This window comes from Lactuca sativa, chromosome 4 (genome assembly GCF_002870075.4).
Source record: "Lactuca sativa cultivar Salinas chromosome 4, Lsat_Salinas_v11, whole genome shotgun sequence".
NCBI lineage: Eukaryota > Viridiplantae > Streptophyta > Magnoliopsida > Asterales > Asteraceae > Lactuca > Lactuca sativa.
In genome coordinates, this window is record NC_056626.2 from 142096974 (window position 1) to 142169062 (window position 72089).

The following is a 72089-nucleotide window of genomic DNA, read 5'->3' on the forward strand; positions in this document are numbered from 1 at the left end:
TTTTTAAGAAAACATAAAAATTTGCGTGCAGCTGCGCGCAAAGAAAAGATGTGTGGAATGCATCTGATATCCACCCAAATCCCAACTCATGGCACCAGTTACAGAACGACATGTCAACAGCCTAACCATTTGTATAGTGTGCACCGATAGAGTGTGCGGCACACATATCTTTTTTCGGCTATAAATACCCGCCTCTACATATGCTTCTCGTTTCCCACCCCTATATCTCAATCCCTAGAGTGCTATCTACATTATATCCGAATATCCTTTGTTTCTAGTATAACGATGAAGCCCTACGACCCTTGAGTGCCCGACAAGTAGTAGCCTTCGAGTAGAAGGTTTGTTAGTGATGTGTTTAAAGTGTGATTTCCAAATAGTACACTCTATATACCAAACAGATCCTACCTCGAATATGATCCTACTTGGTTGTTCCATACCTGATAGATCTTGATGTAGACATTAGGATTAGTGAGGATCTAGACTATCATTTTCCGCTAAGAATATTAGAGTAAAACTTAGTGACAGTCATATCTAAGTAACATCAGATGATAAGTCAAGGAATTTTGTGGAGCGCAATTCTCCGGTCACTACTTAAGTCAAGTGAGTACATAGTCACTTTCAAACTTACACATAAATAAAAGTAGCCTATATGCTTAGGTGCTATGTGCACTATTTTTGTTGTGTTTAGTATACTCATACTATGTGATATGGTTGTTACTTGACCTAATCATATGTTATACTTAGTAATATGATAGGGTAGTAATGGGCTTTGTAAAATAATAGATGCGAGGCTGTCATAGGGCTGTTTAAGATATTGTTTGTTATAGCTTAGTGAGAGATGTATGAAACAATCAGTTGCGACTTGTTGTGCTTATTCAAAAGTATTATTATACTGCCATGCCTTTCTAAAGTACCATTGTACTTTTCGTGCCTACCCCAAAGGTGCTAGGATACTGTCGTGTTTACCCTAAGTAATACTGTATTGTTGTGCTGTGTCTGAAGTATTATCATATTGTTGTACCTAATTACTTAGGGATAAATATAGATAATTGTTGTCAAAGATTTCTAAAGATCTAGGATTAGGAAGTGAGAATAACGGGACATGGGTCATTGGGTTTACAAATGGTCAGCTTGCTGACATGTCATTTTGTAAGTTGTGCCACATGTTGGGATTTGTGTTGATGTCATATGCACGCCGCACATCTTTTCTGCGCACGCAGCTGCACGCAGATTTTTCTATTTTCTTAATAAATTCATAACTTGCGCATATGAGCTCCGATTTTGATAGGTTTTACATCCACGCGTAGCTATCAACGATATCCATAACTTTCATTTAGACTAATGTGTTTCGGGTGCTTAGCTTTCGAGTGGCCTTATGCCTATCCAGAATAAAATGGAATATGCAGGTTTTATCTTTGATGCATATGGAACTAATGCTCAAATATCCCTTTATGTGGACCATATTCGTGATGGAATAGATGATGTGCTTGAGTTAGAAGGAGGAAATGATGACCATGATTCTTGTATTAGTGGTGGGGATGATGACATAGGTACCCTTATGGATATGATAGTGGATTTTAATGTGGAAATTGTTATTATGAATAGGACATGTAATGATGAATTCTTGACACATTGTGTACCCAGGAAGAAGGGAAGCAAGAGGATACCAACTATCATATAGAAGATGAGGATGAAAGTGAATCCAGAAGTCAAGTTCATGCCATTTTTAATGATCCAACACACTAGAAGAAACAAAAGCCCATAATTTGAATGAGATTGAAAGATCTGGCTCAAGTAAAAACTATGTTGTGCAACTATGCCTTAGCCAATGGGTACCAATTATACTTTGTTAAAAATGAAAGGACAAGGTTTCTCGCACATTATTGCAAGGGTAAGTGTTACTTCAGGTTATGTGTTGGATTAAGGTGTTTAAGCTCATAAACAGGGCCAGTCCATTGTTTTTTACTACCCCGGGCGAGATAAAAATTTTATGCCCTTATATATGTACAATACGATACTAGAGACAAATGCATAAAATATTTATAAGACAAAAGTGCAACAAATTTTGGAATCAAACAAATAATACAATAAAAAACCTAAAAAAAATCCCCTAAAATGATGTCCTTGTGCATTTTTTGATGAGAAAACATCTCTTGTTTTACAATATTCAATATTTTATAAAAAAGCACTTTCGATACTTAAAATTACCAATCCATTCATTTTTTCGTGAGACATTATTCTTCGGAGATAGGAGATAGGATTTCAAGAGCTTCAATTTTGAAAAAAAACAATTTCTACGAAACCAACGGTAACCAGGACCCCTCAACAATATCCTTTATGAAATCAACATATTAGGGAACATATTCATTCTTCTTGCATACTCCATTATTTGATTTGATGTCCTAGGACTTTCACCTTTATATTCTTTCATCCGAAACATTTTCTGCAAAATTCGCAACTCACTAAATAAACTAATTACATCAACATCATATTTTTCACCGTATGTAAAATTGGACTCAATATTTAAAAAACATTTTTAATTCATTATCAACTAAACGAATTTATTTGGAACTATCAAACAAAAAACCAAAAATAATTTCAAAATATTGCATTTCATCAAATTGTTTTCTATTATAAATATGTTTTTTAGGAAATTGAAGTTCATATTTGAGATATTCAAAATAAAATAAAGTCAAAAGTTTGGCTCTTATTTCACAAGCTGATAAGAGCACCAATCACATACAAAAATTAGATACCTTGAATTTTGATTCTTTTTTACTGTAACCAAATAGATAAGAAATAAAGCTAATTTTTGAAACAAACCTAATGAATAGATTTCGAAATTGAACTCATCCACTCCTGATTTATGAAGTAGGTGTCGAGCATAAACAGAGGAGAAATCGGATTTCTAAAACAGCCAACAAAAACGAATCACACCCAAATCAGTGAATCCCTAAAGAAGAAATAGAGAGGAATTCAAGTTTCCAACAAAACTTAATAAATAGATTTCAAAATTGAACTCATGAACCGATCCTAATAAGATTTATGAATCAGACAACAAAAACAAATTACACCTAAATTAGTGAATCGGTAAAGAAGAAATAGAGAAGATATCAAATTCCCAACAAACCTTAATAAACAGATTTCGAAATTGAGCTCATGAACTAATCCAACTCCGATTTCTAAAGCAACCAAAAACGAATCGCACCCTAATCAATAAATCAGAAATTCAGAATCAACTTTGCTGTATCATATTATAAAAAAATCAAACCTTCAAACCAGACCAGATAAAAGAAATCGCTGCTATATCGTCACAAGTAAGAAATTAAGATTTGAGCACTGAGAGCTATGTATTATCGATTTATGGACCGAAGGTGAAAAACAGAGAAGTTTGTTCTTACTTTTTATTTAAGGGAGACGTATTCTAGGTAGGAATTGATTTCTCCCATCTACACCAACACGAACGGGTCTCTAGGAGGCAGGAGCAACGGACGTTTGGTTTCTCTATGCGCGATTGATGATTGTGTGTCGCTTGCTTTCACCCATCTTTCTTTCTCACGTAGTAAATAGATAACAGATATGGGCAACGTTCTTGGGCAATTTCAGCATATACTATAAAGTGGACTTTTTTTATGCCCCTGAAAATTTGATGCCTTGGGCCTGAGCCCAAGTCGCCCATGTATTTGGGCCGGTCCTACTCATAAATAAATTGATATAAATTTGAAAATAGAAGCATAGTCCTTTTAGATTGCCCTCATAACTAGAAATAGCTTGAAATGATATTAGGAGATGGAAAGATAAATGCTTTGTCAATATATTATGTGATTAATATATTAATTGGGAATAAATAATTGATATGTTAATTTTTTATGTGATTAATAAACTAACATGAGCTCAATAGTTAAATAATTTATTAGTTAATTTATAAGGTTTGTAATTAAAAATAAATCAATTAGAATTAATTAATTATTAACCAGAATTAATATGAAATTAATTTGAATATATTAAATGTTCAACGGGTGAATTGTAATTGTTCAATAGTTGAACAAAAGAAGCAATTCTAGAATCATCCAAGGGGAGAACGAAATTGAAAGTCTTTCTAGGGTTTCCGGAAGCCTCTTGGTTGCATAAAAGGAAAATTTTTGAATTAGGATTAAATATATTATTTAATCAATTCAAATCTTGCTTTGCCTACAAGTTACCTAAACTGTAAATAGGACCCCAAGGTGACATTCCTAAGAGTATTAGGAAGAAAATTTACTTCTTCACCCTCTCTCTCCTTTTCTTTCTAGGCTTTCTAGGGTTTTGGGTGTGAGCCATCAGAGGCACGAGATTTCTGGTGCTTGCTTTCTAGATCTTGTTCAAGTTGGATTTTGTTGATTATTTACGAAAATAATCAAAACGTATGTAAACCCTAATCCCTTTGTGTTTTTCAAAAACCGTATGGTATTTTTAGGGTTTTCATGTTTAATTTTTTGTTGTAACAAATAGAGAAAACTTAGATCCAATAGGTTGCATGTAAACTTAAGGTTATGTTTCTCCGCCACTTATTTTTTGTAACATATAAAGCCAATCATTATGGGCATCATGGATGAGTGATGAAGACAATTTCCAGATTAAATATTTGAGCTTTAACACATAATTGTGTTAGGAACTTTAAGTTAGGTTCATCGGTTTCATATTCATGGATAGGAAGTCATTATGCCAAAAACATCTTACACAGACAAAAGATGAGTGTCAGAAAATTAAGATTAGAAGTTATTAGGAAGTTTGGTATTCATGTCAGTTTTGGTAACTGTACGAGGGCTAAGAAATATGCTTTGCAACTAACCGATGGAACTCTTGTGGAACATTATGCAAAGTTATGGTCAATGGAAAAGAAATTAGGACATCAAATTGAGGTTCAACTGTCAAAATTGATGTCAAGATGTCATATGGGAAGAAGTACTTTAGTAAATTTTATGTTTTCTTTGATGGAGTGAAAAAAAGGATAGATAGAGGGATGTAGGAGGATAACATGACTTGATGGATGTTTTCTGAAAGCCATTTGTAAGGGAGAATTACTATGTGCTTTTGGCAGAGATGCAAACAATCAAATATATCCCATTCCCTGGGCAGTAGTATGTGTTGAGAACAGAGAGAATTGGAAGTGGGTTTTAGATAATTTGATTGATGATTTACTATTGCAGTTAGGAAATGGATACAACTTAATGTTAAATCAGCACAAGGTATTTACTAAATTTTTTTTGTTATAGTATTATTCATTATCTATGCATTGTTTGTTGGTGTCTAATCTTTTTAAGATTTGTTGTTATAGGGTTTGATAGAATCTATGAAAGAGATTCTACACTTTGTAGAGCACAGACAATGTTCTAGACACATCAATCAAAATTTGCAGAAACATTATAATGGCTCCAACTACAATACCTTATTTTGGAGAGCTCCTAGATCAAAAATTGAACAATCGTTCAAAATTGCAATGAAAGAGGTTGAGATGATAAATCCAAATGCTCATAAGTACCTGATGGACAAAGACCTTAAGACTTGGTCATTATCATTTTACCAACCTGGAAGATGTTGTGCTGCTATAGTGAATGGTATGTGTGAAATCTTCAGTTCCCTTATAGTGGTTGCTAGAAAAAAGCCTCTTATCACAATGTTAGCGGAATTAAGACTACATATGATGGAAAAATTATGTAAGTTAAAGTTGAAGGGATAAGCATGGGGAAATTGAGTATGCCTAGAAATAAGAGAGATACTCAATAAACTAAAGGTCTATTAGAGAAATTACACTGTACTACAAAGTGGTTTGAATCAATTTGAGGTGAGAGGAATTGGATATGCATATGAGGTTGATTCGAAGAAGATAACTTGCCCATGTAGGTTATGACAACTCAATGGATATAGTTGTCCCTTCTGTTGCTAGTGTGGTGTATCTCAATAGGAATGTGGAAGATTATGTCAACAAAATATTCAATAGCACTTCCTATAATAAATCATATAAGTATAGAACTGTAGGGATGAATGGGTCTAACATGTTGCCAGAAACTGAATACACACCACCATTACCCCTATAAATAGAAGGATGCTTAGAAGACCAACTATTAAAGGAAGAAGGATGTCACAAAAAATAATGGCAAAATACGGACACCAAAGAAAAAGGCTTCAAAACTTACTAATGGCACCAAGAAGGTTTCCAAAACTGGAATGGGCTGAAGTGTAGCATTTGCAAGCAACCAGATCACAATAATGCAACTTGTTCTATGGGAAGATCCCAAAAACTTAATGTAAAGAAGACAAGGAAGAAACAAAATGTTAATGTATTACACTACTTACATTTTATTTCTATTGTACATAAAATTTAGGTTTTCATGAATTATATAACAATCATTCACCATGCTATCCAGGTAACTGCAAATGAAGGTCAAGAACATGATGAAATTCAATTAACTCCAATTGAGGTGCAAATTACTTAAAAACAGGTTCAGGAATATGTCCAAGTTGAAGAGGGATTATGTGGGGTGCAAGTTGAAGAGTGATTAGATGATAATGGAATTGACATTGAAGATTTTTTTAATGATGTGGAAGTTGAAGAGGATAATGCTGCTAATGTTCAAGTTGAAGAGATCAATGTTGGTAATGTTCATATTAAAGAGGTTAATGCTACTAATGTTCAAGTTAAGAGGTCCCACAAGTACCAAAAATATTTGAATTATTGAGAAGGATTCGCAGAAGAAAGTCATAGAGAATCTTGAAGTTAAATTTGGGTAAGAGAGTGGGTGATGATCTTGAACCAAGGTATTCAACTTAAAAAGCTCTTCATATACACTAAGATAGTGTTGGTAATCTTGTTTTAATATGGTTATGTTGTTTTAAGATTTGGATCCCTTGATAAATGGTAGTTTTAATTTATGTATGGTTTCAATCGATTCATACTTGATTATCTAAGTTATGCATTGAATTTGAAATGTAAGCAAGTATGTTTCCTTATTATTGGATGATACTAGGTTGGTTTCCTTATTATTTCATGCATGTACACAAATGGGTAATATGGTACATCATCATAAAATATACATGATATACAAAGACCAAAATAATGTGGACCTCAGTTTTTTATTACTTTGTCCATTCCTGCGCATAAAAAAGCAAACAAATTTGACACAAACTAGTCCAATCTTGCATAATCCAACATTTATGGTCCCATGTTATTATTAAAGTAATGTGGTACATTCCTGCACATGCAATGCACTCAGTTCCTTGTAAACTATTGGATAAGGTCTCTAAGTCCGTAACTATATTTGGTAAGTACTTGACCTAACCCGGCATGATCCATTTGGGTTGCACTTAACCAAAACAATTTATATGGATAATCTTTTGAGAATAGTATATTTATGATTTATTAATATAATATTAGTTATAATATATTAATATGAAATCATATTAATTAATTAGTATTGATCAAGAATTAATTTAGAATTAATTTAGTTATCAATAGGAACTAATTAAATATGGACTCTTATATATATAGAATGGGCCAAGTTCATTTAGGATGGGCTAAGCTTGCATGGATAGTCCATGGAGTTTTTAACCCATGGATACTATGGAAATGAAAGGTCATGAGTATTAGGGTTTACATGGATGTAACCCTAATCCTCCATACTGTATAAAGAGCTCTCTAGTGCATACTATTCTCTCAAGTTTTCCAAGTTGATTTGGTGATTTGTGATTCAAATTGAGGCATCCACACTATTGGTGCTAGGCTCTTAAGACTCCAAACAATCAACCACAAGAAAAGGTATGTTATTCTACTAAGTTTTTATGTTACAAGTACCCTATAACATACTAGTTAGGTTGAGAACCTTGGAAAATCAAATTTGCATGTATAATAGAGAAAAATAGATCCAAGGTTTCTAGGGTTGCATGTACACCATAGGAGTGTTAGAATGATCAAAACCCTTCAGTGGTATCAGAGCCTAGGCTTGTTTTCATTATACTTGATGCAAAATGTTTGAAAAAGTCGAATAACTGTTCACTGTTCAATTGACTCGCCAAGTCCATGGGGGGACATGATGATTCCAAGTGTAAACTCATCCTACTCGTTGAGTGGGTTCTTACACTCGACAAGTAGGAGGCCCTGTGTGTAGATTTTTGAGTTTTGCTGCTGGAAATGGACTAGAATCATTACCCTAAACTGTTTTGGACTTATAAAAACTGTTTTTGATGTGGTAATGATTATGCTAATCCATTTTCAATGGTTATTATCAAATTTTCAAGTTTTATATATGTTTATATGATTCTTGAAATTTTGATATGAATTTTCATAATTATGAGTTTTAGTAGATCCTAGGAATTATTTGAAAATTATTTGTTAGTGTAATTCTTGATCTAAATGCCAATTAATGGACTCCATAACCTGTCCTCAAGTTATGAAATTCCAAAAGTCTTTTCTTTAAGACCATTAAAACTCACAAGTTATTGAAATGAAAAGTCTTGAATGGTTTCAAAACTTGCCCTCAAGTCTTGGAATTCGTAAAGTCTCACACACACTTTAATTCCAAACCCTAGAGTTTTAAAAGTTAAAATTCAACTCTTATACTTTATAGTATTATAAGTTAATAATATATATGTATGTATATATATATATATATATATATATATATATATATATATATATATATATGTATATATATATACATATATATATATATATATATATATATATCTATATATATATATATATATATATATATATATATATATATAAGATCAAGTCAGTCTAACCATTAGTAAGCCTCATTCACAAAGTCGGTCTATAACGGGTGTATAAGGTTGTTGTCTATAAAATGGCAACTTAATGGGTGTCCACTCTCACCCATCGCTTCCTTGACTGGTGGAGGGTCGTTAGCCGAACGGGTAAGACAAGGACTATAATTCTCATTAAAAGTATAATGACAAATATAAAGTAACTAGACCTTTTTATAAATTCCCAATCATAGTTACTTTAGGAAAATGTGAATTTGGTGCTATCCCATGAAATTACACTTTGTAACTTACCAAGTCATTGGTGGAGCGTGTGTGGATAACCGACACACTAACATGGACTAGTAAGAGTGGCAAAGGGTGTCTTAATGTTTATCATAGATCGGTGGAGCGCGCGTGGGTAACTGGCACATTGTTTACGTGATAAAGATTAAGGGTACCAAGTTAATTTGCATGGTTATTCACACTTTCTTTGTGATCCTCGACATCCCAGTCACAAACTTGAGAGGGCACAATATAGATTTAAACATGCCATTGAAAAGTTCAATGAATGTCAAAAGATCTAGGAGTTTCAATCCAATTAAAACCTAATAATTTGTTTCATTTTTAATGGTGGAAATTGGTGAATCGTCATTCGCCTACCTTCAAATATCTTATAGCTTGGATTACGACATCCCTCTTCCAAGTTATAAAATATTGTGTTGAGTCCTAGCCTTAATATTACATTTTGGTGTCTTATTAAGGATTCTATATCTAATCTAAAATTGTCTTCCAACAATGTTGCTTCTAGCTCAAACCCTACCGGCTCCTTCTCTCTCATAAACCTTTGTGGGAGAGTCATCTTTGATGGTTCAAACATTAATGATTGGATCAAGAACATCAGGATGGTCACGTGTTACGAGGACAAGGAATATGTCCTCGAAAAGGAGCTGAAAGAAATTGATGAGTCTACTTCTACTCCACAGGAGATCGCTGATTTTAGGGCACATGAGAGAGACGCCACCAAGGTGGCATGTATCATGTTGGCCACAATGACAGCTGAACTCCAGAAGTCCTATGAGGAATTTTACCCTTTTGAGATGCACATGGACCTGATGGACCGCTACCATCACAGTGCTCATCAAGAGAGTTATGAAATCATCTTTTCCATGATAACAACCCGAATGAACGATGGTGAATCCATCATGGGCCACATGCAGAAAATGCAAAACTTTATGGACAGTTTGTTGAAGTTGAATGTGAACTTCCCTGAGGAGTTGGCTATTGACATCATACTGCACTCCTTACATACTTGTTATGATCAATTCTGAATGACCTATCACATGAACAAGGAGGAGGTTACACTCAACAAGCTTCAAGGACTTTTGAAGACCACCGAAAGTGGCAATTGGGCAAAGTAGAGGGAAGAAGGTAAAGACCCCTTCGAAGGGTACCAAGGGAAAGTATCTTGATGGATCCTCTTCGAGTGGAACCAAAAGTGGTTCTGTCTCTCCTTCTTCCAACCTAAAGGAAGTTGAATGCTTCTATTGTCATGATAAGGGAAACTGGAAACGAAACTGCCCTAAGTAACTACAAGATGTTACAGATGGGAAGGTCAAACCCACCCATGCATGTATTTACACAATATTGTCTAATAACTCACCGCATACTAATTCTTGGGTCCTTGATACAGGTTCTGCTATTCATATATGTTCTGATTTGCAAGGCATAAGAAGAAGTGAGGACGTGGAGCACGGAAAAATAAACTTGATCATAGGGAATAGCAAAGCTTCACCTGTCACCAAGATTGGAGTTTATTATTTGTTGCTAAGTAGTGGTTAATGTTAGATTTGAATAAGTGTTGTTACTCGTCTAAAATGGCGAGAAATATTATTTCTTTTCACGGTTTGTACAAACAAGGATTTACTTTTTCATTTGATAATGAATGTGGTGGTATTAATGCTTTTTATAATAATGTTCTTTATTTTAAAGCATTACCTTGTGATGGTGTACATGAAACTATGTCGGTCGTAGAAAACATAGGAAATAATTTGTTGCATATCGATTCTCAGGGTCGGCCCAAATACATGGGCGACTTGGGCTCAGGCCCAGGGCATCAAATTTTCAGGGGCATAAAAAAGTCCAGTTTATAGTATATACTGAAATTGCCCAAGAACGTTGCCCCTATCTGTTATCTATTTACTACGTGAGAAAGAAAGATGGGTGAAAGCAAGCGACACACAATCATCAATCGCGCATAGAGAAACCAAACGTCCGTTGCTCCTGCCTCCTAGAGACCCATTGGCGTTGGTGTAGATGGGAGAAATCAATTCCTACCTAGAATACATCTCCCTTAAATAAAAAGTAAGAACAAATTTCTCTGTTTTTCACCTTCAGTCTATAAATCGATAATACATAGCTCTCAGTGCTCAAATCTGAATTTCTTACCTGTGACGATATAGCATCGATTTCTTTTATCTGTTCTGGTTTGAAGGTTTGATTTTTTTATAATATGATACAACAAAGCTGATTCTGAATTTCTGATTTATTGATTAGGGTGCAATTCGTTTTTGGTTGCTTTAGAAATCAGAGTTGGATTAGTTCATGAGCTCAATTTTGAAATTTGTTTATTAAGCTTTGTTGAAAATTTGATTTCTTCTCTATTTCTTCTTTACCGATTCACTAATTTAGGTGTGATTTGTTTTTGTTGTCTGATTCATAAATCTTATTAGGATCGGTTCATGAGTTCAATTTTGAAATCTGTTTATTAAGTTTTGTTGGAAGCTTGAATTCCTCTCTATTTCTTCTTTAGGGATTCACTGATTTGGGTGTGATTCGTTTTTGTTGGCTGTTTCAGAAATCCGATTTCTCCTCTTTTTATGCTCGACACCTACTTCAGAAATCAGGAGTGGATGAGTTCAATTTCGAAATCTATTCATTAGGTTTGTTTCAAAAATTAGCTTTATTTCTTATCTATTTGGTTACAATAAAAAAGAATCAAAAATCATGGTATCTAATTTTTGTATGTGATTGGTGCTCTTATCTGCTTGTGAATTAAGAGCCAAACTTTTGACTTTATTTTATTTTGAATATCTCAAATATGAACTTGAATTTCCTAAAACCGAAATTTATAATAGAAAACAATTTGATGAAATACAATATTTTGAAATTATTTTTGGTTTTTTGTTTGATAGTTCCAAATAAATTTGTTTAGTTGATAATGAATTAAAAATGTTTTTTTAAATATTGATTCCAATTTTACATACGGTGAAAAATATGATGTTGATGTAATTAGTTTATTTAGTGAGTTGCCAATTTTGCAGAAAATGTTTCGGATGAAAGCATATAAAGGTGAAAGTCCTAGGACATCTAATCAAATAATGGAGTATGCAAGAAGAATGGATATGTTCCTTAATATGTTGATTGCATAAATGATATTGTTGAGGGGTCCTGGTTACCGTTGGTTTCGTAGAAATTATTTTTTTTCAAAATTGAAGCTCTTGAAATCCTATCTCCTATCTCCGAAGAATAATGTCTCATGAAAAAATGAATGGATTAGTAATTTTAAGTATCGAAAGTGATTTTTGATAAAATATTGAATATTGTAAAACAAGAGATGTTTTCTCATCAAAGAGTTTAATCAGGAAGTGGATAATTAGCTGGGCAGGAACATTAAGATGCTCCGATCCGATCGAGGAGGAGAGTATCTTAGTACAGATTTCCTTGACTATCTTAAGGAATGTGGAATTGTTTCACAATTGGCACCTCCCAGAACACCACAGCTTAATGGTGTGGCTGAGAGGTGCAATTAATCCTTGTTAGACATGGTTCGTTCCATGATGAGTCGAGCTTCGTTACCAATCTCATTATGGGGGTATGCCTTAGAGACTGTCGCCCATATCCTAAATCTAGTCCTTACCAAAAAGGTTTCCAAAACACGTCACGAGATGTGTACTGGGAAAGTTCCTAATTTAAACCACATCAAGAATTGGGGTTGAGAGGCTTTCGTGAGACGTGAGGCTCGGGACAAGCTCGAACCTCGTAGTGAGCGGTGTATATTCATCGGCTACCCACATAAATCCTTTGGTTACATCTTCTACAGACTCAGTGAGAATGTGGTCTTTGTGGCAAAGAGAAGGAGTCTTTTGCGAGAGAGAATTTATAAGCCAAGGAAACAGTGGGATGCAAATTGGCCTTGAAGAGCTTCAAGAGTCAAGTGGTGAAGGAACCTCAAACCCTAGCAATCAACTTGAGAATGAGACTCTTAGTGAACCATCTGACGAGTCTGTACCTCTGAGGCGTTCCACTAGAGTTAGGAATCCACCTGAGCATTACTATGGTTTCCATATTACTACGGAAGGTGATACATTTATCAGTGATAGTACACTGGTAAATTTTGATGAACCTAACAACTATAGGGAAGCCATGGTAGGCCTTGAGTCTGCTAAATGGAAAGAGGCTAGGGATAGTGAGATTCAAACCATGTATGATAATCAAGTTTGGAACTTGGTTGACAATGTACCAGGTCGTAAGATGGTTGAGTGCAAATGGATCTTCAAGAAGAAGACCGACATGGATGGGAAAGTGCACAATTACAAGGTGTGACAACCCGAAAATTTCTCGCGTACACTCTTCAATTCTTTCCAATATTAGACCTATATTACTATATGGTAGTACCCTTTAGAGCCTAATGAAGCGTTCTAAATGTGATATAATCAAGGTAGGAGTGTTAAAAAGGGTTAACTCGAAGTGTAGGAATCAAAACCGGGCCAAACACTCCAACACATGGAGTGTGCGGCCACACACTTATGTTTCCGGCCTCACACTCTTCCCAACCGCACACTCCACCTATATATACCATACTTAGTCATTTTTTAACACTTCTTTCACTTCTTCAAGCATAGAACTCGAAATCCTCTCAAGTATCATCCATTCTCTTTGAAGATCTTCATAAAAGGTACCAAGAACACCAAGAATACCAAGAACACCATGTTTCTGGCAGCACACACCATCTGGCAGCACACCTGGCCGCACACATGGCCGCACACATGTGCTGGCAGCACACTAGGCCGCACACCTGGCCGCACACACACATATAGTGTGTATTTTGGCCATACACTTTCTTGTATAGCCTTATAAACCCTCATACAATCATATGTGATTGTAACACTTGATTATAAGTGTTTGCTAGTCCCTAAGGTGATCCTAATACATTAATTAGTCGTTCATAATACTAATTATAATCATATATGTACAATATATGCTAAATAGGATTCGCGTGTGTACTCAAGTCACCACTTGACACCTAGCATCTAATCCAACATTGTCATCAGAACCACTCACTACAGGTGAGTTCATACCCCTTTAATTAACCTTTAAAATACTTTTAAATGTTTTAAATGCTTTTGTGGGGGGGGGGGGGTTACAAGTTGAATATTTATAGTTATTACATCAATCACATGTGATTAATAACTATAAAACCAATGATTTTAATACTGTTCACACTGTTTATCAAACTATTTTACTTCAAACTGTTTTACAAACTCTTTTACGTATAAAATACTTTTACTTAAACTTTGTTACACTTATTATAAATTGCATGCCCGTATATGTATAGTTATATAAGTAATGTTTAAAAGACTTAGGAAGGCTATCCACCTTGTTTCCTTTTCCTCGATTTGGATGTGGTCTGATAGGATATCGGGTACTCGTCTGAAGGTCGTTTAAATATTAATTATATTTCACGTGTACATATATAGACATAAAACTGCTTCCATATTCATGCGTACTAGTTACATCATTAATAGGCTACCATCGGGGTAGCACAGAATCATACTTATACTATTGCTAGATCAATGAGTCAGTTCATTTATGAGTCAATACTTATTACTATGAGAACATATACATTACATTACTATGAGTACATATACAACTATACTAGAGAAAGAACATATACAACTATACTAGATAGAGAACATATACAATTATACTAGAAGGAGAACATATACAACTATACTAGAGAAAGAACACATTCAACTATACTAGATAGCAAACATATTGTACCATCCGGATATCCAGATATGGGAATTTGAGTATTTTATATTGGGGAATGAGGAGACTCGGCGAGTTGACGCCTCAACTCATCGAGTAGGATCACGTTTTGGGGACTAGTTTAATGAAGGGACTTGACGAGTCGGGTATTTGGACTTGCCGAGTCGGCGCTGTCAAGGAAAACCCTAATTGTCTGGGTTTGGGACCTATTTAAAGGCCCTTATGGCCTTCAGTGGCGGCCACCTACACCTTTGAGAGACTCCTATCGAACCAGAGAGCTGAGTGTGTGAAGAAGAGCCATTTTGGAGCATTCTTGAGGTGGTTGTGTAATGGAGTAGTCATTTCCAACAAAGGGAGGTCAAGGGGGGTGTCAATTCAGAGCTTCTGAGCTTGCATCTTCACCATTGAGGTATCAAATCGTTCTCCCTTTTCTGTTTTGGGTAAGATTGGTGATTTTAGGGTTTTCTAGCTTCTTTTATGGCTTGATTTGTGGAGTATAGTGTCCCATTGAGTGTGAAGCCATAGATCTGCACCCAAAGAGGTCCAGAGAGTCCCTTCCATCCTGCTTTATGCATTCTATTTGGAATTTTGAGCTAGGGTTGTTATGTAATGGAGGGTTTCACCCAAATGAGCTTGTAGAACCTTGCTTGAGTGCCCAAGGTTCGACCTTTTCATGGTTATTGGCTTTGAGGGAGTTAGATCTATGGTTTGGTGAAGCAGATCTGACCTCAAAAGATCAGATGAGGGTTGTCATGGGAGCAACTCGCCGAGTCCATAGGCAAACTCGATGAGTCGAGTTGGGGATGCCCCGCGTTTCGTTGCTGAGTAACTCGACGAGTGGAGAGGGAACTCATCGTGTCTAAGAGGTTTAAAAAGGATTTAGAGAACCCGCATGGACTCGCCGAGTCACTCTTGTGTACTCGCCGAGTCTGGTCAGTGTTGACCGTTGACTTGAGTTGTCTTATGTTGACTTTGGGTGTTTTGGTCAACAGAGGTAATAGAGGTTAGGGAGGGGTAAAATGGTCTTTTACCCATTACCTAACTAGAGAGGGAAAGAGTATTCGCCGGTTAATTAGAGTTGGGACTTCGAGTACTGATTAGAGATATTTGCCTTATGTGTTAGGCGGTGGCAAGTCCGAGGTTCGCATGTGCAGATAATTGCTTTCTGATTTCCAGGTAAGTCTTCTCACTATACTTTAACTTGAGTAGGTAACCAGAGTTATGTGACAGAGTATTTGTATGCTGTGTATGTTACGTGTTGTACTGCATTATTTCTATGTGATTTATGTTGTGTATGTTTACAGAGTTAGAACCGGAAGGTTCCCAGAGTTAGAACCGGAAGGTTCATAGAGTAGGGTCCACGGACCCACAGAGTTATAGCCTCGAGTGGCTAATATGTGTTATGTGTGGTGTTTTGGGGAACTCACTAAGCTTCGTGCTTACAGTGTTTTGTGTTATGTGTTTCAGGTTTCTCTCAGGATCATGGGACGGCACTGGCTCGATTGTACACACCAGAGAAAGAGTCATGTTTTGAGGATCCTGGTTTATTATGCAAGTGAAAATGGAATTATGTTTTGTAATTCGATTATGAATGAGATTTTAAGCAAAGTGTTTTTAAGAATTAAACGATTATTTTTAAATGAAAATTTGTTTTGAAATTTTCGGTGTTACAAGTTGGTATCAGAGCCTTGGTTTGAGGGATTCGGATGCGCCTTCGGGTAAATCTGGACTCAAACTGAGGAATTAAGAAAAGTTTTCAAAGAAATAATTTTCTAAAGCGAATAAGAGTTCAAAGAGAAAGCGAGAAAGAGCAGTGTGTACAATCAGCCAGAGCCCGAACGGTGATTTCCCAAAATACCCTTACTTTTGTGTTATGAGATATTTATGATGCACTTTATGAGATATTATTGCATGCTAGAGACAGGCTAGGTATTCCATATCTTACGACTAGAGTGGCCTGATTTGTGATGCCTTAGCCTAGGAATTGCTGTTATATGCGATGTACTTTTGAGTATGTGATGAGTGAGAATATTTAGTTGGAATCCTTTAGGGGATTTCAGTAGAGGAGTAATCTACGCGAGATACCTAGATAAGTACCATGGTACTTAGAGAAAGAATAGTTAGAACCCGCGAGGGGAAGAGTTGCAGAGTTCGGTGGTACTTTCGAGGATGAGCAGAGCAAGCGGAGTTATCACCCAGAGTGAGTCATATATATTCTTCGATGCTCGAATGCTGCTTGCTTCGTGCTTTGTGGAACTCTCGATGATGGGAGTCAGCTACCAAGCGAATATGACGATATTCAGGAGGTAGATGGCTGGCATCATTAGGAGCTCTTCAGCAGCTGATGGCAGAGAAGTGTGGGAATCTAGGAAGAGCCTAGGGAGTGACCTTAGCCAGATGAGTGCGCTGGCAGAGTAGAGAATTTCGCTGGGGAGCGAGCGCGCGACGGAATTGGTGAATGAGAAGGTCGAGCAGCTACTTAGGAGCTCCGGGATAGTCCGTGTGGAAAGTATGGGTAGATGTGGCAGGTAGTATGGGCCCGTACTACTGAAAGCAGAGGACCCATACTTGATACATGGAGTATTCCGAAGGTTCTAATGAGGGGATGGAGGAGTGATGTTAGGGTTCGAGTACCATACATCGAAGCGTATTGAGGAGTGATGTTATGGTTCGAGTACCGTACATCGAAGCGTATTGAGGAGTGATGTTATGGTTCGAGTACCATACATCGGAGTGGGTTGAGGAGTGATGTTATGGTTCGAGTACCATACATCGGAGTGGATTGAGAAGTGATGCTATGGTTCTAGTACCATACATCGGAGCGGATCGAGGAGTGAAGTTATGGTTCGAGTACCATAAATCGGAGCGGATGAAGGAATGATGTTATGGTTCGAGTACCATACATCGGAGCAGATGGAGGAGCGATGCTATGGTTCAGGTACCATACATCGGAGCATATTGAGAAGAGATGTGATGGGATGAGTACCATGGTTCGTAGTGAATGATGCTTGTGGTTCTCCGGTTATCCGGTCACGATTGATGAGGTAGAGATTGGACGCTATGGGTTTTAGGCCTGTGGGCCATGATTGAGTTCGAAGAGGCGTCCCTTGAGAGGGAGGTCGAGAGCCTTTCAGAGTATTTTGGTAAGGAGTCAGAGGGAGGGGAGAGTTTCGGTCTGAGTTGAGCAATCAGTCGATAGAGGAGATGTCACCTTCTATGACCTGGGTGGTGCTATTTATGTTTGTGTGCGGAACATGAGAGGCATGATGTTTAAGTTTTGGGTTTGGGGGTAAACCCTACAGGTTGTCATTGATGATGATTTTCCATCAGAGTATCAGGTAGCATGTGTGCCGCGAGGCAGTGATTTACCATGAGCAGATAGTTAGTTGGGACTGAGATAGTTGAGGACTACGTTACACCTATTTTAGTATAGTAGGGCGTATTGTAGAGGTATCAGTGGGGAGTCTAGTCGAGTTAATCAGTGCAGTGGTTTTTCTATCTATGTTGGGTATTGAATATGGGAGTGGGTCCCTATTCTTGGGATGATCCATGTGTTGGAACATTGGTTGATGAGTCGAGGTGGGGGAGTATGATGATTTCGTGGTCCAGTCTATGAGTCAGTGATGTTATTGGATAGTTGAGTTGTTTGGTATTGGATTGGTACGAGACTTGGAACAACTAGAGGCAGTCGTGATGAGAAGTTCTTGAGGATTTCATCTGAGGTTCAGAGTTATGAGATCGACTGATTTCCTTAAAGGGGATTATCGGGCGTTGCGTAGCACTTTCCAGGGGCAGGTGCGTTATTGCTGGTGAAAATAGTTCGTGAGGTTGTTGATGTGTCAGATAGTTATGGTTCGAACCCTAAGTGGGGGAGAACCGGGTGGTTTATTGAGAGAACCGGAGATTTGTGCAAGAGCGGTTAGGGGTTGGATAAAGAAACCTGCGGCTTGAATTCAAGACATCAGGGTCATTGGTGATCAAGGAAAGGTGCAGGGCGAGATAATGCATGTGGTATATGTATGAGAGAAGGATGGGTGTCCCCACGGCGGGTGGTCAATGGTCAGGAATCTGGTGGTGGTCAGAGTAGTTTCAAGTGGAAGACTCGTAATGATGGTATGGGCAGTTGAGAACTTCTGGGTTGAAATATGGGTAGAAGATTGTCGAATAGCCAACTCCCGGGCTGGGATGTGTATTCTTGCTTGGATTTTGAGCAGTAGTGGAAAGGGTTTCGGAGGATCATCAGTGTGTTCTGAAGGGTTAGCGCCTTCCTTGTATTCCAATTGAGTGTTTGGATGCACTGAAGTTGCTTATTGAGTGAAATAGGAAATTATTATGGGATTCAGAGGAAATGTATTGTTGTATGTGTATGGTGCAGGGAGTAAGGGAATCAGTGGTAGAGGCAGGACATTGTGATGCTCTGTTAGGGTGTTTCGTGGTTTCCGCGTATAGCGTCCCGATTTCAGAGTTATTTAGAGTCTTGGGTTTAAGATGACTAGTGATGTATCATGTATCCACGGTTCCAGTGGGAGCCCTTCGTGTATTGTCATCAAGAGGGATTATTTAAGGAAGTGGATCTCCGCAGAGGTAGGTTCTGTGTTATGGCGGTTGCCGCCAGAGTCTGTAATGCATATCGGGGCAAGTGTGTGTGTAACTATCTATGATAGTCTTTGGTGCATGAGTTAGTGAACATAATGTGGCGTTGTAATGAGAATGAGAGTATAGGGTGAAGCTACGGGGCGCCGTAGTATTCACCAGTCAGAGGGTGTTGTGATGCTACGGGGAGCCGTAGTACTCACGAGTCAGAGAGAGAGAGAGTCGTGATGCTACGGGGAGCTGTAGTATTCGCCAGTCAGAGGGTGTTGTGATGCTACGGGGAACCGTAGTAATCACAAGTCAGAGAGAGAGAGTCGTGATGCTACGGGGAGCCGTAGTATTTGCCAGTCAGAGGGAGGGAGTCGTGGTACTACGGGGAGCTGTAGTACTCACTAGTTAGTTAGCGTTGTGATACTACGGGGAGCCATAGTACTCACTAGTCAGAGGGTGTTGTAATGTTGTGGGAAGCCATAGTACCCACTAGACGGCAAGAGAGTGTGATGATGGAGTGTTCTCCGATAAGTGCATGATGCAGAAGAGTTTTAGGCTTGAGTAGCCCTAGTGTTGAGTTTTTGGAGCCTAGTGGTTAAACCGGGGCAAGACTGGGGTCTCCGTCTCTGTCGGGAGGGTCAGCGAGGCATGTGGGAGAATATGCGCTGCAGACGCCAGAGGTTAGAGCTAAGTCGATCTTCGATTGGATTGTATTTTTTTTATGAGGAAAAAGGGAATTTCATGACTTGCGTGTCACTGGGCCGTGATAGTGGTCACGGGGAGGAAGTTAGTGAGATGTTTTGGATCATGTTATGTGTGACCTTTGGGGGTTCAGCTGTGGGGCCAAAAGCTGACCTGGTGCTCGGTATCGAAGATGAATATGAGAAATGAGCTAGAGTTTACCATGGTGATGTTTGCGGACACTTCAGAGCGAGCGAACGATTCAGATGCTCGAGGATATGTTTCGGGCATGTGTATTAGATTTCGGGGGGGGGGGGGGGGGGGGGAATTGTGGCCCGTATTTTCCCTTGGCAGAGTTTTCCTACAATAACAGCCATCATTAGTGCATCAGTATGCCACCCTTTGAGCCGTTGTAGGGAAGGGAGTATCGGACCCCATTTGCGGGGGAGAGGTAGAGCAACGTGTGATGGGAAGTACAGAGATCGTGATTCAGATGTCAGAGCAGATACAGCAGGTCAGGCAGAGGTTGTTGACCGCTCAGAGTCGCCAGAAGAGTTATACGGACAGGCACCGGTCTGAGCTCGAATTTTTGGTCGGTGACTTTGTACTCCTGAAGGTCTCTCCTTGGAAAGGAGTGATCCGATTCAGGAAGAGGAGCAAGCTGGGGGCCCCGATATATCGGTCCTTTTCGGGTGATCGCGAGGGTAGGCAGGGTAGCCTACCGGTTGGAGCTACCTGTAGAGCTAGGTCAGATCCATTACACTTTCCATGTGTCGCAGCTGCAAAAGTGTACAGCCGAGGAGTCGGCAGTAGTGCCATTAGAGGATATTCAGGTGGATGTGGGCCTGAACTACGTTGAGAGACCGGTGGCTATTCGGGATCGATAGATCAAGGTTCTGAGGAACAAAGAGGTGCCTCTGGTGCAGGTCCAGTGGCAACACCGGAAGGGGTCAGAGCTTACTTGGGAGCCGGAGCGCGAGATGCGTGAGCAGCATCTGGAGTTGTTTCCAGAGTGAGACTTCGAGGGCGAAGTCTGATTCTAGTGGGGGAGAATTGTAACATCCGGATATCCAGATATGGGAATTTGAGTATTTTATATTGGGGAATGAGGAGACTCGGCGAGTTGACGCCTCAACTCATCGAGTAGGATCGCGTTTTGGGGACTACTTTAATGAAGGGACACGACGAGTCGGGTATTTGGACTAGCCGAGTCGGCGCTGTCATGGAAAACCCTAATTGTCCGGGTTTGGGACCTATTTAAAGGCCCTTATGGCCTTCAGTGGCGGCCACCTACACCTTTGACAGACTCCTATCGAACCAGAGAGCCGAGAGAGTGAAGAAGAGCCATTTTGGAGCATTCTTGAGGTGGTTGTGCAATGGAGTAGTCATTTCCAGCAAAGGGAGGTCAAGGGGGGTGTCGATTCAGAGCTTCTGAGCTTGCATCTTCACCATTGAGGTATCAAATTGTTCTCCCTTTTCTGTTTTGGGTAAGATTGGTGATTTTAGGGTTTTCTAGCTTCTTGTATGGCTTGATTTGTGGAGTATAGTGTCCCATTGAGTGTGAAGCCATAGATCTGGACCCAAAGAGGTCCAGAGAGTCCCTTCCATCCTGCTTTATGCATTCTATTTGGAGTTTTGAGCTAGGGTTGTTATGTAATGGAGGGTTTCACCCAAATGAGCTTGTAGAACCTTGCATGAGTGCCCAAGGTTCGACCTTTTCGTGGTTATTGGCTTTGAGGGAGTTAGATCTATGGTTTGGTGAAGCAGATCTGACCTCAGAAGGTCAGATGAGGGTTGTCATGGGAGCAACTCGCCGAGTCCATAGGCAAACTCGACGAGTCGAGTCGGGGTTGCCCCGCGTTTTGTTGCCAAGTAACTCGACGAGTGGAGAGGGAACTCGTCGTGTCTGAGAGGTTTAAAAAGGATTTAGAGAACCCGCATGGACTCGCCGAGTCACTCTTGTGTACTCGCCGAGTCTGGTCAGTGTTGACCGTTGACTTGAGTTGTGTTATGTTTACTTTGGGAGTTTTGGTCAACAGAGTTAATAGAGGTCAGGGAGGGGTAAAATGGTCTTTTACCCATTACCTAACTAGAGAGGGAAAGAGTATTCGCCGGTTAATTAGAGTTGGGACTTCGAGTACTAATTAGAGATATTTGCCTTATGTGTTAGGCGGTGGCAAGTCCGAGGTTCGCATGTGCAGATAATTGCTTTCTGATTTCCAGGTGAGTCTTCTCACTATACTTTACCTTGAGTAGGTAACGAGAGTTATGTGACAGAGTATTTGTATGTTGTGTATGTTACGTGTTGTACTGCATTATTTCTATGTTATTTATGCTGTGCATGTTTACAGAGTTAGAACCGGAAGATTCCCAGAGTTAAAACCGGAAGGTTCACAGAGTTAGAACCGGAAGGTTCACAGAGTATGGTCCACGGACCCACAGAGTTATAGCCTCGAGTGGCTAATATGTGTTATGTGTGGTGTTTTGGGGAGCTCACTAAGCTTCGTGCTTACAGTGTTTTGTGTTATGTGTTTCAGGTTTCTCTTAGGATGACGGGACGGCACCGGCTCGATTGTACACACCAGAGAAAGAGTCATGTTTTGAGGATCCTGGTTTATTATGCAAGTGAAAATGGAATTTTATTTTGTAATTCGATTATGAATGAGATTTTAAGCAAAGTGTTTTTAAGAATTAAACGATTATTTTTAAAAACTTACACTTGAGACATTGTTCAAACGTTTTGATAACAAACACTGACACTAAAATACTTATGAACTCACCAGCTTAATGCTGATAAACTCTTTCAAAATTTCTTGTATTCTCAGGTCGACAGTAGACAGGCACCGAGGCCAGCTTTTGAGAAGATGGAGCGTATCCAAGACTCATCTTATTATTTTGATTTACATTATTTTTGGTGTCTATAACTGTTTAGAACCCGCTTGTATTAAAATTATATATTTAATGCAATGGATGATGTTGTATGCTTGTTTATTCTTACTGTGTTGTGATACTTTACATGACGTCCTCTGCCCCAGAACGTTTCCGCCGTTCTTGGTTTTGGGGTGTGACATATTGGTATCAGAGCATTGTTTATAGTGAATTGAGTATATCAACCCATAAAAGATATACTAACTATAAACCCATTTGGGATTAAAGCACTCTGACTAAGTGTATATACTTTAAATATCTGCATTGATACTAAAATCAGTGTCACAATGACAAAAACAAAAGTATTACGATTGTTAAATATCACAAGTGAGCTCGGGGATGTATGGTTAGTTCTGGGAATGGCATAGCCTGATCAACTATGATGGTCCGAGGAGTGATTAGCATATGCCCTGGAATGGTTGTGATATGTTAACAAGTCTAAAAACTAACCAACAATACCACAAGAAGATCAGTAGAACCTAAACTTAAAATACTATGGGTGTATTTTGTACTACTACTAGCTACATATATACTATATTCTTATACCTCTCTTCTCACGTAGATTTAAATGGCTGGATTCCATCACGGCGACCCGTACTTTCCAAATGAAGGCAATGCAGGGTGGATCGAAGAAGAGCCCGAAGACGAGCATCCAATCCCTTTGGATGATCACCTCGTAGAAGGCTTTTCTGATGTATCCGACTCCGAGCCTGAAGTCAACAACCTACCGCTCGTAGGTCAAGCCCCAAACAACAATCCCCAACCAGCTTTTCCAAGTCCCACACCCTTGTGGGTAAACAACTTGAATCGCTGGAGCGACGATCAGGGTCAACCCTTACCTTACTTTGGGGACCGAAGCTTTTACAACGTTAGCGAAGGTGGTTCTGCGGATAGAGCTCTGCCCGTCATGGTCCGTAGAATTGCTCGAAACGTCGAACAAGGTCGAGCAGCCATCGACCGAGTCATGGTAATTGATGCCAACTCAAGCGTTAATACCGTCCGCATTCGACATCTGGAAGAAGCACTCGAAGGGACGAGGAGAACCAATGACGCACTGCGACATCAATTGACCACCAAAGTCGCAGAACTTCGAGTTCGCCAAAGAGCTCACGAACAAGACTTCCGAGAAGTGGTTCGTCAATTGGCAGATATGAGGATTCGCCCTAGGAATTTCCATCGGCGTTAGAAGATGACTAGTACATCTCTGTCTTTTAAGGAATAACCTTTAGTATCTGGGCTTTTAGTAACGTTTGTCTGTAAAATATTCCTAACTTTCAGTACGCTAACTAGGAATCTAGTAACTGTCAAACTTTTCTGTATGGTATGATGTAATACCTACTGTTAGGTCAATTTTTCCCCGAACACATTACATCAATAATACCAGTAATATTGACAGCTAACTAACCTGTGAGAAAATCTTTACACTTGCGTTTTTCCTACTATTCTTCCCTATTGTGAATTCGATTCGTACACTCATTCAACTATTGGACTATGGCTATTTAGTCCATGTGTCACTCTCAACTTGCTTACAATTGATTCTTACCATTGTATCTGTCTTTATAAACTTATAGCTGAAAGATGCCTCCTCGTAAGTCAACAAGACGTAACCCTGCACCTCCACCACCTCCTCCTCCGGTCATCGATATTGCGGCTCTGAATGCTGCAGTAGCTACGGCCATGGCAACTGCCATGGCTCAATATCACTAAACTAACAACAGCCAAGGTGGAACCCCTGTTGAATCTACTCATGCTGAAATCCATGTGCGCGCGAGAGAGTGCTCCTATAAGGATTTCACCAACTGTAAGCTGATGTCCTTCCATGGCACCGACGGAGTCATTGCCCTCTCGCAATGGTTCGAGAAGACTGAATCAGTCTTCGAAATCTGTTCTTGCCCTGTTGTGAGCAAAGTCAAATATGCCGCATGCACCTTTGAAGGAAAGGCCCTGACGTGGTGGAACGGCCACGTTAAAGCGCTGACTCTCGTAGTGGCGAATGATATGGGTTGGGAAACCATGAAGGACCTCATGATTGAGGAATACTGCCCGAGGGACGAAATCCAAAAATTGGAGCAGGAGCTTTGGAGCCTAACCATGAAGGGCACCAACGTAGTCGCTTATACCGCCAGATTCAGCGAACTGGTGGCCCTCTGCCCTAATATGGTTCCCACTGAAGGGAAAAAGATCGAAAGGTACTTGTGGGGGCTAGTGCCTCCGTACCAGGGGAATGTCCTATCATCAAACCCAGCTACCTTCGATAGTGCCAAGCGACTGGCATAGCGACTCATTGACCATGGAGTCAAAACCCCTGCAACAACAACCACCCTAGCCATCCCGGAACCCTCCAAACCCGCTGACACTAAGCGGAAGTTCTGGGAAGACAAGAAGAAACAGTGAGCTGCCAAAAAGCAGCAAGTTGCGGCTGTGCATGCCGCAATAACCCCTGCTGCTGCTACTGCTCTGGTGAGGCAGTATGCTGGAAGTTTGCCTAAGTGCAACAAATGCAACTTCCACCACAACGGCCCCTGCCATGAAATGTAGTGCTCTAACTGCAACAGAAAAGGACACACGGTCCGTTTCTGTAAATCCCCGGCGAGGCCGATCACCCAAGTCCCCGGCTCTGGCACGAGCCCGAACTGCTATGGATGTGGCGAAGCAGGCCACTATAAGAGGGACTGCCCCAAAGTGAAGAATGCTGGAGGAGCAGGGAGGGTACTAGCAATAGGCCATGGGGAAGCAGTTGCTGAACCGTCAGTGGTGACTGGTACGTTCCTCCTAGATAACTTTTATGCATGCATTCTATTCGATAGTGGAGCGGAGCGAAGCTTCGTGAACCATAAATTTGCCCGCATGCTTAAGCAACAGCCACACACACTTAAGGAACAATTCACAGTAGAAATGGCAGATGGAAAAACGGAAAGTATGAATAACATATACTTAGGTTGTATCCTAACTCTAGATAACCATTCATTCCCAATCGACCTTATGCCAGTCTCAATAAAAAGCTTCAACATTATCATTGGCATGGATTGGTTAAGTCTTCATCGCGCCGACATCATGTGCTACGTAAAAGCAGTCCGTTTAAACCTTCCGTCTAACGAAACTCTTATCGTCTACGGCGAGAAACCCGGTGCGAGTCTTCGTATTATATCAAGTATTCAAGCACAGAAGTATCTGCGTAAAGAATACCATGTATTCCTTGCTCACGTCGTCGATACGAGCCTCGAAATGAAGGAACTAAAGAGCATTCCAGTAGTGAGCGACTTTCCCGACATCTTCCCAGAAGAGCTACCAGGATTACCTCCACAACGACAGGTCGAGTTCAGAATCGACTTAGTCCCAGGAGCTACCCCAGTAGCTAAGTCGCCCTACCGATTAGCACCAGCAGAGATGCAGGAACTATCTGGTCAACTTAACGAACTACTCAGCAAGGGCTTTATAAGAACAAGTTTCTCACCTTGGGGAGCACCGGTCTTGTTCGTTAAGAAGAAAGACGGATCATTCCGTATGTGTATCGACTACAGAGAACTCAACAAACTAACGGTCAAGAATCGTTACCCTCTGCCTCGCATCGACGATTTATTCAACCAACTCCAAGGGGCGAATTATTTTTCCAAAATTGATCTGAGATCCGGATATCACCAGTTACGAGTGCTAGAGGAGGATGTTCCAAAGACAGCCTTCCGGACTCGTTACGGACACTACGAGTTCGTGGTGATGCCATTCGGACTGACCAATGCACCCACAGTTTTCATGGATCTGATGAATCGAGTATGCCGACCTTACTTGGATCGGTTCGTAATTGTTTTCATCGACGGCATTCTGATCTACTCCAGGAGTAAGGAAGAGCATGGCAATCACCTACGACAAGTTTTAAGAACTTTACGAATGGAGAAACTCTATGCGAAGTTCTAGAAATGTGAATTTTGGATCCGAAGAGTCGAATTCTTAGGACATGTGGTAAGCGAAGAGGGAATCCACGTGGATCCATCCAAAATTAAGGCTATTGGGAACTGGTCAACACCAAAGACGCCTACAGAAATTCATCAATTTCTAGGCCTTGCTGGCTACTATCACAGATTCATACAGAACTTCTCCAGTATTGCTAAACCTCTTACAAAACTAACCCAGAAAGGTGTGGCCTTTGACTGGGAAGAGAAATAGGAGAGAGCGTTCCAAACTCTCAAGCGATCCTTGTGCACCGCACCCATACTATCCCTACCCGAAGGGATAGAAGACTTCGTGGTCTATTGCGATGCATCAAACCAAGGGCTCGGTTGTGTCCTGATGCAACGGGGTAAGGTCATCGTCTATGCCTCGAGACAGCTGAAGACACACGAAGTCAACTACACCATACATGATCTTGAGCTAGGGGCAGTTGTGTTTGCCCTGAAGATCTAGAGACATTACTTGTATGGCACAAAAAGCACCATTTTTACTGACCACAAGAGTTTACAACACATATTCGATCAGAAGGAGCTCATCATGCGTCAACGACGGTGGGTCGAGCTACTCAATGACTACGAATGTGACATTCGTTATCATCCGGGTAAAGCCAATGTGGTAGCAGACACCCTAAGTCAGAAGGAATACTCTGGTCGAAGACTCAAGTCGTTGACAATGACTATCCATTCGCACTTGTCTAAACAAATTCAGGCGGCCCAACTCTAAGCTATGAAACCTGAACATATGGCGAGTGAATCCCTCAGAGGAATGGATAAGAACTTAGAAGCCAAGGGTGACGGAGCCCTATATTTCATGGACCGGATCTGGACCCCGAAACACGGTGGTTTCCGAGACTTGGTCATGACGGAGGCGCACAACACTCGATATTCCGTCCACCCAGGTTCGGATAAGATGTATCTGGATCTTAAAAAGCTATACTGGTGGCCTAATATGAAAGCAGAGATTGCTACCTTCGTAAGTAAATGCCTTACTTATGCAAAGGTCAAGGTCGAGTACCAGAAACCCTCTGGTTTACTGCAACAACCAGAGATCCCAGAATGGAAGTGAGAGCGGATCACTATGGATTTCATAACCAAGTTGCCCAAGACAACGGGTGGACTTGATACCATATGGGTCATCGTCGATAGATTGACCAAGTATGCACACTTCCTACCTATCAAGGAAACTGATAAGATGGAGAAACTTACGAGAACATACATTAGGGAAATCGTCTGACTGCATGGTGTTCCTATATCCATTATCTCCGATAGAGATAGTAGGTTCACCTCAAGATTCCGGCAATCGTTGCAACATTCCCTGGGAACAAGGCTAGACATGAGCACAACCTACCACCCTCAGACAGACGGGCAAAGTGAGAGGACCATTCAAACACTGGAAGATATGTTGAGAGCCTGTGTGATTGACTTTGGAAAGGCATGGGATACTCACTTACCCCTTGTCGAATTTTCCTACAATAACAGTTATCACACGAGCATCAAGGCTGCCCCATTTGAAGCCCTCTACGGCCGGAAATGCAGATCCCCTCTGTGTTGGGCTGAAGTGGGTGACACCCAGTTAGCTAAGGGGAAAACTTCTGACAATGCTCTCACAGGCCCGGAAATCATTCGGGAAATGACGGAGAAGATCGTTCAGATCCGTGAACGATTGAAAGCCTCCAGAGACCGACAGAAAAGCTACGCCGATAAACGTAGAAAACCGTTGGAATTCCAGGTGGGCGACCGTGTTTTATTGAAGGTCTCACCCTAGAAGGGCTTAATACGCTTCGGAAAGCGTGGAAAGCTAAATCCAAGGTACATTGGGCCTTTCGAGATTCTCAGAAGAATTGGCCCAGTAGCTTACAAAGTCAATATACCGAACGAACTTCGTAACGTACATTCTACCTTCCACGTTTCCAACTTGAAAAAGTGTCTATCCGACAAAACTCTTGTAATTCCACTCGACGAGATCGAGATCAACGAGAGCCTCAACTTCGTGGAAGAACCCGGAGAAGTCATGGACCGTGAAGTCAAACAGACGAAACAAAGCCGCATCCCGATTGTGCAGGTTCGCTGGAACGCCAAGTGAGGACCGGAATTTACATGGGAGCGAGAGGATTAGATGAAACTGAAATATCCTCATCTCTTTACTTAGTTACTTGTAATGACCTAGTAGCTTAAACTCAAATTTCGGGACGAAATTCCCTCTAACGGGGGGATGATGTGACAACCCGAAAATTTCTCGCGTACACTCTTCAATTCTTTCCAATATTAGACTTATATTACTATATGGTAGTATCCTTTAGAGCCTAATGAAGTGTTCTAAATGTGATATAATCAAGGTAGGAGTGTTAAAAAGGGTTAACTCGAAGTGTAGGAATCAAAATCGGGCCAAACACTCCAACACATGGAATGTGCAGCCACACACTTGTGTTTGCGGCCTCACACTCTTCCTAACCGCACACTCCACCTATATATACCATACTTAGTCATTTTTTAACACTTATTTCACTTCTTCAAGCATAGAACTCGAAATCCTCTCAAGTATCATCCATTCTCTTTGAAGATCTTCATAAAAGGTACCAAGAACACCAAGAACACCATGAACACCATGTTTCTGGCAGCACGCACCATCTGGTAGCACACCTGGCCGCACACATGTGCTGGCAGCACACTAGGCCGCACACCTGACCGCACACACACATATAGTGTGTATTTTGGCCATACACTTTCTTGTATAGCCTTATAAACCCTCATACAATCATATGTGATTGTAACACTTCATTATAAGTGTTTGCTAGTCCCTAAGGTGGTCCCAATACATTAATTAGTCGTTCATAATACTAATTCTAATCATATATGTACAATATATGCTAAATAGGATTCGCGTGTGTACTCAAGTCACCACTTGACACCTAGCATCTAATCCAACATTGTCATCAGAACCACTCACTACAGGTGAGTTCATACCCCTTTAATTAACCTTTGAAATACTTTTAAATGTTTTAAATGCTTTTATGGGAGAGGGGGGTACAAGTTGAATATTTATAGTTATTACATCAATCACATGTGATTAATAACTATATAACCAATGATTTTAATACTGTTCACACTGTTTATCAAACTATTTTACTTCAAACTGTTTTACAAACTCTTTTACGTATCAAATACTTTTACTTAAAGTTTGTTACACTTATTATAAATTGCATGCCTGTATATGTATGGTTATATAAGTAATGTTTAAAAGACTTAGGAAGGCTATACACCTTGTTTCCTTTTCCTCGATTTGGTTGTGGTCTGATAGGATATCGGGTACTCGTCCGAAGGTCGTTTAAATATTAATTATATATCATGTGTACATATATAGACATAAAACTGCTTCCATATTCATGCGTACTAGTGACATCATTAATAGGCTACCATCGGGGTAGCGCAGAATCATACTTATACTATTGCTAGATCAATGAGTCAGTTCATTTATGAGTCAATACTTATTACTATGAGAACATATACATTACATTACTATGAGTACATATACAACTATACTAGAGAAAGAACATATACAACTATACTAGATAGAGAACATATACAACTATACTAGAAGGAGAACATATACAACTATACTAGAGAAAGAACACATACAACTATACTAGATAGAGAACATATACAACTATACTAGAAGGAGAACATATACAACTATACTAGAGAAAGAACACATACAACTATACTACATACAAAACATATACAACTATACTAGAAGGAGAACATATACAACTATACTAGAGAAAGAACATATACAACTATACTAGAACAGTTCATTACATTACATATACAAGAATACATTAATTATTGTGATATGAATCGGAGCATGAATTAAATGTCATGGCCCGAGTTGTAGCCAGAGTCTCTTGAAGGGAGAGCGTGAGTTTGCGTATAGATCTGTACTGGATTGACTATCCTACACCTTGCTGCTAGCTACTGCCGGACCTGCAGGTCTGCGGGTGCCAAACGTCATTTCTTTTTACGACCTACATTTGTCGTTGTTTATCCAGTCGATAGTATGGTACAATAAATCACATGATACCTTAATATAAATCCGGTTTAAGGTAGTTAGTACAACAGTAGTTCCTATAATACAACACTACAGTACTACAGTAATTTACCCATTACATATATTTAGTGATGATGTCACTTAAACATTAATGTACAAACTATATTTTGTTAATGATAGTTACACTTGGGAAATTACACACTTTTACAACAAACGAACATACAAAACAGCTAAGCCTTGGTAGAAGGCTACTTTAATAGAAAATATAGGTTTTTCTGAGAGATTCAAACTTTTACAAACACTTACAAACATTTACATACATTTTACAAACTTACACTTGAGACATTGTTCAAACGTTTTGATAACAAACACCGACACTAAAATACTTATGAACTCACCATCTTAATGCTGATAAACTCTTTCAAAATAACTTGTATTCTCAGGTCGACAGTAGATAGGTACCGAGGCTAGCTTTTGAGAAGATGGAGCCCATCCAAGACTCATCTTATTATTTTGATTTACATTATTTTTGGTGCCTATCACTGTTTAGAACCCGCTTGTATTAAAATTATATATTTAATGCAATGGATGATGTTGTATGCTTGTTTACTCTTACTGTGTTGTGATACTTTACATGATGTCCTCCGCCCTAGAATGTTTCCGCCGTTCTTGGTTTTGGGGTGTGACATAAGGTGCGACTGGTTGCAAAGGGTTTCACTCAAACTAAGGGAGTTGACTATGATGAAACTTTCTCACCAATAGAAAAGATTAAATCTATTAGGATTATGCTAGCCATTGCTGCCTTTCATGATTATGAAATATGACAAATGGATGTCAAAACTTCTTTCCTTAATGGAATGTTGGCTGAGGATGCTTACATGAGTTAGCCAGAGGGTTTTGTCAGTGTAGAGTACCCTAATAGAGTGCGCAAGATTGAGAAAAACATTTATGGATTGAAACAAGCATCTCGCAGCTGGAATCTTTGTTTTGATGAGAAAGTCAAAGTGTTTGGTTTTTAGAGAAGCGAAGACGAGTCTTGTGTATATGCCATAGCTAGTGGGAGTATAGTTAGCTTTTTGGTACTGTATGTGGATGATATACTACTCATAGGAAATGACATCCCAACCTTGCAGGAGGTTAAGTCCTGGCTTGGGAAGTGCTTTGCTATGAAGGATCTTGGAGAAGCTACCTATATCCTAGGGATAAGGATATTGAGAGAAAGGAGTAAAAGACTAATTGGACTTAGTCAAAGCACCTGTGTGGACAAAGTGTTGAAGAGGTTCAACATGCAGAATTCCAAGAAAGGTGACTTACCATCCAGCATAATGCCAAATTGACCAAGGCTCAGAGTCCGAGTATAGAGGCTGAGATAGCTGAGATGAGTCGATTACCATATGCTTCGGCTGGCTCGATCATGTATGCTATGACTAGTACCCACCTTGATGTGTCCTTTGCTTTGAGCATGGTCAACAGATATCAGGGGAAACCTGGCAAGGCTCATAGGACTACGGTGAAGAGCATCTTAAGTACCTGCGGAGGACTAAGGACTGGGTCCTTACCCTTGGTGGGAGTGATGAGTTGAGAGTAGTGGGGTATACTGATGCTAGCTTTCATACGGATATGGATAATTTCCACTCTCAATCGGGCTGGGCCTTTACCATGAATGTGTTGGATTAGGTGTCTAAGTTCATAACTATTTCTGGGATGTACTGGACTTGGTTGGCATGGTCCATTTGGATTGCATGGCATTGCAACACTTGGATAGACTAAATGAGAGACGGGACACTTAAGTATTATTAATATATTATAAGTTCTAATATATTAATAATATTATTTAATTAGTACTGATCAACGAATTGATTTGAAATTAATTAAGTGATCAAAAAGAGACTAATTAAATATATGGGGTAGATTGTGTATATAATCTATTCTTATATAGTAGGCTAGTGATCCATGGTTTGTATGGATTGGGATAAAACCCATAAGGTTCTCCATGGATAATCCATGAAGGTTACAAACCCATGGATCGTGGAATATGAAAAGCCATGACAATTAGGATTTACATGGTGTAACCCTAATTGTGCCACAACCATATAAAGAACACTATGAAACCAAAATCGGCACTACTACTTGTACAAGTTAGAGGGCTAGCCGATTTTGAGGTTAAGTGAACTTCTCTCAAGCCTATTCCAAGAGTTGTAGTGTTGTGTGAGAAATTTGAGGCATCACACTTGTGGTGCTAGGCTCACAAGGTTCTCAAGGAATCCAAACTACAAAATATATGTTCTTGTTCTAGCATTTATGTTTAAAAGTTCCCCATGGTATGCTAGATAGGTTATGAACCTTGGAAAAAAATTGTTGCATGTATCATAGTAAAACATAGATCCAAGGTTTCTAGGGTTGCATGTACACCTTGGGAGTGTTAGAATGCTCAAAACACTATAGTGGTATCAGAGCCTAGGCTTGTTTTCTTGATATTTGATGCAAACTTGCTGAAAAACTCGAAAAATTGGATGTCTGGATAGTGGACTCGTTGAGTCCATGCCTATATTCAACCAACTGGACGAGTCAGTTCATGCACTTGGCGAGTTGGCTTGTTAGAGTGCAGTTTTTCAACTTTTGCTGCTGCAAATAGACTAGAAACATTACCCTAAACTATTTTGGTCTTATAAAACTTGTTTTAGATGGTGTAATGGTTATGCTAATCCATTTTCAATGGCTATTATCAAAATTTCAAGTTTTATATGGTTAATTTTATGATTCTTGAAATTGTTGATATGCATGTGCATGAACTTATGAGTTTAGAAGATTATAGGAATTATTTGTAACTTTCTTGTTTGTTTAGTTTTTGATCATTATGTGTTTTAATGGAATCCATAATCTATCCTCAAGTTATGGATTACCACAAGTCATTCTTTTAAAGTCCATTAAAGAAACACATAGGTTACATAAAATGAAAAGTATCTCATTTTAATAAACCTTTTAAATCATAAGTTATGAAAGATGAAAAGTTTTGAAAGTTACAAAACTTTCCCTCAAGTTTTGGAACATGTAAAGTCACTTCCCTACAACTTTAAAAGTTAAAATTCAACACTTATACTTTATAATATTATAATTTTAATAACAATTATATATGTATAAGAAAAAGTCGTTTTACCGTTAGTACGCCTCATTCACGAAGCCGGTCTATAAGGGGGGCGGGGGTTATAAGGTTGCTCCCTATAAATGGCAGCTTAATGGCTGTCTACGGTCACCCACCGCTTCCTTGATCGGTGGAGGGTCATTAGCCGAATGGGTAGGACAAGGACTAGAATTCTCCCGTCATTAAAAGTATTAATGATGAATATAAAGTAACTAAATTTTTTTATAATTCCCAATCTTAGTTACTTTAGGAAAATGTGAATAAGGTGCTAACCCATGAAATTACACTTTGCACTTTGCTTAAGTCGGTTAGTGGCGCACGTGTGGTTAACCGACACACTAGCTAGACTTAAAAAGCTAGGCAAAGGGTAACTTAATGTTTATCATAGTATCGATGGAGTGCGTGTGGTTAACCAACACATCGATTGAGGTGTAATACATTAAGGGTACCAAGTAATTTGCATGGTTACTTCACACCATGTTTTGTGATCCTCGGCATCCCAGTTACAAAACCTGAAGGGCACACTCGAGATTGAAACATGACATTGAAAATTTCAATGAATCTCAAAGAAACTAGGAGTTTCAGAATCAGTTAAAACCTAATAATTTATTTCGTTTTTCATGGTGGAAATTGGTGAATCGTCATTCGCCTACCTTTAAATACTTTATAGCTTGGAGTACGACATCCCTCTTCCAAGTTATATTATATTGTGTTGGCTCCTAGCCTTAATATTTCATATTGGGTGTTATATTAAGGACTTTGAATCAACTACCTTGAATATCTCGCAAAATATGTCTGGTTCAGACAATTATGATCTTCCCAAAACTCTAGGAACAAGCCTTCTTAATGAAGATGATGTCCCGTGACTGGATCATGGAAATCATACTTCAAATCCTCCACTTCCTCCAATTATTCTCCCTAACCCACAAGTTCAAGGCCAATCAAACCCTATTCGCCAGCAAGGTCTATGTATGATCACATCTTGGAGATGAAGTCACATATTGACAAGTTGGGAGAGTTAGGTGTCAAAGTCTTGAGAAAGTTGGTTGCTGAATCACTTTCTAAGTCACATATTGAGTGTCCTTTGGGACTACTATGTAAAATACTATGACATGACCCTTAATGATCTTATCTATTTGCATGGTGTTGCAGAATCAAAAATGATTTGGAGCTCTGGTAAAGCATATTTGATTTGTAGATCAACTTCCCAAACTATCATGGACATTGACAATTGGTGACATTGGACATCCAAAAAGCTTTCTCTTCCCAATGGAAAGGGATCAGCCATAGTCAACTCGGTTGACCAGATGGTAAAGAGAAAGGCTAATTCTGAGATAGTCTTGTGTACCATTCCCAAAGGATCAATATGGTTCTATTGCCAAAAGGAAGGGGAATTGGTTGCAAAGCTGCCCTAACTACCTGAAAGATCTGAGAGAAGGTCTAGTAAAAAAGCTTGACTCTGCTTCAGGTAAGTCTACTATCTAACTCTCTTAAGTTCCTATTTGAAGATTCATAATACATTTTGATGTATAGCAGGTTCATGCAAAGGGAAGGGAACTTAAAGAAAGAGTATGTTGAATCTGATCGCGGAGATGGATTTCAATCGCATGGTTCAAAGATCGGATTCTTAAGCTACTACTTAGAGAGTTATGATAGATTGCTAAGAAATATGTAATGGCATAGTTTCCATTTAAAGTTACATTGTAAGGAAAAAGTTTTTTTTGCATTTTATAAATAAATAAAAATTTGATTTTATTTTAGTTTATATCTCCTTGCAATGGATTTTATGTAAAATTGATGTTTATATGTTTCTAGCAATAATGGAAATGTGAATTTGAGTCTTTCATTTGTGGTAGTGTCTAAATTTAACAAATAAGGAAAGATTCTCATCACCCAAGGTTTCAATTGGACTGAAACATGGAATCATGCAAGTTGTATAGCATGATGAAAGAGAACTTTCAGCTTTGGAAAATTAAGACTAATTTCTTGTTAACATGTGTATGTGCGTCAAGTGAAGGACTAAGGGATCGAGTACATATTCTTGTGCACTGGTCAAGTCCACCACAAAAGATCGATATAATCGTCATGATTTACTAAAGTTTAGTAAATATGGTTATACATACCAGTTTAAATATAATTCTGAAACATTGGAAAAAGTTTCGATGTATGGTAGAACGAATGAGAAGAATCAAATTAGGCAGAAGGATAAAAGTTTCTCAAATCTGAAAAGATGGGAGAGTACTTTAGTATCATGTTTAGTGATGATCTTAATGATTAAGAAACCATATCACAATTGGTCCTCTAAGGACATCTTAGTGCACTCTTATGGATAAGAAGAGGAATCATGAATTGTTGAAGTGCTTAAATCAAGAAGATGAGTTATACTTCATTCCAAAACAAGTCTTAGAGTCATACTCCAAGATTGTAACTTGAGTAACATATCTTAAAGAAAAGTTTATAAAACTTGTCAAATATTAGAGTAAAAGTGTCCTACTCTTGTACATTTGAAATTGGTAAGTTGTGATGTTTTGGATAAAACAAAGACCAACTAAGGCCAATTGTGTGAAGTGTTTGTCTTGATAAAGAATCCGTACTATCTCTTAAATATTTGGCAAGTGAGTCTTATGTGTCAAGATCACAGTGGGACTCTTAAAGATCTTGAAAAAACTTCAAGATCTAATCAAGAGTAAAAGCCTGTAGTTTATCACTAGCACATGACGTGAGGTTTATAACCTATCGTGTTGACATATTTATATTTCTGTGCCATTTCCAATAAAAGTTGGCTTTGCCTATGAGTTTTGAGAGTTCTCAATTGGTTTCATAACAACTTGGAAGCAATGGCAGGCCCTTGTGCTGCCAGGTGGCAAGAAGTTAAGATTGCACAATTTCAATCCATAAGAGTTTGGATTTGTCACTAACCTTGTCCTGTGATTATGGTTTTGACAAATTCACACGGATAGGAACACATACACCATAAACGCTAAGTGTCATAAGGTTTCTGTCTGATTCATGAAAATGATGGTGAGGCAATGCTTTCACTAAGTAGATTTTAACTAGATAGCAATTCTGATATTTTCATTCTCAAAGTCGTTAGTGGAGCGTGTGTGGTTAACCGGCACACTAACACGGACTTGTGAGAAATGGAAAAGGTCTAAACAATTGAGACTATGATTACGTCATCCCTTTTCATTGTTCTGAAATTGTTTAGACACGCATGTGTGCTATCTAAGGAAAGGTGTATGATTTTGATAAAGTTTTATCAAATCATCTCGTATCAGGAATATAAACTTTGGTAAGAAGGTCAATAAAGTATTGATTTCTAGAAGTCCAACTGATTTCTGAGTACATGTCAAAACTAGTTGGAGCATAAGTGTTATTCTAATAATCATCATGCAAGTGGGAGCATGATAATTATAATAAGTGTTGCAAGTTAGCAATGTTATAGAAAACAAAAGGTTTCAATTGGGAAAAACTTGTTTTGCTTTAATTAAGGGAGAGGAAATTATACTTCATTTCAATTCTAAAAGCTTAGATTGAAGTATTAATCATCTTTAGTCAATGATATATATATATATATATATATATATATATATATATATATATATATATATATATATGAATTTTATGTTGGAATGGCTGAACATAAATAAATTCTATATATGGGTCCATTATTTGCGTTCTAAAATTCGATTATGATTACGACATCCCTTTCATAATATGAATTGTAACACCGAAAAAAATTTAAACAATTTTTCACTTTTGAAAAACACATTTTTAATTAAACAATTCGTTCACAAAACGTCATAACATCAAGTTTTCAAATCACAATGTCTCCCAAGATCAAAATACATCCAATTCCCATATGTGTGTACGAATCAAGTCGGCGCCTTCCCGCGGTCATCACTGGTACCTGAAACACATAACACTGAACACTGTAAGTATAAGCTTAGTGAGTTTCCCCTAAATACCACAATAATCACAAATAAGCCACTCGAGGCTGTAACTCTGTTGACCCTCTGGTCAATGTGTCTCAGTGGAGCCCTCTAGCCCCAACTCTCTGTGGGCCCTCTGGCCCTAGCTCTAGGGACGCGAAAGTCCCAACTCTATAACTCTGAATCATGCATATCACATATCACAATAAACCACAACACATAATAACATGCAATCACACTGGCATATAACTCTATACTACTCTGTCTCTTAACTCTGTTACCACACTAGGTAAAGTATAGTGAGAAGACTCACCTCGGGTGTCTCGGTAAATATCTGTCTCGGAATAAATGTGATCTAGCCTCCGCCTAATCACACAAAGTAATACACCCATAAATACAACTGAACTCAACCCTAAAGGTCAACAAGGTCAACGGTCAACTTTGACCGGACTCGGCGAGTGCGCTAGGGCGACTCGGCGAGTCTATACGTGTCCACTAACTCCCTTGGATCCTCTCTTGACATGTCGAGTGCTTCCCTAACTCGACGAGTTCCACCTGGCATGAATCACGGGACCACCACTACTCAACTCGCCGAGTCTCAAGAACAACTCGGCGAGTTCAGGCTTGACTCAGCCCCACCCCTTGACTCTCCCTGACTCACTGAGTCGACCCCTCAACTCGGCAAGACCACTCGCTGAGTGGTTACGGGCAAACATCATGCTACTCGCCGAGTCTGTTCTTCAGACTCGACGAGTCCATGCTAGCATAAACTCAAACTCACTTCTGAGGTCAGATCTGTTCCATACAATCATAGATCTGGCCTCCCCAGGCATGATAATCACATAAAGTCCAAAACTTGGTGCTCAAACAACAACTATTTTCTCATAAATGATCTTTTAGCCCCATATCTCACAACTCTAGGTCAATACTCTCATGAACCCTCATAAAGCTGAAGGAATAAAGCTTCCCTGGACCTCTATGGATCTCATCTCAAGCCTCATCACAAATAGAGACGAAATGGACATCAAATCTAACCAACAAAGGGGTCAACAAACCCTAAACCCCCATGTTCAACATAACCACAGAAAAAGCGAGCCAAATATACCCCAAGATGATGCTCTGAGCTCCAAAATCGAAAGATGTCCACCTCCCTTGCCTTCTCATAGCTAGAATCTCCTTTGCCTTGCCAAACAAAGCTTCAAGGGTCAACAATGGCCTCTTCTCTCTCCCAAAACGCTCAAATCTCTTTAGGGTTTCTCTCTAGGGGTTGGTGGCCGCAAATGACGGCCATAAGCCCCTTTAAATAGGTCTCAAACCCTGGAAATTAGGGTTTCATTAAACAGCATGGACTCGCCGAGTCCACTTTTGAACTCGCCGAGTCCAGACGCAAACCCGCGCCCAAAACCGCGATCCTACTCGGCGAGTTTGGACACCAACTCGCCGAGTCTCCTCACAATTCACCCAAAAATACAAGAATAAATAATACCTGGAAATCTGGGGTGTTACATGAATTATGAGAACTTGGCAAATAGAAATAGAAATATTATAGCAAAAGACTGGTCTAGTATCATGTCTTTATGAATCGTGTCCCATATGCTTCAGATATAGGATCGATTGCATGTGCAATAATATTCATGTGTTCTAAATTTTGCCCAGAGCATTAAGAGGGAAACAGTACTAGAACTGGATATGACTAATTTGCTTGAGGAATTGTCGAGGACAATCTATGTTTTACCAAATATTGGTTGCTCAGGGACAGTTGAAACTATAACGTTAATTTTTGAAGGACCATATTGACATATTCTGAAAAGATGCAGCTCTTGTTCAGGACTAATAGTCAAAAGGGGAATATGGATATGTTCCTATAGGTGGAAGTTATTCATTACATCTATGTAAGATTAGGAAACTTAATGCAAGAAGATTGTTCAAAGCAATGAACTTTGAATATGAGACTTCGTTTCCATGGAGTTGATCTCCATTGGAATACTCTGTAATGTCTGTTGACAAGTCTTTGTGACTTTGTGCATAATCATTACAAGAGGACGAATACATACAAGTTTAGAATCTAATAGATTTAGGTAAATGGCAGGAATTTGGAATTCTTGCATCTAGGGTAAGGATTTGGGATTGTCAAATGAGTATCATTGGAATTACGTTCTATCGATCTATTTCACATAGTAAAGATCATAGACAAACTTAGTGTGCATACTTGGTGTATGGCATAACTGATGTTTGGAAAAACATAGTGTGCATACTTGGTGTATGGCATGACAACTGTTTAGGAAAAAACCATAGTGTACATGCTTGGAGCATGGGACAACTATTGTTTTAATTCAAGTATAAAGTTGATAGTTTGAAATAGTATGCAATGAATAATGTGTAATCAATATGGTGATAAATAAAAGATGTTCTATTTATATGCATAAGTTCTAAGACCATATTTGATTCGATTATTCTTGTGTTTCACTTTGCATGTTTTCACTTCCAGAATAACTAGGTCATTCTTCCCAAATGAAAGTGACCCTCTTGAACTTCAACTACCGCAACTGCTACCGCATCCAAGCTTGCTACCGCAACCTCTTCAGCACCCGCAGTTAGTCTCTTCATCAGCAACCGTAATCAGAGTCTTTTGCTACTGCAGTCATCATTGATAGATTACTTTACTTGTCTTATTGTAATTCACTCTATTGTCCGGTATGCCTTGCATGGCTACCATAGAGTTGTAATCTAGTGTTCTTCATGAGGCTCTATAAATAAGAGCTCATTCTATTGTATCAAACACTGATAACTTACGATCTATTCTGAATACATTACTCAAAAGTTATCTTCTATATTTCTCTACTCTTCACTTCTTACTCTCAATTATTACTGAAACATATCTGATTATAACCTCTCTCCGGAGCAAGTCTTTGAGACTTAATCACTAAGTTTGATCTTCCTTATTAACTTGGTTTGAATGCATTCCTCATTATGAATCAACTTATGTGTATACTTGATATAACAATTGTTGTCATTTACATTTCTTTACTTTCCGCATCTAACTCACTAACCTCTAACGATTAATATTATTGTTGAGCTAACAGATCCTTCGAGCTTAACTATTCCGCTATTTACTTGTTCTAATCTTTGTTCAAGTGTGTTTCAAAGTTTTTCTCTCAAGAATTGGTATCAGAGCCATAGTGGTTGCTTTTTGAAAATCGGAACTCTGATTTTTGAAAAAGCTTTCTATACCACTGAAGCTCATTTCTAAAAAAAAAAATTCTTCAAAATGGCACAATCGTTATCACTAAATGTCTCCAACAGTGTTGGTGGTTCCAGTCGAGCCCCAATACTTGTTGCAAATGACTATCATCACTGGTCTCAGAGGATGGAAAGATATCTCAGACGACTTGGTAGAGATGTCTGGAGATCCATAGAAGAAGGACCCCATGTTCCAGTCATTACACCAGTCCAAACTGATGGAGCCACAACAAGGCTAGGAGGAGGTCAACCAGCTTTGAACCTTCCCGCCAAAGATGATCTAGACAAGATGGAAAATGATGGTATTGTCTTTTATGAAATCTCTTGTGGAGTTGCTCCTAAAAACTTCGACATCATCATAAATTGCAAATCAACAAAGGAGATTTGGGATGTTCTCAAAAACTTGTACAAAGGTTCAGAGAAGGCTCAAGACAAGAAGCTCACTACAACACTCAACGAATTCAACAACATCAAAGCCCACTCTGGTGAAAGTTTTGAAGACTCATTTAAGAGATTCAACTTGATCGTCACAAAACTGTCCAATGCGGGTGCCATCCGCAGCAATCATGAAAAAAATCTACAGTTTCTTAATGGCTTAGGAAGACACTGAACAACAGCCAAAATGATTGTACAAGGTGACAGGAAGATTCACTCATTATCTCTCTATAAGCTTTATGGAGAGTTGCAAGCTCAAGACTCCACCATACTCAAGGACTGCTCAGACTTCGGAGGTCCACTTGCATTAGTAGCACAATCACCTCACACTCAAACCTATCCCACTTCGTATGACTCACCACCGTAGTCATATGAAGCTGACTCATAATATGACGATGAAGAAGAGTTTCAGAATGTCATTGCTCTTATCAGTCAGAAATTCAATCGCTTACCACCTTCATTTCGCAAAAACCAACAATACAATCGACCACCTTTCAACCGCAACTTTCAAAACAATCACTTCCGTTCCACCAAGAATCCTCTCCCTCCACCGCAGCCTCAACAAACACAGCCCGAAGAAGTACCACTACAGTCCCAATCAACTGACTCCGGTAGCTCTTTAGCACACAAGAGTGACATTATTATATGTCACAAGAGCAACAAGGAAAACCATTTTGCCAAAGATTGTAAGGCAAACGTAGTGAAAGATAGAGCCTTCTATCTCAGAATGGCTCAAGAACTGGAAGATAAAGAAAAGGGAAAGGCCTACGTTGCTCAAGTGAAAAGGAATCATAAAGTGTGGTCATTAGGAGATGAAGATGATGAAGATATTCTCAATAAAGGAAAAGGCAAGATCTGTATGGTAGCAACTGCTGACGAAGATGGCTCAACCAATCTAAAGAAGAACCATTTCTATATGGCAAAAGATGGAACTCTCAGCATTGGGAATACGTAAAACTTATGATTCAAACTTTAAATTACAACATGCATGATTGTCAACCTTTCATAGACATACTCAATGATACTTGTGTTGCCATCCTTACAGACTACAATAAAGCCCTAGATGAGAAGAACATGGATTCGCAGGAGATGTTTCATGTTAGAGGACGTTTGGACAATAAGAGACACAAAATGGCAATGTTAGAGAAGGACTTAATGCTAGAAAAAGATGCTAGGATGTTAAGTGAAACACAATTAGAAATAGCCTTGAATCAGAGAGATTTAGTACAGAATGAAATTGTACGCTTAAATCTTTTAATTGAAAAGTTGTTTAATGAAACTGAGGCCATTGAGAATCTTGTTAATAATGGGAATGTTGATAACACTTATAATTGGGGTTGGTCCAATGGTTATCCAACCGCAATGGAATCCTCACCTCGGTTCACACCGGAACGTCCCTATGTCCCACTAGACCGCAACTTCTTATTTTCGGTCAATAACAAAACATTTCCTGAGGATAGCCAAGCCCACTTTGGTAAACTTCATGATCTGAGTAATAATTGTGTTATAGAAGAAATTCTCCCTGAATTTCCTACTCATGTTGATAACACAAATTCTCAGACATCATCCGTAGTCGATGGGGAAATTGTTATTGAAAATCCTGAAGTCTCTTTAGACTTCCCATCCTTGCAGTCTGACTGCAATGTTTCTAACCGCAGTCATGAACTACAATCCGTCCCATTGCCCAATATCAAATGTCCCATCGAAGTGTCCACCAAGACTTACTCTGCGGTAGTCCAAAGCACTACATTGCTGACCGTAGTCAAAAGTTCTGCGACTATTGAACCAATTAATCATGAATTACCAATTGAAAATTTTGAATTGGTCAATGTTCTCAAAGTCCTGAATTCTCAAGTTCGGATGCATCGAGACACTATTTTTCAAAATCCTCAAGAGATATAAGGAAACCGCAATTAAATGTCACTGACTGTGGTCCTCCTAAGACCGAAGCAAAAAGAGTTTTTAAAGAAGAATTTCGTTCTCATGGGAAGCAACGGGAAATTTGTTCAAAAGAAAAGAAATCTGTGAAATGTCCAAAGTCAACAAGTCCTGAAAAACTTGTTTTTCTCAAATTATCATTTCAAGAAAATTGTTTCCAAGAAAACAAAAAGGAAGGAGTTTACTATTTCTGACATTACTCAAAAAACATCCAACTTTAAGGATAAGTCATTTCGATCAAATGGTTTTCAAATCTATTCACTCAATGATCCAAAATGGAAAGGTATCCTACCTACTCCAACCCTTCCAATGTCACTTTCAAAATCTCAAAAATGGAAAGGAATTTTCCCAACTCCGGCACTCAAAAGGTCATCTCAAGTGTTTAAGAAATCACATCACAAAAGGTCTGCATGTGTCTAAACACTTGCAAGACCTGCACAAAACACTTTTAGAGACACACAAACAAAAGGGTCAAATCTCACAATCCTCGGATTGGACAAAAGCATACTTTCTCTTCAAAACCTCAGACTAAGTCAAATGTCAAGGAAAATGACATAAAGTTCACGTGTCAATGTCAATGTCAAAAAATTCTCTCTCATGACACATCTCATCTCTCCCAAAAAACTCGTAACTATCCACAATCTCACAAAACTCCAAAGAACTTCAAATACCCAGGACTAGGCTTGAAAGTTGAATTAAAACCTATCTCTTCCACCTCGCATCATGCATCAATTAACACTTCGTATGTGACTCCGGGCTCCAAACTCGCTTGGGTGCCCAAATTAACCACTTAATTTCTATAGGCTTTGTGCAAGGAGGATCAAGAAGAAGAATGGTTGATCGACAGTGCCTACTCCTTGCACATGACCAGAAGGTTAAAATACCTTCGGGATTTCAGGCCTATATGCAATGGTGGAAATGTCACTTTTGGAAACAATGCAAATGGCATCATACGAGGCTATGGCATACTCACTACAGGGAATTTCTCAATTCAGAAGGTCGCCTATGTTGAAAGCCTTAAACACAATTTCATCAGTGTTGGTCAACTATGTAAGGCAGGCCATCGAGTGGAGTTTGATGATCAATTCTGTTACATAATGACAAGTGATAGAAGCACTTGCTTAATCAGGTCACGATCCGATGGCACGATGTATCCTATGGATGTCTCTCTCATCATTGGTAAACCATAGTTGTGCTTCCTCTCTAAAGTCATATTCGAAGTTAATTGGTTATGGCACCGCAAGCTCGCTCATCTCAACTTCAAATACATCAATACCTTAGTTACTGAAGAATTGGTCAGATGCCTACCCATTCTCAAGTTCAACAATGAGACTCTATGTCCTACTTGTGAATGTGGTAAGCAGTCAAAAGCAAGTCACCCTATGGTAATTGACTCCTCCATATCCGAACCACTCGAACTTCTTCACATTGATCTCTGCGGTCCATCAACCGTAGCCAGTCTTCATCATAAAAAAGATATACTGGTTGTAGTTGATGACTTCACTCGCTTCACTTGGGTATTCTTTCTCAGACTCAAATCAGAAACACCACAGATTCTAATAAACTTCATCAAAGAAATAGAACTTCAGATCAAGCTTCCTATAAGACGCATCCGCAGTGACAATGGTACTGAATTCACCAATCATCCGCTTAACAATTTCTTGGTGTCGAAAGGTATTTCACATAACTTTTCAGCTTTGTATACACCTCAACAAAATGGTGTTGTTAAGCGAAGAAACCGCACCCTTGTTGAAGCAGCCAGATCCGTGCTCAACTTCGCCCATCTTCCTCTTTACTTCTGGGCTGAAGCTGTAGCCACTGCATGCTTTGTTTAAAAATGAAGCATCGTATGCAAACGCCTCAACAAGACACCATATGAGGCCCTCAACAACCGAAAGCCAAATGTTCGTTTCTTTCACATCTTTGGGTGTAGATGTTTTGTGATCAACAACTGAGATCAACTTAAAAAATTTGCACCAAAGTTTGATGAAGGTATCTTTCTTGGTTACTCCACAAATAAGGTTACGTATCGGGTACTCATCAGACGTACAAGGTTAATCATTGAAAGTTTTGATGTAAAATTCGATGACTCTTACATCCGCAACACCCCTCCATCTAAGGAAACCACTACCATTATGAAGAGCGATATTCCTGTTTCTTCAGGACCTCTAAACTTGGTTGAAGTAAATTATGATGATCTTTTCGACCCTGTTGGAACGGCAAAGCTATCCGAAGTTCTAGTATCTCCAACTGCTCAACAACAACATGCTGATGTTTCTGGTCCCTCTCTATCCGAAGTAGCATCTCTCAATACTTTCACCTCTCCTGTTGAGGGGGAAAGCAACCTGAATTGTCTAACACACACGCCCTGAGCATCTCTCAATACTTTCACCTCGAGCGTCTGAATTGTCCGCTCACTCTGTCTGTCAGTCTGGGGGTGATATGCGGTACTAAAATGCAGCCTAGTACCCAACTCCTCATGAAACTTCTTCCAGAATCTGGAAGTGAAACGCACATCTCGGTCTGAGACAATCGAGATCGGCACTCCATGCCGAGATACCACTTCCTTCACGTATATATCTGCCAACTTCTCTGCGGAAGAGCTCTCACTGATAGCAAGGAAGTGGGCGCTCTTTGTCAACCTGTCCACAATCACCCAAATTGCATCGACTCCCCTTGCAGTCCTAGGCAATTTGGTGATAAAATCCATGGTAATCTGTTCCCACTTCCATTCAGGAACCTCCAACGGCTGCAACTTACCATGCGGTCTCTGGTGCTCGGCCTTAACCCTACGGCAGGTTAAGCACCTCTCAACAAACCATGCGACATCCCTCTTCATACATGGCCACCAATACTCCCTCCTCAGGTCTAAATACATCTTGGTGGCCCCAGGATGGATCAAGAACTTCGACCGATGAGCCTCCTCCATCGAAATGATACGCGTCCCTCCCACAAACGGTACCCAGATACGCCCCTGAAAAGTCATAAGCCCCCGACCATCAGTAACGAACCCCGATACCAACCCAACAACTCGCTCTTTCTTCTGCATCTCAGGCTGCATAGCCTCAGCCTGTGCCCCACGAATGGCGTCCAACACTGGAGCTATCACGGTCAATCTCAAACATACATCTCGCAATGGGGTGCTCTCCGCCCTGTGGCTCAGTTCATCGGCTACAACATTAGCCTTGCCCGGGTGGTACAAGATCTCACAATCATAATCCTTGACCACGTCCAACCACCTCCTCTGTCGCATGTTTAGGTTGGGCTGATCCATCAAATACTTCAGGCTCTTGCGGTCCGTGTATATCGTACACTGAACCCCATACAGATAGTGACGCCAAATCTTGAGGGCGAACACCACTACCCCCAACTCAAGATCGTGGGTGGGATACCTCGTCTCATGAGGCTTCAACTGCCTCGATGCGTATGCTATCACATGCCCTCTCTGCATCAGTACTGCTCCCAACCCCAAGATCGATGCATCACAATACACCACAAAGTCCTCCATCCCCTCCGGGAGGGCTAACACTGGGGCTTCACATAGCCTCCGGCGAAGCATCTCAAAGGAGGTCTGCTGCTCTGGTCCCCATGAAAAAGCGACACGCTTCCGGGTTAACCTGGTGAGTGGCACGACGATCTTGGAGAAATCCCTGATAAATCTCCGATAATAGCCTACCAACCCCAAGAAACTCCTGATCTCGGACGGTGACCTTGGTACCTCCCAACTCATCACTGCCTCCACTTTGGCCAGGTCGACCAAAATCCCCTTCTGGTTAATGAGGTACCCTAGGAACTGGACCTCTCGCAACCAGAAATCACACTTGGAGAATTTGGCGTAAAGCCTCTCCGATCTCAGAACTCCGAGGATCTCCCTCAAATGCTCCTCATGCTGCTCTCTGGATCTCGAATACACCAAAATATCGTCGATGAACACGATCACCGACCGATCCAACATTGGCCTGCACACTCTGTTCATGAGATCCATGAACACTTCCGGGGCATTGGTGAGTCCGAAAGGCATCACCACAAACTCATAATGCCCATAACGAATCATGAACGCTGTCTTCTGGATGTCCTCATCTCGCACCCTTACCTGATGATACCCCGACCTCAAATCGATCTTGGAGAACCAAGATGCTCCCTGTAACTAATCGAACATATCATCGATCCTCGGCAACGGGTAACGGTTCTTGACCGTCAGCTTGTTCAACTCCCGGTAATCATTGCACAACCGGTGTGAACCATCCTTCTTCTTGACAAAAAGGATAGGCGCTCCCCACGGCGAGCTGCTCGGCCGAATAAACCCCTTCCCCAACAGCTCCTGAAGCTGCGAGGATAACTCTTGCATCTCTGGAGGTGCAAGGCGATAGGGCACCTTGATAATAGGTGCGGCACCCGGAACCAAATCGATACTGAACTCCACTTACCTCACAGGAGGCACACCCGACAACTCTTCTGGAAATACATCCGGGAACTCACGCATTATCGGAACCTCCTCAACTGACCTCGGTCTCCCTGAATCAACCCGCGTGTCCATCACATACGCCACAAAGCCCTTACAGCCCTATTGTAGACACTGCCTCACCCTAGCGGCCGAACAAAACGCTGACCCAGAACGTGTACCCTCGCCGTACACCGTAAGAACTCCCCCACTAGGGTCTCGTATGGTCACCAGCTGTCGCTCGCAGTCGATAACCGCATCGAATCTACTCAACCAGTCCATGCCCACAATGACACAGACATAACCCATCGCGATAGGAATCAAATCAATCGGGAACTCAACACCGAAAATCTCAAATACGCACCCACGGACCACCTCTGTGGCATATATCACTCTCTCGTCAGCTATGGAAACTCTCAGAGGCCGACTCAACGCCTCATGACTAACACTGATATACTAACTAAAAGCCAAAGATACAAAAGACCGACTCGCACCCGAGTCAAATAACACCAAGGCAGGTACAGAATTCACAAGAAAAAGTACCTACGCATAACATAATATAAGCAGAATATCTCAATGTCAAAATAAATACACGAAAGAATACATACCAGCCACGACATCGGGGGCTACGCGAACCTCCTCCGCGGTCAACTAAAAGGCTCTCCCTCGTGCCCTCGGTGCCTCGACTTTCATTGGCCGACTCTCGGTAGCTCTGATGGCGGCAGGGGCAGATCCCTGAGGTGCTCCCGGTGCTGATCCCCGTAACAGTAGACACTCTGCCTTCCGGTGTCCGGTCTGGTTGCAGTGAAAACATATTTCAAACCCCTTGGGGCAGTCCTTGGCCATATGCCCTTCCTTGCCACATTTGTAGCAAGACCCTGCTCTGCACACTCCGTCGTGGCTCTTGCCGCACTTGCCATAAGTGCGGCCCCTCTGGTTCCCTGATCTCGAATCGGCGGGCTTGGCCCAATTGGCTACCGGCTGGGACTGTGCCGGTCGGCGATCTCTCCCCTGAGACCCAACCTCCTCCCTAGCCTGAGTCTCCAACTCTATCTCCCTCTTCCAGGTATTTTCCTAAAGCTCGGCAAATGTCCGGTACGTCGAGTTCGCCACGAACACACGTATGTCCCTCTTCAGAATGCTCAAATATCGACTCATACGTGCCTGCTCGGAGGACACGTGCTCTGGGCAGAACAACGCCCGCTCATGAAACATCCTCGTGATCACAGTAACAGACTCAGTACCCTGCTTGAGGGTCAGAAACTCCTAGGCCAAACGCTCCCTCTCCACCTGGGGAACGTACTCATCTCGGAACATAGCAGTGAACCTCTCCCAGGTCACTGCTGCAAGCTCAGCAGGCGTATAGTGTGCCGTCACAAATTTCCACCAGTCCTTCGCCCCCAAGCAAAGCTGGTTCAGCGCGAACCGGACTTTCAAATGCTCAGGAGATGAGCAAGTGAAGAAACACCCCTCTATGTTTGAAACCCATCTCATCGCCGTAATCGGGTCCTGGGTCCCGTCAAACTCCGGTGGTTTCATGTTGCCGAACTCTCGGAACAGCAACGCATCACCACCCTGCGGCCTTGTCGCAGCTATGGCTGCAGCAACAGCAGCCCCAGAAAGAGCAGGGTACTTCTCATCAAATCTCTCTATCAACGTGGTCTTGATATACCCGAACATCTCTGGTATCTCTGCCCTGATGGCCGCAACCGCCTCCTCTTGGATGATCCTACGGATCTCCTCATCCCTCGCGTCACTGGTCCCTGATGTCTGGCGAGTCCCAACCATGATCTCTCTCTCTAAAATACAACATAAGAATAATATCACGGACTCGCTCGAGTATACTCACACTCGAGTACTCCATCCTACTTGTTCCCTGGTACTCCAAAGATTCTTACTTGGACTGTGCACTGACTCGGTGTCTTCAGTAGTACGGGGCCAATACTACCGTCCACACCGCATCAGCATCCACCCCAAGTCCTCCTCCCAGAGTCCCAAGTCCCAAGCACTCTACCCTCTCTGATCATATGATATTCGCAACAGATCTCTCAAAATCTCCTCGCTGCTACCTAACCACTCTGAAATATTCCTAGCAGCAACACTCCTAGACTCAGGCATCACATATCAGGCCACTCTAGTCCTAATAAGAATACCTAGTCTACTCTAGCATGCATATCATAGCTCATCAGATAACATATCACATCATATATTATAACACTTATAATGATGGTATTTTGGGAAATCACCGTTCGGGCGCTGGCTGTTCATACACACGACTCTGCTCTGTTTATCTCGCAAGTTCTTCTTTTGAAAACTTGTTTTATTATCAAAATTTTTCTCAAATCCTCAGTTTGAGTTCAGATACGCCTGAAGGTGCACCCGAATCCCTCAAACCTAGGATCTGATACTAACTTGTAACACCGAAAAAAATTAAAACAATTTTTCACTTTTGAAAAACACATTTTTAATTAAACAATTCGTTCACAAAACGTCATAACATCAAGTTTTCAAATCACAATGTCTCCCAAGATCAAAATACATCCAATTCCCATATGTGTGTACGAATCAAGCCGGCGCCTTCCCGCGGTCATCACTAGTACCCGAAACACATAACACTGAACACTGTAAGCATAAGCTTAGTGAGTTTCCCTAAAATACCACAATAATCACATAATAGCCACTCGAGGTTGTAACTCTGTTGACCCTCTGGTCAATGTGTCTCAGTGGGGCCCCCCAGCCCCAACTCTCTGTGGGCCCTCTGGCCCTAGCTCTAGGGACCCGAAAGTCCCAACTCTGTAACTCTGAATCATGCATATCACATATCACAATAAACCACAACACATAATAACATGCAATCACACTGGCATATAACTCTATAATACTCTGTCTCTTAACTCTGTTACCACACTAGGTAAAGTATAGTGAGAAGACTCACCTCGGGTGTCTCGGTAAATATCTGTCTCGGAATAAATGTGATCTAGCCTCCGCCTAATCACACAAAGTAATACACCCATAAATACAACTGAACTCAACCCTAAAGGTCAACAAGGTCAACGGTCAACTTTGACCAGACTCGGCGAGTGCGCTAAGGCGACTCGGCGAGTCTATACGTGTCCACTGACTCCCTTGGATCCTCTCTTGACACGTCGAGTGCTTCCCGAACTCGACGATTTCCACCTAGTATGAATCGCGGGACCACCACGACTCAACTCGCCGAGTCTCAAGAACAACTCGGAGAGTTCAGGCTTGACTCAACCCCACCCCTTGACTCTCCCTGACTCACTGAGTCGACCCCTCAACTCGGCAAGACCACTCCCTGAGTGGTTACGGGCAAACTTCATGCTACTCGCCGAGTCTGTTCTTCAGACTCGGCGAGTCCATGCCATGCATAAACTCAAACTCACTTTTGAGGTCAGATCTATTCCATACAATCATAGATCTGGCCTCCCCAGGCATGATAATCATGTAAAGTCCAAACCTTGGTGCTCAAACAACAACTATTTGCTCATAAATGATGTTTTAGCCCCATATCTCACAACTCTAGGTCAATACTCTCATGAACCCTCATAAAGCTTAAGGAATAAAGCTTCCCTGGACCTCTATGGATCTCATCTCAAGCCTCATCACAAATAGGGACAAAATGGACATCAAATCTAACCAACAAAAGGATCAAGAAACCCTAAACCCCCATGTTCAACATAACAACAGAAAAAGGGAGCCAAATATACCTCCAAGATGATGTTATGAGCTCCAAAATCGAAAGATGTCCACCTCCCTTACCTTCTCTTAGCTAGAATCTCCTTTGCCTTGCCAAACAAAGCTTCAAGGGTCAACAATGGCCTCTTCTCTCTCCCAAAATGCTCAAATCTCTTTAGGGTTTCTCTCTAGGGGTTAGTGGCCGCAAATGACGGCGATAAGCCCCTTTAAATAGGTCTCAAACCCTGGAAATTAGGGTTTCATTAAACAGCGTGGACTCGCCGAGTCCAGACGCGAACCCGCGCCCAAAACCGCGATCCTACTCGGCGAGTTTGGACTCCAACTCGCCGAGTCTCCTCACAATTCACCCAAAAATACAAGAATAAATAATACCTGGAAATTCGGGGTGTTACATGAATTATGAGAACCTGGCAAATAGAAATAGAAATATTATAGCAAAAGACTGGTCTAGTATCATGTCTTTATGAATCATGTCCCTTATGCTTCAGATATAGGATCGATTGCATGTGCAATAATATTCATATGTTCTAAATTTTTCCAAATGCCCAGAGCATTAAGAGGGAAAAAGTACTAGAACTGGATATGACTAATTTGCTTGAGGAATTATCGAGGACAATCTATGTTTTACCAAATATTGGTTGCTCAGGGACAGTTGAAACTATAACGTTAATTTTTGAAGGACCATATTGACATATTCTGAAAAGATGCAACTCTTTTTTAGGACTAATAATCAAAAGGGGAATATGGATATGTTCCTATAGGTGGAAGTTATTCATTAAATCTATGTAAGATTAGGAAACTTAATGCAAGAAGATTGTTCAAAGCAATGAACTTTGAATATGAGACTTCGTTTCCATGGAGTTGATCTCCATTGGAATACTCTGTAATGTCTGTTGACAAGTCTTTTTGACTTTGTGCATAATCATTACAAGAGGACCAATACATACAAGTTTAGAATCTAACAGATTTAGGTAAATGGCAGGAATTTGGAATTCTTGCATTTAGGGTAAGGATTTGGGATTGTCAAATGAGTATCATTGGAATTACGCTCTATCGATCTATTTCACATAGTAAAGATCATAGACAAACTTAGTGTGCATACTTGGTGTATGGCATACTTGATTTTTGGAAAAACATAGTGTGCATACTTGGTGTAAGGCATGACTAGTGTTTAGGAAAAAACCATAGTGTACATGTTTGGAGCATGGGACAACTATTGTTTTAATTCAAGTATAAAGTTGATAGTTTGAAATAGTATGCAATGAATAATGTGTAATCAATATGGTGATAAATAAAAGATGTTCGATTTATATGCATAAGTTCTAAGACCATATTTGATTCGATTATTCTTGTGTTTCACTTTGCATGTTTTGACTTCCAGAATAACTAGGTCATTCTTCCCAAATGGTTAAGTTATTCAAACCATCCACAATCGGTCATATTGTTGAATCATGAAAGTGACCCTCTTGAACTTCAACTACCGCAGCTGCTACCGCATCCAAGCTTACTACCGCAACCTCTTCAACACCCACAGTCAGTCTCTTTATTAGCAACCGTAATCAGAGTCTTTTGCTACCGCAGTCATCATAGCTAGATTACTTTACTTCTCTTATTGTAATTCACTTTATTGTCCAATATGCCTTGCATGGCTACCATAGAGTTGTAATCTAGTGTTCTTCATAAGTCTCTATAAATAAGAGCTCATTCTATTGTATCAAACACTGATAACTTATGATCTATTCTGAATACATTACTCAAAAGTTATCTTCTCTATCTCTCTACTCTTCACTTCTTACTCTCAATTATTACTGAAACATATCTGATTATAACCTCTCTCCGGAGCAAGTCTTTAAGACTTAATCACTAAGTTTGATCTTCTTTATGAACTTGGTTTGAATGCATTCATCATTATGAATCAACTTATGTGCATACTTGATATAACAATTGTTGTCATTTACATTTCTTTACTTTCCGCATCTAACTCACTAACCTCTAACTGTTAATATTATTGTTGAGCTAACAGATCCTTCGAGATTAACTATTCCGCTATTTACTTGTTCTAATCTTTGTTCAAGTGTGTTTCAAAGTTGTTCTCTTAACACATATGTTGGAGGTAGATATGAATCAAGACTGTCATGAAGCTGGATTGTAGATGCTCACCGATATCAGTTCATGGAATATATCTCGAGTCATCGTGAGACGGTGGTATCATATAAGTAAACCTAGATATATGAGTTGTTGCCTATGAGTTGGTTATACATTGACTGTACGTAAACGCATTGGTAACTAAATGTTATAAAACGAGCTTTAGTGTATGATTCAACACGTAGTAGAACACGCATATGGGTCAAAGTTTATCTGTTCCTTCTTGGATTAGAAGCGATATCTAGGCGCCTTGATGATTTTGTGTTGAGCCATGTTCCGGACCTGGTCAAAACTAAGTTGATGTGTTCAATTAAGTTCTATGTCAAACAAATCGTAAATCGGGAAACAAACTGTTGGACAATAAGTAAGATGTTGTTCCATGTATTTGTCCGGCTGATATCAAGAACAGAGGATTATATGATCACTTATCTTAAATGGCGTATCATCATCATATCAGTTCTGCGAGACCTTGAAAGAGCTACGATTGTTGATCGGTTCCTGAAGTTATTCCTGCAGATATAGTTATTAGACTTATCCAAGTAGGAGATTGTTGGATTAGTTGTCTAAGTTCATAACTATTTATAGGATGTACTTGACCCAGTTGGCATGGTCCATTTAGATTGCATGGCATTGCAACACTTGGATAGACTAAATGAGAGAAAGGACAGTTAACGATTATTAATATATTATAACTTCTAATATATTAATAATATTATTTAATAAGTATTGATCAAAGAATTGATTTGAAATTAATTAAGTGATCAAAAAGAGACTAATTAAATATATGAGGTTGATTGTGTAAATAATCTATTCTTATATAGTGGGCTAATGATCCATGGTTTGTATGGATTGGGCTAAAACCCATAAGATGCTCCATGGATAATCCATGGAGGTTACAAACCCATGGATCATGTAATATGAAAAACCATGAAAAGTAGGGTTTACATGGTGTAACACTAATTGTGCCACAACTATATAAAGAACCCTATGCAAGCAAAATTGGTAGTACTTCTTGTACAAGTTAGAGGGCTAGCTGATTTTGAGGTTAAGTGAACTTCTCTCAAGCCTATTCCAAGAGTTGTAGTGTTGTGTGAGACATTTCAGGCATCACACTTGAGGTGCTAGGTTCATAAGGTTCTCAAGGATTCCAAACTACAAAAGGTATGTTCTTCTTCAAGCATTTATGTTTAAAAGTTCCCAATGGTGTGCAAGATAGGTTATGAACCTTGGAAAAAAATTGTTGCATGTATCATAGTAAAACATAGATCTAAGGTTTCTAGGGTAGCATGTACACCTTAAGAGTGTTAGAATGCTCAAAACCCTACAAAATGGAGGAGCGATTACCTGGAAAAGTTCCAAACAGGAGACAGTAGTTGATTTGATATGTGAGTCAAAGTACATAGCAGCGAGTGCAGCGGCAAAGGAGGCGATATGGTTGAGGAACTTCATCGGAGACCTTGGAGTTGTACCAGATATAAAGGAGCTTTATGGAGATTTTTTGTGACAACAATAGTGTGGTTGCCTTAGACAAGGAACCCAGAGATCATGGTAGATCCAGACACATTGACAGAAAATATCACTTCATAAGACACAATGCCGCACCCCCAAACTGGAACGACGAAAACGTTCGAGGAAGAGGACATCATGCTTAGTATCACAACACATGCATCATAGTAATCAAAGTAACAAACAACCATTTCCTTAATATGAAGGTGTTTACAAAGTATGTGGTTCACATAAGATTGACTCCAAAAGTAAATAACAAAACAAGACATGAAGCTACTATACTTCATCTTCTTAATCCTAGTACGTGTACCTGTCTACTAGTTTCCTAAGAATACAATTTATTTTAAAAGAGTAGATCAACATTTAATATGGTGAGTTCATAAGTATTTTAGTGATGTAAAGTAAACTGAAAGTTCTTTTTAGAAAAGTTTGGTTGTTCCTTCATAAAATCCTATATCTTATGATCTAATGAAAGATATGTAAAAATGACTCTATAATTCCTTCTATGAGTACTAAATGTATATAAGTTATACACAATCCAGATCAAACAGACAATCGGTTGTGTGAATCTGTCCTAAGCCCACAACCAAACAAGGAACAAGAGATGAGGCGGAAGTCACACATCTCATTGTTTGTTAAATCTTCATTTTATATAATCCTTGTGAATTCATTTGGTACTTACATAGTTAACTGTAATAGTTCCTTTATTTGATGAAAACATTCCTTAAGAAAATCATATATTCTTTTTAGTAAAAATGGTAACCACAATAGTTCCTTCTATAATCAGTTAGTTTATACAAGTTATATATAATCTAATATCGAACGGACATTTAAATGGGTGAATCTGCCCTAAGCCCACAACCAAACAAGGAACAGGAACTAAGGCAGAAAGCACACATCCAACTGCCTATCGGATATTAGTTATATATAATCCTGATGCATAAACTAAGGTATTATAGAATTAATCACTAAAGGTCCTTTAAGTTATATTTGTTTAATAAAATGGATTAAACCCTTTCTTTGATAAGTTTCGGGTTTAGCCTATGAAATGTTCTAACTAAAAAGTATGTTTTTGTACTAGAAAACGGTGTATTGAATTTGTATACTATGACCTGACCAATACCTGGTACTCCTTATGATTACTAGGTATATACGGAATATATATATATATATATATATATATATATATATATATATATATATATATATATATATATATATATATAGAGAGAGAGAGAGAGAGCTAAGATCGAATAGATAGTAGACTGGGTGAATCTACTCTAAGCCCACAACCAAACAAGGAACAGGAAATGAAGCGGAAAGCATACACTCTACTGTCTGCCGGATCCGACTAATATATATCCCTGATGTATCTACCGAGGAATCATAAAGCTAGCATTATAGGCCCTCTTTTTACTAAATGTTCATGTTACTAGGAACTTATGTGGCATTGTTCAACATGTTAGGATGACTACTAAAAGTGATGAAATCTTGTACTCTAAACGCCTTTGTCGATACTGTTGTGAGTTTTTGTATATATTTATGTGTTTTATTTATTATTGTCTGGTACTTTGTAGATGTGCCCCATATATATATATATATATATATATATATATATATATATATATATATATATATATATATATATATATATATATAACTTTATACCATGTTTATTATCATCTTTTGTTATAAACAATGAATTAATGATTCGTTCCCTTCCTAGGTTACCGGGAATGTAAAGTATAAGTTCGTAAATCATGATTTGTTCTTCTGTTCTAGAATATTGTATGCTCCTCCCTGTTTCTCTTTATAGTATGTGCCTCCCTGTCCTAGTTATAGTATGTACTAAACCCCTAAACTATACCTACTATTGTTTACTAGTATGATTACTTGAACTGTTACTGACTTGAAGAAATACTCATTTATCTACTGAGTTATGATTGTACTTTAGAAACAGAGTTTATAAACAACAAAGTGACATAACTTTAAAGGAGTTTTTGAAATGATTTGATCACTTATAATACATAAGAAATCCTTTAAAATGATGTTTATCGCGAATAACATTTACACAATTATCATTGTGTTCAACTTGTATTCCCCCCTCCCCCCTCCTCCTTAAAAGCATTTAAAACATTTAAAGACTGATTATAGGGGTATGAACTCACCTTATGTGGGTGATTCAAATAAAGATTCACGTAAGGATGAGAAGTTCCACGAATGAATTCTCGAGACACAAACGAGTCCTAAATGTCATATAATGCAATATATATAGGCATGTAATTAGTGTTTAATATAACTAACATGCAAGGAAACTACCTTAGGGACTAGGAAACACTTGAACTGAAGTGTTAAAATCACACGTGATTGATCAAAGGGAGTTTACGGCCAAAGGAAAGTGTTCACGACCATAGAACACATGGTGTGTTTACGGCCATGTATGAACTCATGAAGGGTTCACGGTCGTGAGCACCTCAAGCTCACGAAGATGGTGATGAATTATGTAGAATCAAGGCTAGGATCTAGTAGTCTTTCAAGTATAACAAGATAAATGATGAAACACTTACGATTTGGGATCCCTTGGGAGTTCACGGCGACCAAATCTTGAAGGGTTCATGGCCCAAATGTGAAGAATACTTGAAGATCTAGGTGTTTTAGTGAGTGTTTGAAGATCCTAGTAAGCTTCTATGAAGTATCAAAGGGAAGGGGTGTTTAGGAGTGAAAGATGGTGTTCTACAATCATGATACTTGAGAGAGTTTTCGGCCAAGGGAGAAAGAAATGAAGAAAAGTGAAGTGATCTTATATATAAAGGAAGAGATCACGGCTAGAAGAGAGTTCACGGCCATGAACTAGGTTTGCGGCCGTAAACCTCAAGTGTTTGGTTCTTTGGTTCGGTTGAAGCCTTCTGATCTTGAGCTAATACCTCCTAACACTCAATTCTTAAGTGTACTAGGCTTAGAACTCATTAGAATGACCCTTAACAAGGCTAGAAGGAAATAGAATTAAGTTTGAATATTGGTTGATTGGTTGGGCTTAAAAGATAAAAAATTTCAGGTTGTCACACATAAGATAGAAGAAGGACTCCTCGTGGCAAACAGGGTATCGTCAAAAGAGAACCCTGCAGATCTCCCCACGAAGGGACTGACTAGGGTTAATCATTTGCAGCATGCGAGGCACATCAGGCTGAAGGACGATATTAGTTTTACATATTAGATAACTATTTCTGAAACTTGTAAAATGTAATTGACATTTCAGGATTAAATAAAAGTTGTTGTTTATATATAAGTAAGGTGTTGCTATCTTGTGTCAATTGTTTACTATTGTTTCAATTTTGCATGTTTTGACTTCCAGAATAATTATTTTATTCAAACTCTCCACAGTCAGTCATATGTTAGAAGTAGCTATGAATCAAGATTGTTATGAATTGGGCTTGTAGATGTCTAAGGTGTTAGACATTGCAAAAGTTGGCACAACATTCGTGAGTGCTCATAAGTTCTGAGTATTGGATTAAACCCACGTTCGCTTGTATCACTTCATGGAATTTATATTGAGTGATCGTGAGACGGTAATATCATATGCGTCTTCAAACCTAGAGATATGAGTTGTTGACTATGAACTGGTTGTGCACTAATTGCACGAAAATGCATCAGTCACTTGATGTTATATAAAACGTGCCTTTGTGTATGATTCAACAAGTAGTAGAACAGGCGTATGAGTTGAAGTTTATATGTTCCTTTTAGTCCTTAGAGGATTAAAAGCGATATCTGGGCCCCTCGATGATTTTGTTTTGACTTATGTGCCTGGCCCGGTTAGACCCAAATTGATGTGTTCAGTTTTGTTCTATGTCAAACAAATCGGAAATCGGGAAACAAATTGCTTGACAATAAGTACGACATTGCTCCATGTATTTTTCCGACTAATATCTAGAACAGAGGATTATATGATCACTTATCTAAAATGGCACTTCATAGTTCAACAGAGTTTTAAGAGCTGCAGTTGATGGTCGGTTCCTGAGGTCATACTTGCAACTATAATTATCAGAATTATCCAAGTGTGAGACTATTGGATAAGGTGTCTAAGTCCGTAACTGTATTTTATATGTACTTGACCCGACCCGGCATGGTCCATTTGGGTTGCACTTCACCGAAACAATTTATATGGATAATCTTTTGAGAATAATATATTTATGATTTATTAATATAATATTAGTTATAATATATTAATATGAAATCCTATTATTTAATTAGTATTGGACCAAGTTCATTTAGGATGGGCTAAGCTTGCATGAATAGTCCATGGAGTTTTTAACCCATGGATCCTATGGAAATGAAAGGTCATGGGTATTAGGGTTTATATGGATGTAACCCTAATCCTCCATACTATATAAATAGGTCTTTGGCACATAAAATGACACTAGTGTGCGAGTGAACAAGAGTGGGCCAATTTCTCTAGTGCATACTATTCTCTTAAGTTTTCCTAGTTGATTTAGTCATTTGTGATTCCACATTAGGCATCCACATTATTGGTTCTAGGCTTTCAAGACTCCAAGCAATCAACCATAAGAAAAGGTATGTTATTCTACTAAGATTTTATGTTACAAGTACCCCATAACATGCTAGTTAGGTGAGAACCTTGGAAAATAAAATTTGCATGTATAATAGAGCAAACATAGATCCAAGGTTTCTAGGGTTCATGTACACCATAAGAGTGTTAGAATGCTCAAAACCCTTCATAAACAACATAGGCAGTTTACCTTTTTGAGGTCTAGGGATCTAATACACACAAACACTTTCCAATTGACAATAAGATAAGGAAACATTTCATTATAAAAATGTCAAAAGAATTTACGAAACCATGCATTTTTAGTACTAAAGGCCCTATCATTCAGTCTTGGCAGAATTCATGACTGCATATACTACTACAATGATTCTAAAAGTTGGTGGGAATTGTTATCATCAACTAATCATATGTTAGGTTTTGAGCATTTTAACACTTCCAAAGTGTACATGCAACCCTAATAAACATTGGATCTATGTTTGTCTATAATACATGCAAAATTTGTTTTCCATGGTTTATAACTTATCTAGGATGGCATGGGGAACTTTTAAACATAAAAGAACCAGATGAATTACATACCATTTGATGAGTGTTGATTCCTTGGAGTTTGAGAGCCAAGCACCAATAATGTGAATGCCTCAAATGGAAATCACAAATCACCACAAACTTGGAAAACTTATGAAAGTGTATACTTTGATCTAGAAATCGGCCACCACTTCTCACACACACTAGGGTGTCAATTCATGCACCATAGGCTTGTTTATATAGTGTAGATGATTAGGGTAAACCCTAATAACCCATGTCTTTTCCTCTTCCAATGATCCATGGGTTAAAAGCTCCATGGATCATCCATGGACTTCCATATACGCTAAGCCCATTCCCAAATTAGTGTTAGCCCACACCATATAAATCTAATAGCCCATGATTTAATTTAAGATTAAAACTTAATTAAATAACATGACTTTATATTAATATATTATAACTTATAATATATTAATAAAACATCAGTATACAATTCTCATTATATTATCCATAAATCATTTGGGTGAAGTGCAACCCAAATGGACCATGCCGGGTCGGGTCAAGTACACCAAATAAGTTATGGACTTAGACACGTTATCCAACAGACTCCCACTTGCATAAGACTAATAATTGTATTTGCCTATATTAGTTCAGGAACCAACCGGCAATCGTAGCTCTCGAAAACTCTGTTGAACTATGAAGCACCATTTTAGATATGTGATCATATAGTCCTCTGTTCTCATGATATCAGCCGGACAAATACATGGAACAATGTCTTACTTATTATCTGGCAGTTGTTTCTCGATTTCCGATTTGTTTGACAAAGAACTTAACTGAACACATCAATTTAGTTCTAACCGGGCCTGGTACATGGGTCAACACAAAATCATCGAGGGGCCCAGATATCGCTTCTATTTCTAGAAGGAACAGATAAAGTTTAACTCATATGCTTGTCCTACTACTTGTTGAATTGCACACAAAGGCACGTTTTATAACATCAATTTACTGATGCGTTTTCATGTAATCAATCCACAACCAACTCATAGGTAACAACTCATATCTCTAGGTTTGAAGAGTTATATGATATTACCGTCTCACGATCACTCGAGATAAATTCCATGAAGTGATACAAGTGAGCGTGGGTTTATTCCAATACTCATAAATTATGAGCACTCATGAACGTTGTAGCAACCATTGCTATGTCTAAACACCTTTAGCCATCTACAAACCCAATTCATGACAATCTTGATTCATACCTACTTCCGACGTATGATCGATTGTGGAGGTTTGAATAAATTAACTATTCTGGAAGTCAAAACATGCAAAACTGAAACAATAGTAAATAATTGACAATGATAGAAACACTTTACTCATAAATAAATCACAAATTTTATTCATCATCAAACGTCGATTACATTTTACAAGTTTCAGAAAAGGCTATCTAATCTATAAAACTAATATCGTCCCTCAGCCCGATGCGCCTTGCATGCTGCAAATGCTTAACCTTCGTCAGTCCCTTCGTAAAAGGATCTGCAGGGCTCTCATCTGACAATACCCTCTTTGCCATGAGGAGCCCTTCTTCTATCTTGTGTCTTATGAAGTGATATTTTATGTCAATGTGTCGTGATCTGCCATGATCTCTCGGTTCCTTGGCTAAGGCAACCACACTATTGCTGTCACAGAAAATCTCCATAGGCTCCTTAATAGCTGGTACAACTCCAAGGTCTCCGATGAAGTTCTTCAGCCATATCGCCTCCTTCGCTGCTTCACTCGCTGCTATATACTCTGATTCACAAGTCGAATCAGCCACCATCTCCTATCAGTCTGAAAACTAGCATCACTATACCCTAATACTCTCAAGTCATCACTCCCACCAAGGGTAAGGATCCAATCCTTAGTCCTCCGCATGTACTCGAGAATGTTCTTTACCGTGGTCCAATGAGCCTTGCCAGGGTTCCCCTGATATATGCTAACCATGCTCAAAGCAAAGGCCACATCAAGGCGGGTACAAGTCATAGCATACATGATCGAGCCTACAGCGGAAGCGTATGGTAATCGACTCATCTCTTTTATCTCAGCCTCTGTACTCGGACTCTGAGTCTTACTCAGTTTGGCATTGCTTTGGATCGGTAAACCTCCTTTCTTGGAATTCTGCATGTTGAACCTTTTCAACACCTTATCCAAGTAGGTACTCTTACTAATTCCAATTAGTCTTTTACTCTTTTCTCTTAATATCCTTATCCCTAGGATATAGGCAGCTTCCCCTAGGTCCTTCATAGCAAAGCACTTCCCAAGCCAAGACTTAACCTCCTGCAAGGTTGGGATGTCATTTCCTATAAGTAGTATGTCATCTACATACAGTACCAAGAAGCTAAATATACTCCCACTAGCTCTGACATACACGCAAGACTCATCTTCACTTCTCGAGAAGCCAAACTCTTTGACCTTCTCATCGAAACAAAGATTCCAGCTATGAGATGCTTGTTTTAATCCATAAATGGATTTCTCAAGCTTGCACACTCTATTAGGGTATTCTGCACTGACAAAACCCTCTGCCTGATTCATGTACACATCCTCAGCCAACTTTCCATTAAGAAAAGCGGTTTTGACATCCATTTTCCATATTTCATAATCATGAAATGCAACAATGGCTAGCATAACCCTAATAGACTTAATCTTTGCTACCGGTGAGAAGGTTTCATCATAATCAATACCCTGAGTCTGAGTAAAACCCTTCGCAACCAGTCGAGCCTTATAAGTGTGCACTTTTCCTCCCATGTCGGTCTTCTTCTTGAAGATCCATTTGCACCTGACTGTTTTACGGCCTGGTACATTGCCAACCAAGTTCCAAACTTGATTGTCATACATGGACTGTATCTCACTGTCCATAGCCTCCTTCCATTTAGCAGACTCCGGGCCTGCCATGGCTTCCTTAACACTGCTAGGTTCATCCAAATTTACCAGTGTACTATCACTGATAAATGTATCACCTTCCGTAGTAATATGAAAACCATAATAAGACTCAGGTGTGTTCCTAACCCGTGTGGAACGCCTCGGAGGTACATACTCGTCAACTGGCTCAACAGGAGTTTCCTCCTCAGGTTAATTGCTAGTGTCTGAGGTTCCTTCACCAATTGATTATTGAATTTCTTCAAGGTCAATTTGCCTCCCACTGTCTCCTTGGCTTATAAACTCTCTCTCACGAAAGACCCCTCTTCTTGCTACAAATACCACATTCTCACTGGGTCTGTAGAAGAGGTAACCGAAGAATTTCCGTGGGTAGCCGATGAAAATACACCTTTCACTTTGGGGTTCGAGTTTATCATGAGTCTCACGCCTCACGAAAGCTTCGCAACCCCAAATCTTTATGTGGTCCAAATTGGGAACCTTCCCAATCCACATCTCATGAGGTGTTTTGGTAACCTTCTTTTTAGGGACTAAATTAAGGATATGGGCAGTAGTCTCTAAGGCATACCCCCAAAAAGAGATTGGTAGCGAAGCTCGACTCATCATAGAGCGAACCATGTCTAACAAGGTTCGATTACGCCTCTCAGCTACACCATTTAGTTGTGGTGTCCTGGGAGGAGTCAATTGTGAGACAATCCCACAATCCTTGAGATAGTCAAGGAACTCGGTACTAAGATACTCACCACCTCGATCGGATCGATGCATCATAATGTTCCTGCCCAATTGATTTTCTACCTCCTGTTTAAATTCTTTAAACCTTTCAAAGGTTTCTGAATTATGTTTGATTAAGTAGCATAACCATATCTACTAAAATCATCAATAAAAGTCACATAATAACGATTAGCATCCCTTGTGGCAGGTTTGAATGGTCCACATACATCAGTATGTATTAGGTCCAACAAACCCTCACCCCGTTCACAAGTTCCAGTGAAGGGTGATTTTTTCATCTTTCCAAGTAAACAAGATTCACAACTATCATCTGATTTAAGGTCAAATGATTCCAAGACTCCATCCTTTTGGAGTTTCCCTATGTGTTTCTTATTTACATTTCCAAGATGACAATGCCACAATGATGCTTTATCTAGGCTAATAGAAGAATCAATATACAATACATTATTTCCTAAGTTGTCTACAACCGACACGGTTTCAATCACACCATCACAAGGTAATGCTTTAAAATAAAACACATTATTAAAGAAAGCATTAATACCACCACATTCATTATCAAACGAAAAGGTAAAACCTTGTTTGTACAAACCATGAAAAGAAATAATATTTCTCGCCATTTCAGACGAGTACACACATTTATTCAAATCTAACTTTAACCCACTACTTAGCAACAAGGTATAAACTCTAATCTTGGAAACAGGTGAAGCCTTCCTATTTCCCATAATCAGGTTTATCTTCCTGTGCTCCACATCCTCACTTCTTCTTAAGTCCTGCAAATCAGAACATATGTGAATACCACATCCTGTATCAAGCACCCAAGAGTTAGAATATGGTGAGTTATTAGACAATATTGTGTAAATACCTGCGTGGGTGGGTTTCAATTTCCCATCCTTTAGATCCTGCAAGTACTTAGGGCAGTTTTGCTTCCAGTGACCCTTGTCCTGGCAATAGTAGCAATTAGCATCCTTGGGAATGGCAGAAGGAGTGACAGAACCGCTCTTGGTCCTTGATGAGGAGCCTTCAAGAGACTTTCCCTTGGTACCCTTCGAAGGGGACTTCATTTTTTTCCCTTTGCCTTGCCCGATAGCCAAAACATTGGTAGATGTTGGAGTAGGAGTAGTAGAGGTAACAACCGACTTGCCCATAAGACCGGTTTTAGCGGTCTTCAAGAGTCCTTGAAGTTTGCTAAGAGTAACTTCCTCCTTGTTCATATGATATTTCATACGAAATTGGTCATAACAAGAAGGTAAGGAGTGCAAAATGATGTCAATTGCCAACTCCTCAGGGAAGTTCACGTTTAGCTTGACAAATGGTCCACATACTTTTGCATCTTTTGCATGTGGCCCGTAATGGGTTCACCATCCTTCATGCGGGTTGTTATCATGGAGGAGATTATTTCATACCGCTCCAGACGAGCACTCTGATGGTACCTTTCCATCAGGTCTTGGTGCATCTCAAATAGGGGTGTTCGTTTGGATGGATCGGTTTGATCCGATCCAATCAAGTGAAACCAAATTGATTTCGGTTTTCAAAACATGGATCCGAATAGTCCAAACTAAATTCAAATCCGATCCGATCCGATCCAATTACAATTCGGTTGGATCAGTTTTTATAATTCGGTTTTCAAAAACTGAAAGATTTTAAAACGACATATAATTATAATATTACCCAATTTTACACAACAAGCGAAAAAAATTATTTAGTTGTGATTTGAAATTTACGTACAAACAACTACTAAGCAGATATATTATAGTTGAATATTTTATAGATATAAAACTTTTGAGAGATAATACATATTGATGTTTTTTTATCGGGTGAAATGTTTTGAACCTATATGAAAAAATAAATTACAAAATCAATAGATAACTATAGATATATATTATAAATAAATAACTAGTAAATGTTTATTTGGTTTTTTTGGACTATTCGGTTCTTACTTTATAAACCAAAACCAATCCGAAATCCAAAATAATAATTCGGTTTTGTTAAAAACCAATCGAAAAATCCGAATATCTGAACCAAATTGTCCAATTCGACAATTCGGTTTTATCCAAATAGTGAACAGTCCTAATCTCAAAAAGGGTAAAACTCCTCATAGGACTTTTGGAGCTTGGCTGTCATCGTGGCCATCATGATGCATGCTACCTTAGTAGCATCTCTCTCATGCGTCCTGAATTCAGCGACCTCCTCAGGAGTAGCATTGGACTCATCAAGCTACTTTAACTCCTTATCGAGGACGTATTCCTTGTCCTCATAACGAGTAACCATCCTGGTGTTCCTAATCCAGTTCATGAAGTTGGAACCAACAAAGACGACTCTCCCACAAAGATTCATGAGAGAGAAAGAGCCAGTTTGGTTAGAGACTGAAGCATTGTTGGTTGAAGACATTTGAAAGAAGAAAGCAAGTTTAGATTAGATATATAGAGTCCTTAATAAGATACCCAAATGTAATATTAAGGCCAGGATCCAATCACAATATATTATACTTAGAAGAGGGATGTCGTAATCTAAGTAATAACATATTTGAAAGGTAGGTGAATGACGATTCACCAATTTCCACCATGAAAAATGAAATGAATTATTAGGTTTCAGTTGGATTTAAAATTCCTAGATTCTTTTGAGATTCATTGAACTTTTCAATGGCATGTTTCAATCTCGATTGTGTCCTTCAAGTTTTATGACTAGGATGCCGAGGATCACAAAACAAGGTGTGAATAACCATGCTAATTCACTTGGTACCCTTAATATTATCACCTAATCAATGTGCCGGTTAACCACACATGCTCAATTGATCTATGACAAACATTAACTCACCCTTCATGATCCTTACTAGTCCAAGTTAGTGTGCCAGTTAACCATACACGCTCCACCAACGACTTGGTAAGGTACAAAGTGTGAATTCCATGGACTAGCACCATGTTCACATTTTTCCTAAAGTAACTAAGATTGGGAATTAAAATATTTAGTTACTTTATAATAATCATTATACTTTTAATGAGAAGTTAAAGTCATTGTCCTACCCGTTCGGCTAACGACCCTCCACCGATCAAGGAAGCGGTGGGTGAGAGTGGACACCAATTAAGCTGTCATTTTATAGGCAACAGCCTTATACCCCCCCCCCCCCCTTATAGACCGGGTTCGTGAATGATGCCTACTAACGGTAAAATGACTTATTCTTATATATATATATATATATATATATATATATATATATATATATATATATATATATATATATATATATATATATATATATATATATATATAATAATTAACCATTAATGTTATAAATAGTATAAGTGTTGAATTTTAACTATTAAAACTCTAAGTGATGGAATTAAAGTTTATTAAAGTGTGTGAAACTTTACAAATTCCAAAACTTAAGGGCAAGTTTTGTAACTATTCAAAACTTTTGACTTCATAACTTATGAATTAAAGGTTCATAAAAATGAAGACTCTTCATTTTTATGTAACTTATGTGTTTTAAATGTGTGTTTAAAAGAAGTGACCTTTGGATATCCATAACTTGAGGACAAATTACGGACTCCATTAAAACACATAAATGATGAAGAATTAATCCTAAACAATTCAGCAAATAATTCCTGTCATCTTCTAAATTTATAAGAACATGAACATGATCATCAAAGTTTCAAGGATTATATGAACACATACAAAGCAAGAAATTTTGATATAAGCTATTGTAAATGGATTAGAACAACCATTACGCCAACTAAAACAAGTCTTAAAACACCAAAACAGTTTAGGGTAATGTTTCTAGTCCATTTCCAGCAGCAAAAGTCGAAAATCTGCATTCTGAGGCTTCTACTCGTCGAGTCCACGAACCTACTCGACGAGTAGGATGAATTTATTCATGGACTCGGCGAGTTCATCATGCAGACAGCAAGAAAATCGACATTTTTTCACTATTTTGAATCAAGTATCAAACAAACAAGCCTAAGCTCTGATACCACTGTTGGGTTTTAAGCATTCTAACACTTCCTAAGTGTACATTCAACCCTAATAAACCATGGATCTATGTTTGTCTATAATACATGCAAAATTTGTTTTCCAAGGTTTATAACTTATCTAGCATGGCATGGGGAACTTTTAAACATAAAAGAACTAGATGAATTACATACCTTTTGATGAGTGTTGATTCCTTGGAGTTTGAGAGCCAAGCACCAATAATGTGAATGTCTCAAATGGAAATCACAAATCACCACAAACTTGGAAAACTTATGAAAGTGTATACTTTGATCTAGAAATCGGCCACCACATCTCACACACACTAGGGTGTCAATTCATGCACCATAGGCTTGTTTATATAGTGTAGATGATTAGGGTAAACCCTAATAACCCATGTATTTTCCTCTTCCAAGGATCCATGGGTTAAAAGCTCCATGGATCATCCATGGACTTCCATATAAGCTAAGCCCATTCCCAAATGAGTGTTAGCCCACGCCATATAAATCTAATAGCCCATGATTTAATCAGTCTTCCTTTTAATCACTAAATCAATTCATAATTAATTTAAGATTAAAAATTAATTAAATATCATGACTTTATATTAATATATTATAACTTATAATATATTAATAAAACATAAGTATACAATTCTCATAATATTATCCATAAATCGTTTGGGTGAAGTGCAACCCAAATGGACCATGCCGGGTCGGGTCAAGTATACCAAATAAGTTATGGACTTAGACACCTTATCCAACATCATATACAAAAACACCCAAAAGTAGGATGGAATTCTTATCATCAACCTAAGCCAAATACATATATAAAAAAAAACCCCATCCTCTGCTAACTTCATTTCAATAATATCTAAAGGCAAAGCACGACCACAACAAGAACCACAATCACAAGCTTCAACGTTGCAGCTACCTTGTTTGACTGAACCGGAGCTTTCTATAGCCTCTCAATCTCATCCTTCTCATTTGATAGGAGAAACTCCAACTCTACCACTTTAGTCCTGCACTTATGCAATTCAAAGTGATCCTCTCTACTATCCAACTTTTGCTTCATTGATTAAATCAATGTTTTTTAGTAACTATTTTCCAACTCATCATCTGTCCACTCAAAAGAATTCTTATTACGTAAGCCTGGTATGCTAATCATTTAAACAAGCACAAGTCATAGTTGTTAATCAACAAATCTTGGTCTGTTAATAAAGTAAACAAACACAGAATGACATAGTTAATAATCAAGTAATCTTTATTGGAGTGTTCATGTCAAACTCATTAGGGTTTTTGAAACCCTGATTTGTTGAATAAAGCTTAGATTAAGTAATAGATTATCAACATAGAAGTTAATGTGGATGGATCGAAAGCTTACCAAGCTATTACGACAGTTAAAGAACCTCATCCTAGGATTTCCAGTGTGCCATGATTTTTGTTGCAATGAGGGTTTCTCATAGTCACATTCGAGAGGGTTGTTTACCCGCTAGCATTAGAACCTCATAGCCTCAGCGTTCAACTGGTGGGGGTTCGACTGGTAAAGGATGAGGAAGCCACCGGGAGATTTCTTAAGTAGAAAAACTTTGCTTGAATGGTCGGATGAAGGAAACAATGTAAACGAAGTGTGTTATATGAGGGTATCATTTATTAGATAGATCATGACCAGGTTGTAACATGGATGTGTAGCTATAATAACGGTTTAGCTTTTCTCACAAGTCAGATTGCCAAGCAAGCTTCGTAACCAAACAACCGTCTAAAATCGATCGAAATTGCGTAATTAACAGGTAATTTGAAAGTTGAGGGATTAATTGCTCAAAAGAAAAACTTGAGTGACCAATCCGGGACAAAGCCACGATTTCGTTGTGCTACAGCGTCAATGTTCCTTGCTATACATATATATCTATTGTGTTATTTTTTTGTATATTGTTTTTCATCTCTTGTAAAATGTGTTTTTTTTGTTATATGGTTTTTGATATTGTAGTCGGTTTGCCTCTTCTTCAATTTATATGAAATTCATGGACATATCATATGCATATATTATTCATAAATGTTTAAAGCATGACAAATAATACAAAATAATAATGATGACTTTATAATAAAAATTATCTTTGTTTTTTTTTTAACATTAAAAATGTACATCTCATCATGTTTTCAAAATTTTTTAATCATATACATCCGAGTAAAATATTTAAAAATAGCAAAATTATACTATTATAATTACATTAGTTACAAATCTTGGTGATGGAACTGAATAAAATATTATAGGATATTTGAAACTAAGATTATATATTTTCAATTAACTGTAACAAATAAATTTGAATAGAATCGTCTTTCTTTTTACTCCAAATGTACAAAGATAACTATGTTCTTGAAATTTAAAGAAAATAGAATAAAAAAAATATGTTAATATAAATTGAAACTATGAAAATCACTCGAATACTTTTTAAACTTTCATAAGCTTAATTATTATATTTATCTTTAGTTCTCCAATATTTTATCATTCAAACTCTTTCTTTCATTACAAGTAATAAATAATGAAATAGTTTTCTTATATAGGCAAAACATTTCAGTTAATCAAGTAGTTAATTAACATGTGATGAAAGGGTCCGAGTTTTAAATTAATCTGATTCAAGATATATGTTTTATCTTGGACCATATTGATTTGGATGATATTTTTTATAAGAATTATATATATATATATATATATATATATATATATATATATATATATATATATATATATATATATATATATATATATATATATTTATAATTTATAAAATAATCATATGATGAAAGGGTTGGAGTTTTAAATTAATATGATTCAAGATATATATTTTATCTTGAATCATATTGATCTGGATGATATTTTTTATAAGAATTATATATATATATATATATATATATATATATATATATATATATATATATATATAAGTTTATAATTTATAAAATAATCATATTCATTTTGTTTCCTTCATAATCTAATTTAGACAAAATTGCAAAAATTGTCCCTGTGGTATGCAAATTTTTGGGGTTTTAGTTCAAACAATGACTTTTTTGGTTTCATAGTCCTTTTGGAGTGGTTTGTATGTGAAAATGGTCCCTCCGAAAATTGAAATGACTATAATACCCTTGGGGTATTTATTTTTCATTTTTCTTTCATTATTCTTAAAATTTAATAACTATTTATTCATTTTAATAATTAAAAAATGAAATCTCTCTCTCTCTTATCAGCAAAGAATAAAAAAACCGCACCCCATCTTCTTCCCCAACGCTTCCCTTTCTTATCTATGTCTAGTAAAATATAATCAAGAACTTCATTTGTGTGTGTTCTTAAAAAAAATAACCAACATACCATTGTTTTTAGATTGAAGGCCTGGTTCAAAAAAAAAAGATGAACATTGGATCGCCTAGGAAAAATGATGAACAATAGGTCAACGAAGACGGTAGCTGCACAAACTATTACGATTAGAGACCTCAAAAACTCTCTCCCTCTCTCTCTCTCTCGTCAGTAAAGAACGTAAAAACCCCACCCATCATCTTGTTCCCCAACCAATCGCCTGATAAACCCTGATCCTGTTATCCCTCTTTTGTTGAAACCTGCAAATCGCTAATTGAACAAGTGATCCCAACGTTTTGAAGTATAGGTCATATCTGTTATGATCATTGCCGACATGAGCTTTGGTACCAGAAATTCAAGATCAATCCAAGTTTTTGAAATCTAGGGCTTCCTTCTCTGCCATTCTATTTCAAGCTAAGCATCAAAAAACACCAATAATAGCAAACCCTTTAGGAATTTATGATGGAATAAGGAGTTACCTGGAAGGAAAAATCAGAATGCTGATGCATCAATACTGGAAGTAGGAGTTATCGGATAGCGGTGGTAGGCATGAGGACCTCCACCTCCCCTAATGCTTTGCATGTAATGTGTTCCGGT